This window comes from Gigantopelta aegis, chromosome 2 (assembly GCF_016097555.1).
Source record: "Gigantopelta aegis isolate Gae_Host chromosome 2, Gae_host_genome, whole genome shotgun sequence".
Lineage (NCBI taxonomy): Eukaryota > Metazoa > Mollusca > Gastropoda > Neomphalida > Peltospiridae > Gigantopelta > Gigantopelta aegis.
The window spans coordinates 40073154-40135896 of NC_054700.1; the positions used below are offsets into that span (position 1 = coordinate 40073154).

At 39.0% G+C, this 62743-nt stretch overlaps 1 protein-coding gene across 2 annotated transcripts; it reads left to right on the forward strand.

The window, feature by feature from the left end:
- The first annotated feature begins 41115 nt into the window (after positions 1-41115).
- Positions 41116-60637, forward strand: LOC121385430 (proline-rich protein PRCC-like). 2 transcript variants are annotated; one of them, XM_041516111.1, is made up of 7 exons: positions 41116-41404; positions 45483-45637; positions 46809-46862; positions 51504-52241; positions 54069-54125; positions 55270-55479; positions 58706-60637. In XM_041516111.1, exons 1-7 carry the CDS (start codon positions 41185-41187, stop codon positions 58790-58792), a joined length of 1521 nt encoding a protein of 506 aa, XP_041372045.1. In that variant the 5' UTR covers positions 41116-41184; the 3' UTR covers positions 58793-60637. The 2 variants fall into 2 exon arrangements, with proteins under 2 accessions (XP_041372045.1, XP_041372052.1); XM_041516118.1 differs by lacking the exons at positions 55270-55479; positions 58706-60637 and adding an exon at positions 54959-55148.
- The last annotated feature ends 2106 nt before the right edge of the window (positions 60638-62743 follow it).

A 62743-nucleotide genomic window follows, 5' to 3' on the forward strand; every position in this document is an offset into this window, starting at 1 on the left:
GTACTATTAATATTACTACTAAAATGATAATACAGCTGTTGATACTACCTATCCTACTATTAATATTACTACTAAAATGATAATACAGCTGTTGATATTACATGTACTACTATTAATATTACTACTAAAATGATAATACAGCTGTTATTACTACATGTACTACTATTAATATTACTACTAAAATGATAATATAGCTGTTGATATTACCTGTACTACTATTAATATTACTACTAAAATGATAATACAGCTGTTGATATTACCTGTACTATTAGTATTACTACTAAAATGATAATACAGCTGTTGATATTACCTATGTACTATTAATATTACTACTAAAATGATAATACAGCTGTTGATATTACCTGTACTATTAGTATTACTACTAAAATGATAATACAGCTGTTGTTACTACCTGTACTATTAATATTACTACTAAAATGATAATACAGTTGTTGATATAACCTGTACTATTAATATTAGTACTAAAATGATAATACAGCTGTTTATATAACCTGTACTATTAATATTACTACTAAAATAATAATACAGCTGTTGATACTACATGTACTACTATTAATATGACTACTAAAATGATAATACAGCTGTTGATAGTACCTGTACTATTAATATTACTACTACAATTATTATACAGCTGTTGATACTACATGTACTACTATTAATATTACTACTAAAATGCTAATACAGCTGTTGATATTACCTGTACTACTATTAATATTACTACTAAAATGCTAATACAGCTGTTGATATTACCTGTACTATTAATATTACTACTAAAATGATAATACAGCTGTTGATATAACCTGTACTATTAATATTGCTACTAAAATGATAATACAGCTGTTGATATAACCTATACTATTAATATTACTACTAAAATGATAATACAGCTGTTGATACTACATGTACTACTATTAATATTACTACTAAAATGATAATATAGCTGTTGATATTACCTGTACTACTATTAATATTACTACTAAAATGATAATACAGCTGTTGATATTACCTGTACTATTAATATTACTACTAAAATGATAATACAGCTGTTGATACTACCTATCCTACTATTAATATTACTACTAAAATGATAATACAGCTGTTGTTACTACCTGCATTATTAATTTTACTACTCAAATGTCATGTTTAGTGACGAATCCAAGTTTAATGACGGTTGTGTAAGGGTTTGGCGCTGGCTAGGTGAATGCTACCGAGAAGCTAGTGCATAGTACCTCATGATCGGTGTGGAAGTGGATCAGTTATGGTGTGGGGGTCATCACCATGACATGCAGAACAGATCTCTACATCTGTCAGATCTGTACTACAGAGATAATATCATCAATCGTCATCTACCATTTGCTCATAATCTTGGCGCAGGATTTGTGTTCCAGGATGACAATGCCAGAGCTCACCGTGCATGTGTTGTCACAGATCGTCTACAGAGGCATCAAATCCAGACCTTGCCTTGGCCAGCAATGTCCCCTGACCTTTCGCCTATAGAACACATGAGAAATATATATTATATGCAAAAACACGAAAGACGATAAAGACAGTAGACGACAGTACAAACGTGCATACATGTTGTTGCGGCGATTTGCAAAATGTTCAGAATCTGTTAAAACACAATTATTTGTGAGTTATTGTAGTAATTTGTACGCGGGTGCATTATGGGTGAAATCTACACAGGATACCATAAAGGATCTTAACATGTTATAATAATGCATACCGATGGGTTGTCGGACAATGACGACCATACAGTGCCAGCAAGATGTTTGTCAGTCAAAAGCGTTGGCGTTTTACTTCGCTCAACAGCATATTCGCTGAAGAGCAGAATCGAAACAACCTCAAACGACCTACTTGCCCATCCGCAGTGTCCGCAGTGTACAAATTTGTCAAGTCAAATCGCTGGCACAAGCTACTGTATATTATGTAATCAGTTTCGTATGTTATGTTTAAATAGTCTATGGATCACTGATCTGAATAAACATATATTATTATTATTATTATTATTATTATTATTATTATTATTACTATTATTATAACTATTACTATTATTTTTATATATATATATATATATATATATATATATATATATATATATATATATATATTCAGCAACGTCAACAACCACAACGAACGCTAGTAGAATTAGTCAGGACACTACAGGAAGTGTGGCATCAGGTTCCACAAACGACGATAGGCCGCCTTATAAGAACCATGCGACAAAGGTGTAATGCATGTATTTACGCCAGAGGAGGTCCAACACGATATTGACATCTTATGATTTTCATCTGACTGGCATTAAATTTATTTTAGGACTTAAAACATGGTTCATGGTTTGTTTTTGTTGTTGGTTTTGTTTTGTTTGTTTGTTTGGGTTTTTTTGTTTGTTTTTAGGGGGGGGGGGGGGCGAGGTGTTGAGAGGTTTTGTTTTGTTTGTTTGTTTGGGTTTTTTTGTTTGTTTTTAGGGGGGGGGGGCGAGGTGTTGAGAGGTTTTGTTTTGTTTGTTGTTTTTTGGGTGTTTTTATTTTTATCCCACTGCCCCTTTCCTTTTTCTCCATTTCATTTCTTCCCGATTTGGCAACTCCTCCTATCTTTCAACTTCTTTCGCTGTCCATCTCCACATTCCAGTCCTTGTCTCTCCAACCGCGATATGTACGTGTCTCTTGTGGCTATCTGTGCCACACCTGCCATTCCCCATCAGCTTTTTGCTGTGGGCTTAGTCTGACCACTTCGGGAAGTGTTCAGTAGTTACTTCTGGCATTGTTAAGAGGCACATGTAACCACCTACTATGCACCCCTACTACTGGCGGTCATTAGTGCCGTGGGTCAGACCAGCTTTATTAGCGGTAGAGGATGAGGATGCCAGGTGGGTGCAGGGAAATACACAGAGACAGCACCCGTGGAGGACGTTGAGACAGGTAGGCAGGTATTAAGATAATGAGAAAGATAGGCAGGGGTGATAGATGAGAAAGATTTGAACCACTGTCGTCAGCTTGAATGTCCAGCAGCTTATCCATGGTTCATCTTGTTAAAAACCAATAATATACAGTGCACATGTAAGTTATGTATACATTAATGTTGACATACATATTGAAATTATTTCAATGTCACAGAGTGTTTGGTAATTTGGAACAAAAGACTTCTAAAAGTTCAAAAAGGGAAGAAAGGTGGCCCTTTATCGTTTTATTATCTATTTATTTATGTGTTTATTTTTTATTGTTAATAATATTGACGTTGATGATGATGGTGTTGTTGTTGTTGGTGGTGGTGGTGGTGTTGTTGTTAATTGAGCAAAGGCAGATAGAAAACTTTAATGAAAGCGGATGGAGACCTTTTACTAGATACGAGCTAAGGTACAACACAACAATGTTGGCAGTGTGCAATTCGTCAACAAAAAAGGAATGGGGGCACACCTGTGAAGGACAACAAGGGCCGGTGACCCACCCACCCCTAGATAAAACGCTGCCATCTGTCTAGCAATAAGTAAAAATCATGTCGTTTTTTAATATATATGTATATTAAAAATATTTATCATACTGAATTGTTGTTTATTGCTGGCTTTGTTTTCGTTGTCTGTTGTTATTGCTGTGTGTACATTTGTTTGTTTGTTTCTTTGGTTGTTTGCCTGTAGTTGTTGGTTTAAATTATAGTTGTATCGGTCATTCAACTAAGGAGCACGGATTAATACGTAATCTTTGTAGATGAGAGAACAGTGTCGCTTGACCGCTTCGACTAACCTCACCTCGTCTCATCCCACCTCACCTCAATTCACCTCACCTCATCCCAATTCATCTCACCTCGTCTCATCCCACCTCACCTCACTTCACCTCACCTCACCTCAATTCACCTCACCTCACCTCACCTCATCTCACCTGACCTAACTTCACCTCACCTCAATTCACTTCACCTCACCTCACCTCACCTCATCCCAATTCACCTCAACTCATCCCACCTCACCTCATCCCACCTCACCTCAATTCACCTCACTTTACCTCACATCATCCCACCGCACCTCACCTCAATTCACCTCACATCATCCCACCTTAACTCACATCATCCCACCTCACCTCACCTCACCTCACCTCACCTCAATTCACCTCACATCATCCCACCTTACCTCACATTATCCCACCTCAATTCACCTCACATCATCCCACCTTACCTCACATCATCCCGCCTTACATCATCCCACCTTACCTCACATCATCCCACATTACCTCACATCATCCCACCTCAATTCACCTCACATAATCCCACCTCACATCATCCCACCTCACCTCACATTATCCCACCTCGCCTCATCCCATCTCACCTCACCTCACCTCACCTCAATTCACTTCACATCATCCCACCTCACCTCACCTCACCTTACCTCACATCATCCCACCTCACATCACCTCACCTCAATTCACCTCTCATCATCCCACCTTACCTCACATCATCCCACCTCAATTCACCTCACATCATCCCACCTTACCTCACATCATCCCACCTCACATCATCCCACCTTACCTCACATCATCCCACCTCACCTCACCTCACCGCAATTCACCCCACATCCCACCTCGCATCATCCCACCTCATATCACCTCACATCACCTCACCTCAACTCACCTCACATCATCCCACCTTAACTCACATCATCCCACCTCACCTTACCTCACCTCAATTCACTTCACATCATCCCACTTCACCTCACCTCACCTCAATTCACCTCACATCATCCCACCTTACCTCACATCATCCCACCTCACCTCACCTCACCTCACCTCACCTCACCTCACCTCACTTCACCTCACCTCAATTCACCTCAACTCACCTCACCCCACCTCACCTCACTCCACCGCACCTCACTCCACTCGACCTCACCTCACTCCACCTCACCTCACCCCACCACACCTCACTCCACCGCACCTCACTCCACTCGACCTCACCTCACTCCACCGCACCTCACACCACTCCACCTCACCTCACTCCATCTCACCTCACTCCACTCCACCTCACTCCACTCCACCTCACCTCACTCCACCTAAATTCACCTCACCTCACCTCACCTCACCTCAATTCACCTCACCTCATCTCACCTCACCTCACCTCTCATCATCCCACCTTACCTCACATCATCCCACCTCAATTCACCTCACATCATCCCACCTCACATCATCCCACCTTACCTCACATCATCCCACCTCACATCATCCCACCTTACCTCACATCATCCCACCTCACCTCACCTCACATCAATTCACCTCACATCATCCCACCTCACCTCACTTCACTCCACCTCAATTCACCTCACATCATCCCACCTCACCTCACCTCACCTCAATTCACCCCACATCATCCCACCTCCCATCATCCCACCTCATATCACCTCACATCACATCACCTCACCTCACCTCACATCAACCCACCTCACATCATCCCACCTCACCTCACCTCAATTCACCTCACCTCACCTCACCTCACCTCACCTCACCTCACATCACATCACATCACTTCACCTCACCTCACTTCACCTCACCTCACCTCACTCCACCTTACCTCACTCCACCTCACCTCACATCACTCCGCCTCACCTCACTGCTCCTCATCTCACCTCACCTCACCTCACCTCACCTCACCTCAATTCACCTCAACTCACCTCACTCCACCTCACCTCAATTCACCTCACCTCACCTCACATCACATCACTTCACCTCACCTCAATTCACCTCACCTCACCTCACCCCACCTCACCTCACTCCACCGCACCTCACTCCACTCGACCTCACCTCACTCCACCTCACCTCACTCAACCGCACCTCATTCCACTCCACCTCACCTCACTCCACCTCACCTCACTCCACTCCACCTCACCTCACTCCACCTCACCTCACTCCACCTCACCTCACCTCACTCTACCTCAATTCACCTCACCTCACCTCACCTCACCTCACCTCACCTCACCTCACCTGAATTCACCTCACCTCACCTCACCTCAATTCACCTCACCTCACCTCACCTCACCTCACCTCACTTCACCTCACCTCAATTCACCTCAACTCACCTCACCCCACCTCACCTCACTCCACCGCACCTCACTCCACTCGACCTCACCTCACTCCACCGCACCTCACACCACTCCACCTCACCTCACTCCATCTCACCTCACTCCACTCCACCTCACCTCACTCCACCTAAATTCACCTCACCTCACCTCACCTCACCTCAATTCACCTCACCTCATCTCACCTCACCTCACCTCACCTCAATTCACCTCACCTCATCTCACCTCACCTCACCTCACTTCACTTCACCTCAATTCACCTCTCATCATCCCACCTTACCTCACATCATCCCACCTCAATTCACCTCACATCATCCCACCTCACATCATCCCACCTTACCTCACATCATCCCACCTCACATCATCCCACCTTACCTCACATCATCCCACCTCACCTCACCTCAATTCACCTCACATCATCCCACCTCACCTCACCTCACTCAACCTCAATTCACCTCACATCATCCCACCTCACCTCACCTCACCTCAATTCACCCCACATCATCACACCTCGCATCATCCCATCTCATATCACCTCACATCACATCACCTCACCTCACCTCACATCACATCATCCCACCTCACATCATCCCACCTCACCTCACCTCAATTCACCTCACCTCACCTCACCTCACATCACATAACATCACTTCACCTCACCTCACTTCACCTCACCTCACCTCACTCCACCTTACCTCACTCCACCTCACCTCACCTCACTCCACCTCACCTCACTGCTCCTCATCTCACCTCACCTCACGTCACCTCACCTCACCTCAATTCACCTCACCTCACCTCACTCCACCTCACCTCAATTCACCTCACCTCACCTCACATCACATCACTTCACCTCACCTCACTTCACCTGACCTCATCCCACCTCACCTCAACTCACTTCACCTCACCCCAATTTACGTCAACTCGCTCCATCTCACCTTATCTCACCTCACCTCACCTCACTCCACCACACCTCATCTCACCTCATTCCACCTCACCTCACTCCACCTGACCTCTTCCCACCTCACCTCACTCCACCGCACCTCACTCCACTCGACCTCACCTCACTCCACCTCACCTCAACTCACTTCACCTCACCTCAATTCACGTCAACTCGCTCCATCTCACCTTATCTCACCTCACCTCACCTCACTCCACCTCACCTCATCTCACCTCACCTCACCTCACTCCACATCACCTCACTCCACCTCACCTCACCTCACCTCATTCCACCTCACCTCACTCCACCTCACCTCATCCCATCTCACCTCACTCCACCGCACCTCACTCCACTCCACCTCACCTCACTCCATTTCACCTCACTCCACCGCACCTCACTCCACTCCACCTCACCTCACTCCACCTCACCTCACTCCACTCCACCTCACTCCACTCCACCTCACCTCACTCTACCTCAATTCACCTCACCTCACCTCACTTCACCTCTCCCAATTCACCTGAACTCACCCCACCTCACCTCATCCCACCTCACCTCAATTCACATCACCTTACCTCACATCCCCCACCTCACCTCACCTCACCTCACCTCCCCCCCACCTCACATCATCCCACCACCTCACTCCCCCCACCTCACCCACCTCCCCAACCCCCCCCACCTTACCCTCACCTCAATTCACCTCACATCCCCACCCCACATCACCCCACCTTACCTCCCCCCCCCACCTCACCCCCACCTCACCTCACCCCACCTCAATTCACCTCCCCCCCCCACCCCACCTCCCCCACCCACCTCCCACCTCACCTCACTCCACCCACCTCACTCCACCCACCCCACCTCACCCACCTCCCACCCCCCTCACCCCACCTCACCTCAATTCACCTCACCTCACCTCACCTCACCCCACCTCACCTCCACCTCCCCCACCCCACCTCACCTCACCTCATCCCCTCACCTCACCTCACCCACCTCACCTCCCCCCACCTCACCTCACCTCACCTCCCCCACCCTCATCATCCCCCCACCCTCACATCCCCCCCACCTCAATTCACCTCACATCACCCCACCTCACCTCACCTCACCTCAATTCACCTCACCTCCCCCCACCTCACCTCACCCCACCTCACCTCTTCCCACCCACCTCACTCCACCCACCTCACCCCCCTCACCCCCACCTCACCTCACCTCACCCCCCCCCACCCCCCCCACCTCACCTCACCCATCCCACCCTCACCTCACCTCACCTCACCCCACCTCACCCCCCCTCACCCCCCCCCACCTCCCCCCCACCTCACCCCACTCCACCTCACCCCCCCCTCACCTCCCCCCCACCTCCCCTCACCCCACCCACCTCACCCCACCTCACCTCACTCCCCCTCCCCCCCACCCACCCACCCCCCCCCCCCCCCACCTCACCTCCCCCCCACCTCACACCCCACCCCCCCCACCCCACCTCACCTCACCCCCACCTCACCTCACCCCCTCCACCTCACCTCACTCCACCTCACCTCCCCCCACCTCACCTCACCCCCACCTACCTCCCCCCCTCACCTCACCTCCCCCCCCCCCACCCCACCTCACCTCACCCCCCCCCCCCCCTCACCCACCTCACCCCCCTCACCTCACCCCCTCCCCCCACCTCACCTCACCCCCCCACCCCCACCCAATTCACCCCCCCTCACCTCACCCCACCCCCACCCACCCCACCGCACCTCACTCCCTCACCTCACCTCACTCCACCGCACCTCACCCCCCCCCCACCCACCCCACCCCCCCCCCCCACCTCACCCCACCTCCACCTCACCCCCCCCCCCCACCCCCCCCACCTCACCCCCCACCCACCTCCCCCCTCACCCACCTCCCCTCCCCCCACCTCACCTCACCTCACCCCACCTCACCTCCTCACCCACCCCCTCACCTCACCTCCCCCCCCCAACACCCCCCCCCCCCCCCTTACCTCACCCCCCCCCCCCCCTCACCTCCCTCATCCCACCTCACCTCCCCCCCACCCCACCTCACCCCACCCCACCCCCCCCACCCCACCCCCCCCCCCCCCACCTCACCCCCCCCCCTCACCCCCCCCCACCTCACCTCACCCCCCCTCCCCCCCCCATTCACCTCCCCCCCCCCACCCCCACCACCCCACCTCACCTCACCCCCCCATCCCCCTCCACCCCACCTCCCCCACCTCACATCACCCACCTCACCTCACCTCACCCCACATCCCCCCACCCCCCCCCCTCACCTCACCCCACCTCACCCACCTCACCTCACCCCACCTCCCCCCACCCCCCATCCCCCCACCCACCCCCACCCCCCCCACCTCCCCTCACCCACCACCCCCACCCCACCTCACCTCACCCCACCCCACCCCCCCACCCCCCCCCCCACCTCACCCACCCACCTCACCTCACCCCCCACCTCCTCCCCCCCACCCACCTCACCCCACATTCACCCACCTCACCTCACATCACATCACCTCACCTCACCTCACCCCACCTCACCTCCCCCCACCTCACCTCCCTCACCCCACCTCACCCCATTTCACGTCAACTCCTCCACCCACCCCCCTCACCCCCCACCTCCCCCCCCCACCCCACCTCACCTCCCACCCACCTCACCTCACTCCACCTCACCTCTTCCCACCTCACCCCACCCCCACCTCACCTCACTCCCTCACCTCACCTCCCCCCCTCACCTCCCCCCACCTCACCTCACCCTCACGTCAACCCCTCCCCCCCCTCACCCCACCTCACCCCACTCCACCTCACCCACCTCACCTCACCTCACCTCACCTCCCCCTCACCCCTCCCCTCACCTCACCTCACCCCCCCCACCCCACCTCACTCCACCTCACCTCATCCCACCTCACCTCACCCCACCTCCCCTCACCCCACCCCACCTCACACTCCACTCACCTCACCCACCTCACCTCCACCTCACCTCACTCCACCCCACCTCACCCCCACCCACCTCACTCCACTCCACCTCACCTCACCCTCCACCTCAATTCACCTCACCTCACCTCACCTCACCCTCCCAATTCACCCTCACCTCACCTCACCTCATCCCACCTCACCTCACCTCACCTCACCCCCCTCACCCCCCCACCCACCTCACCTCACCTCACCTCAATTCACCTCACCTCACCTCACCTCACATCACCCCACCTCACCCACCTCACCTCACCTCACCTCACCTCACCCCCCATCCCACCCAATTCACCTCACATCATCCCACCTCAATCATCCCACCTCACCCACATCCCACCTCACCTCACCTCCCACCTCACCTCACCTCACCTCATTCCACCTCACACTCCCACCTCACACCTCACCTCTTCCCACCTCACCTCACTCCACCTCCACCTCACTCCACTCCACCTCACCTCACTCCACCTCATTCACCTCACCTCACCTCACCTCACCTCAATTCACCTCACCTCACCCACTCACCTCACCTCACTCCACCTCACCTCAACTCCCACCTCACCTCATCTCACCTCACCTCACCTCACTCCACCTCACCTCACTCCACCTCACCTCACCTCACTCCACCTCACCCCCATTCCACCTCACCTCCCTCCACCTCACCTCACCCCACCTCACCTCACCTCACCTCATTCCACCTCACCTCACTCCACCTCACCTCACTCCACCTCACCTCACTCCACCGCACCTCACTCCACTCCACCTCACCTCACTCCACCTCACCTCACTCCACTCCACCTCACTCCACTCCACCTCACCTCACCTCTCACCTCACCTCACCTCACCTCACTTCACCTCACCCCAACTCACCTCACCTCACCTCAACCTCACCCTCACCACCTCACCTCACCTCACCTCACCTCACCTCAATTCACCTCACCTCACCTCACCTCACCTCATCCCAATTCACCTGAACTCATCCCACCTCACCTCATCCCACCTCACCTCAATTCACCTCACCTTACCTCACATCATCCCACCGCACCTCACCTCACCTCACCTCAATTCACCTCACATCATCCCACCTTACCCCACATCATCCCACCTCACCTCACCTCAATTCAACTCTCATAATCCCACCTTACCTCACATCATCCCACCTCAATTCACCTCACATCATCCCACCTCACATCATCCCACCTTACCTCACATCATCTCACCTTACCTCACATCATCCCACCTCACCTCACCTCACCTCAATTCACCTCACATCATCCCACCTCACCTCACCTCAATTCACCTCACATCATCCCACCTTACCTCACATTATCCCACCTCACATCATCCCACCTTACCTCACATCATCCCACCTCACCTCACCTCATCTCAATTCACCTCACATCATCCCACCTCACCTCACCTCACTCCACCTCAATTCACCTCACATCATCCCACCTCACATCATCCTACCTCACCTCACCTCACCTCAATTCACCCCACATCATCCCACCTCGCATCATCCCACCTCATATCACCTCACATCACATCACCTCACCTCACATCATCCCACCTCACATCATCCCACCTCACCTCACCTCAATTCACCTCACCTCACCTCACCTCACCTCACCTCACATCACAACACATCACTTCACCTCACCTCACCTCACTTCACCTCACCTCACCTCACTCCACCTTACCTCACCCCACCTCACCTCACCTCACCTCAATCCACCTCAACTCACTTCACCTCACCTCAATTCACGTCAACTCGCTCCATCTCACCTCATCTCACCTCACCTCACCTCACTCCACCTCACCTCACTCCACCTCACCTCATCTCACCTCACCTCACCTCACCTCATTCCACCTCACCTCACCTCATCCCACCTCACCTCACTCCACCGCACCTCACTCCACACGACCTCACCTCACTCCACCTCACCTCACTCCACCGCACCTCACTCCACGCCACCTCACCTCACTCCACCGCACCTCACTCCACCGCACCTCACTCCACTCCACCTCACCTCACTCCACCTCACCTCACTCCACCGCACCTCACTTCACGCCACCTCCCCTCACTCCACCTCACCTCACTCCACCTCACCTCACTCCATCTCACCTCATCTCACCTCACCTCACCTCACTCCACCTCACCTCATCTCACTCTACCTCACCTCACCTCACCCCACCTCATTCTACCTCACTTCACTTCACCTCACCCCACCTCAGCCCACTCCACTCCATCTCACCCCACCTCACTCCAACTCACTCCACGTCACTCCATCTCACCCCACCCCACCTCACTCCAGCAGTTTTCAATGCGTCAAACCACATTACATAACTATATGCGAAGATCGATATTTACTTTTAAAAAATACGCGCATTAAATAAACCAATTATTATATAGGTCAAGGACAGTGGTTAACGTTACCAGTGGGTAACCACACGCCACGGAAGTCGGGCACTGATCTTCCCTCGAGTCTAGATGAAAAGTTTTATAAGGAAATGTAAATGTTTTATTTAACGACGCACTCAACACATTTTAAAAAAACGTTTTATAAGCACCAGGCCTGAAGCATTATTTAGAACACTGTTTTGACACGAACAGAGTTGATCATAAACATTCGAAATAGGTTTTTTTTTAAAGTATGTACCCGGTATGTGTTATATGAGACCTCACATTTAATAACTGTTCCTTCGCAGTTTCCCCCCACCCCCCATACACACACACACACACACACACACACACACACACACACACACACACACACACACATCAGTCTGCCAACGCCTATGTGGGTTATATTATAACAATATACTAGTAGTTATATTTTTAAAATACTCTGTATGATTGCATCTACATACTCAAACAGACCTATGCCATAGTTTCAATATACATTATTATCCATGCACACCTATCTTTTTTTCAGCACATATTTCGGGGGCGAGACATAGCCCAGTGGTAAAGCGCTCGCCTGATGCGCGGTCGGTCCAGGATGGATTCTCATCAGTGGACTGCCAGATCTGTAGTTCGCGCCAACACAGACGCCGTGTGTTTTGTCACACTCGATTCAGTCCGTGCCTTTTTATTCATATCATAAACATTACTACATGTTATTTATTTCGAATTTTTTTTTTTAATTGCACACAAAAATAGTTGTTTTTCTTTCTGTCTTTTTTTTCTTTTTTATTATTTCCTAAATACTTTTACTTTTCTTCTTAATGAAATCAAACTGAAATTATTTGTAGGAGTATGGAACGGACTATAGATTCCCTCTTACACCCTTACCTAACAAAATAATAATATATGTTTTCTATGCGACAGCGGGTTTCCCCGTTCAACCATGTAAGAACCTTTACATTTTATACAATACAGGGTTTTTCCTTACACCCAAACCCAGTAACTTCTGTGATTTAAAATACCAATATATTTAAACAGAACATTACAAATTCATAATGGAAAGTTTTATTCATGAAATATATACATATATACATCACTAAATGTCAACAGTTAAATACTGTTACAAATGTATTCGAGATAATCACGTTTAACGATATCTTAATTTTCTTCTTTCTCTTTAAAAGTTATGTTTCATTCCAACACCAAATCGTCAGTCCGTAAAACACCGATCTGTCTTCGTTATCTACAACTGCATGACTTGAAATTCTTCGTCAGTTCTCACGTTGTAAAGTCTGTTTAAAAACTGCTTTCCTCAAAACTGTTCTGTGCATTTCACACCACCAAAAGTTGAAATTCGTTGTTCTGCATGTGCAAGACTGTGAGTGTCATAAATGGACGTTATCGAATTCTAGAACCAGATGACGATATCAGGTCGTCGAATACACCAAACTGTTCTGTGTAGAGTAACACTTTAAAACATTTTCTCCCTTCAGGCTGAAGGTTTCTTGGAACCGCAAATTCTGTAGACTGATCCATGTTCTCCCTGGTTTTCAAACGGTTGTATGTGCAAGGTAGTACTAGCGACATCTTCACTTGTATTTCGGTTATAATATAAATACTAGTCGTCTTGAAGAAGATTCTGATTTCAGTGGCACGAAATGTTTGACAAGTTCTGTCTTCTGCCGTCATTTTATACTCTCAAAATTGTTGTTTTCGTTCAAGGCAACACAATATTGGTCTCCTGGACATGTTTACAGTATTAGGTGTTATATTGTGTATTATGCACCCACACCCACTGTTTGTACTGACCGAATAGTATAGTGACCGCTTAAAGGAAAGTAACATACTGCTGCTAGCATAGTTTCATTGTTTGTTACGTGATCTGCCTGACGTCCCTGAAGCGGTAAAGCGCTCGAATGATGTCAGTCTAGGATCGATCCCAGTCGGTGAGACTATAGAGTGCACCATGATCGATATTTCAAAGTCTGTGGTAGGCTATGTGCTTTCCTATGTTGGATGGTGCGTATAAAATGACCCTTACCATTAATGGGAAAATGTAGCGGGTTTCCTCTCTAAGACTGCATGTCAAAATTACCTATTTTTTTTACATCCAAAAGCCGACGAAAAATAAATAAATGCTACGCGATTTTATACAACTTGTGACTGTTATACATCGACAAATTCGCAAAAAAATGACGAACAATTCTTATAATTACAAAGAGCACAACTTACGTGTATTTAGTTAAAACTACACATAATTACTAATTTTTAGAAACCTTACGTCATCGTGAGATAACCACAAAACATTCATATATATATTCACACGAAACATGTCGTATACCCTCAGGATAATTCGGAATGTTTTCAAATTATTTTCAAATCACTGGCATGATTCTGCAAGTAAGGTTTTGATTGGTGGACATGAGCTCCAACTGGCTGCTGTTAGATCCACATGTAATAGTGGAGATAATTTTAACTAGATTGTGTTCAAAACATATTGAAATACTTAAATGTATTTTGGGGGTTTATTTATTCAAATATTTTGAAAAAATAAAAATAATAAATGATCAATATAATAGGCCGTATGCTTATATTGATCAAAATATTCTATTTTAGCGAAATAATGTTGAAATAACATTTCAGTTGTTGTTCTGTTAATATTCTTGAATAATGCTAATGCAGTGTAAATAAGATGTTATTCGGCGATTTCTAGATAAAACGCGGTAGCATAAACTGTCTGGTAAAAAGTGAATATAATGTGTTTTCTAAAAATAAAAGTGTATAAAATATATTTATCACACTATACTGGTGTCTATTGCTGGTCGTTTTCCTTGTCCGAATATTGCTTTGTATATGTTTTCCTGTCTGTAGTTGTTTTAAACTATTTTTCTTCTTTATATGTATCACAAGTATCCGTCATTCAACTAAGAGCCGGGATCAATACGTAATCTTTGGAGATGAGAGAACAGTGTCCTCTGGCCGCCTCACTCCACCCCACTCCATTTTCTTTCAATGCATATGAACGTGTCAAATTAGATATATTCGAAGATCGCTATTAACTTTGACAAAATACCCGCCTTCGGTATACCAATTAAGTTCAGGCGTCATAATAGTTCGAGGACAGTCGTTGACGGTACCAGGGGGTAACCACACGCCAAGAATGTCGGGCACTGTACTTCCCTCTCCACAAAGTTGTATTGAACAACAAATCTACCAGCGCCCAGGCCTAAAGGTTGACAAATATTGTCTAAATATAAGATATACATACAAATATAAAGGTTGTTTTGTTTAACGACACAGCTAGAGCAGATTGATTTAGTAATCATTGGCTATTGGATGTCAAACATTTGGTAATTTTGACATATACTGACTATCCCATAGACATGATAGCACATACCACGGCCTTTGATGTGGCTTTGATGTACCTTTGATAAATTCGGTCTTGTTTAAATATAAAATATATACATACAAGTATATGCAAGTATGAGTACAACGAGAACAGATATTTAAATGAATATAATGATTAAAGTATCAGTTTGTGAAGGGAATTTATATAGTGATAATAATGAAAATATAATATATATTATAACAGGCCTGTATTTTGTGGTAACCCATACATGGGTCACACACATATGGGAATCCGCAATCCATTCAACGTTATCTTCCTTTCCTCCAGACAGGACACCGGATTATCAACTAGTCATAAGGGAGTTGGGTCATAGGCATCCGAAACATTATTATTATTTAGAGCATTGTTTTGATACGAACAGAGTTGATCATAAACATTGTAAATTATTTTGTAAAGGTTATGTATGTGTTATATGAGACCTCATATTTAATAACTGCCCCCCCCCACCCCCTCCCGCTCAAGGTTGCCGACGCCTATGTTGGTTATATTCTAACAATATACTAGTAATACCATTTTTACAATACTATGTGTGAGTACAGTTACATATATAAACAGACCTATGCCACAGTTTCAATATACATGTACAGTACATGTATTATCCATGTACACCTATCGTTTTTCCATGTGGACTGCCAGATCTGTAGCTCGAGCCAGCATAGACACCGTGTGTTTTGTCACACTCGATTCAATGCGTGCCTGTTTTCATAATATGGAATTTACTACAAGTTATTTATTTCTGAGCCGATTGTTTTCTAAATTGCACCCAATAGTATTATGTTTGTTATTTCTAAAACACTTACTTTTCTTTTTACGTCAAACCAACCTGAAATTACTTACAAAAAACATTTTTGTAGTAGTATGGGACGGACGATAGATTCCTTCTTAACCCTTACCTAACAACATAATAATACATGTTTTCTATGCGGCAGCGGGTTTCCTCGTTCAACCATGCAAGAACCTTTACATTTTATACGACACCAGGTTTTCCCTTACACCCAAATCCAATAACTTAAGGAATTAATAAAGCAATAAATTTAAACAGAACATTATAAATTCATAATGGAAAAGTTTTATTCTTGAAATATATACATATATATATATACATCACATGTATCACATCACTAAAAGTCAACAGTTAAATACTGTTACAAATGTATTTGAGATCTCACGTTTAACGATATCTTAATTTTCTTCTTTCTCTTTAAAAGTTCTGGTTTCATTCCAACATCAAATCGTTAGTTCGTAAAACACCGATCTGTCGTCTTTATCTACCACTGCATGGATTGAAATCCTTCGTCAGTTCTCACGTTGTAAAGTCTGTTTAAAAACTGCTTTCCTCAAAACTGTTCTGTGCATTTCACACCAGCAAAGGCCAGAAGCTGAAATTCGTTGTTCTGCATCTTCAAGACTCTGAGTGTGACAAATGGAAGTTATCGAATTCTAGAACCAGATGACGATATCAGATCGTCGAATACACCAAACTGTTCTGAGTAGAGTAACACTTTAAAACATTTTCTCCCTTCAGGCTGAAGGTTTCTTGGAACCGCAAATTCTGCAGACTGATCCATGTTCTCCCCGGTTTCCAATCAGTTGTACGTGCAAGGTAGTACCAGCGACATCTTCATTTGTATTTTGGTTATAGTATAAATACTAGTCGTCTTGAAGAAGATTCTGATTTCAGTGGCACGAAATGTTTGACAAGTTCTGTCTTCTGCCGTCCTTTTATACTCTCAAAATTGTTGTTTTCGTTCAAGGCAACACAATAATGGTCTCCACGGTAATGTCTTCGAAGACAGCGTTCACCTGGACATGTTTACAGTATTAGGTGTTATGTTGTATATTATGCACCCACACCCACTGTTTGTACTGACTGAATAGTATAGTGACCACTTAAAGCAAAGTAACATACTGCTGTTAGCACAGTTTCATTGTTTGTTACGTGACCTGTCTAACGTCCCTGAAGTGGTAAAGCGCTCGAATGATGTCAGTCTAGGATCGATCCCAGTCAGTGCACCATGATCGGTATTGTTTGTTACGTGACCTGTCTGACGTCCCTGAAGTGGTAAAGCGCTCGAATGATGTCAGTCTAGGATCGATCCCAGTCGGTGGACCATGATCGGTATTGTTTGTTACGTGACCTGTCTGACGTCCCTGAAGTGGTAAAGCGCTCGAATGATGTCAGTCTAGGATCGATCCCAGTCGGTGGACCATGATCGGTATTGTTTGTTACGTGACCTGTCTGACGTCCCTGAAGTGGTAAAGCGCTCGAATGATGTCAGTCTAGGATCGATCCCAGTCGGTGGACCATGATCGGTATTGTTTGTTACGTGACCTGTCTGACGTCCCTGAAGTGGTAAAGCGCTCGAATGATGTCAGTCTAGGATCGATCCCAGTCGGTGGACCATGATCGGTATTGTTTGTTACGTGACCTGTCTGACGTCCCTGAAGTGGTAAAGCGCTCGAATGATGTCAGTCTAGGATCGATCCCAGTCGGTGGACCATGATCGGTATTTCAAAGGCTGTGGTTGGCTATGTGCTGTCCTGTCTGTTGGATGGTGCATATAAAATGACCCTTGCTATTAATGGAAAAATGTAGCGGGTTTCCTCTCTAAGACTATGTCAAAATTACAAATGTTTTGACATCCAATAGCCGATGATAAATAATTCAATGTGCTCTAGTGCTGTCGTTAAACAAAATAGAACTAACTTTTCGTCTGACTCGACTGGTTTAGTTTGATGAGTTATTCGAATTCATGTCCTTTAATTGAAATAAAATGTTCTATTGTTTTAAATATAACACAAATTATATATTTATTTACGAATTAAAAACTGTATATTGGACGGACAACAATGAAGCCATGAAATTTGTTTCTCATACAAATATAGCCGCGGGAGGACCGTTACAACTCCACTCGGACCGATAACAAGGCCAATATGAAAACCCCCCACATTTAATAACATATAAGAATTGTTCGTAATTTTTTGCGAATTTATCGATACATAAGTCACAAATTTAGTATAAAATATCTTCGCTACGCTACGCGATTTTATACAACTTGTGACTGTTATACATCGATAAATTCGCAAAAAACGACGAACAATTCTTATAATTACAAACAAGACAACTTACGTGTATTTAGTTAAAACTACACATAACCACAAAAACAAATGTCATTTATACGGTTTTATTGAATTGACTATGCCTTTGTTCTCTGACTTAGGCTACGTCTAATTGATCTATATAATTAATATACCTGTGTCACGGGGATCCTATAATACCCGTAACTGAATAAAACACGATTATCCAAATATCTCTCCTAACTGTATATCTATTTGATCTCTCTGTATCGGGCGGTCCAATACCCGAGTGGCTCGGCTCTAGGTATATCAGAGATAAGATCTTATATATATATATATATATATATATATATATATATATATATATATATATATATATATATATATATATATATATATATATAGCACGTTTAGTTCACTAGAAAACACAACAAAACACAATACACTTTGGAATCTGTATTAACACTACGCTGACAAATGTGCTTGCCGCAGTAGTTAATTAACAACAACAATATAATAACAACCCAGAACTAATCACTTAATTAGTTAATCACTAGGTGTCTAGTTTACACAATATTCTAATCACTTCACCGTGATACAACACACACACTTGTGATAATTGAGAAACGCTGCCAGGGGAACTTAATTAATAAAGGAATTACAACTCTATTCCTAACTGGTTAATTTTTAATTAACCCTTAACTACTCATTCAGTAACCTTGTACTACAGAATTAATACTGGTACATAACACAATAAAGACAATAACCTACAGTTTACCTAGGTCCTCTAGGATGACCGGCTAAGCTTTATCTTACCAAATACTCGTATAAAAATATTAGAACAGTGAAGTCTACAATTTACTTCGTCAGATGACCGAAGACACTGTCTAAAGAATATTGGTATAATACAGTATTAAAATATTTAAAGTCACATCAATCACATCAAGGTTATACAACAGAGCAGAAATATATATTTACCAAGTCCAGTCGGACTACGTTCCCCGGGAGCCTTCCAATGATTCTCCCCGATATCTCTAAAATCCTATCTATTTATTCAAAAATCTGAGAGACAGCGAATATCGTCCTGGGGGCACAACGCGGTACTTCACCTATCATGTGATATTCCCACAACTCCCAGAGACGGTATATTTCCTTAGATGGCCAGACTTACTGTCGCCAGTTCGCTAGAAATACCCGGTCGTAAACCGCACTATCTGAGGTATTACGTAACTACTGGCCACATGGCCTCCACACCTGGTCTAAGTGCATATTGGAAACGCAGCTCTACCACCGTCGCGCGGGGGTATTACGTAACCAAGCTGCACATGGCCCTCTAAAACAATTAACATCGCCACAGGCGAAAAGATAAGAACATGTTCCGTCACACACACCCACCTCAAAAAGGATATTTCCTCTACTCTAGGATTAGGGAAATATACTACATTTAAACAAAACAAAATGTGCGTTAACCGACGCATCCGGGCATTTATAACACATAGTAATAAGGTGACTACCAGTAATCACACTGAGTCTCTGAGTCCCTGGTATACAATAAAATATATAAAAACAAAAACAGAAATCAAGAACGTCAACACGTTCAACTTCGGGATAGGGCATCAGCGATTACATTGGATGTGCCCTTGATATGTTCAATGGTAATTGGGAATTCCTGCAGAAGAAGACTCCATCTCAAAACTCTCTGGTTGGTGGCTTTCATTCTGTGAATGAAGGTAAGCGGATTATGATCAGTAAAGACAACCACTTGATGCAATGCCGATTTCACATAGATCTGAAAATGCTTCAGAGCTTGTACCATGGCCAAAGCTTCCTTCTCTGTCGTGGAATAGTTCACCTGGTGTTTGTCAAACTTTTTGGAGAAGAAACTTACAGGATGGTCCAGTCCATTTTCGTCTTCTTGGAACAGCACAGCTCCAGCTCCCACGTCACTGGCATCCACAGCCAGCTTGAATGGCATTCGGTAGTCTGGTGCTGCCATCACGGGAGACAAGGAGAGCATCTGCTTGAGACGGTTTAATGACTTCTCGCATTCGTCTGACCAATGGAACTTCGATTCCTTCTTTAGTGCCGCACGTTTTACAGGTTTTATCCGATAGGCATGCTGTCGACTCGGTGTAGCGTTGGGTTCCAAGCGCACATCTTGGATTAAGGTATTGATAACCGTTGGAAAGTCCTGACAAATGGAAACATTTTCTTGTATCAACGTAGTCAGCTCTGCTCGCTGGGGGCTGTCAAGGTGCAAGTCCGGACTCAAATCTGCTAGAACCTGCTTCAACTAATTACATTGGTCCGCATAGTTAATATCTAAGTCATGAATTTTGTTTCTCATACAAAAATTATATATATATATATATATATATATATATATATATATATATATATATATATTTGTTTAGGAATTATGAGTTTAAAAACTGTATGTTGGACGAACAAATTTGACATTACAAGAATGAAGTCATAAAATTTGATAACTTCAGCAGTTAGGAATGAATTTATACATTAGAGATAATCTGTTCAACTTAAGTATAGGCCGAGAGTTCACGAACGCTCGCTGGACTGTTTTCTGCGTCTAACATTAGACGAAGGTGATTAGACAGAGCATGATGGTACCAGTCAATTTGTTCGCGTAACTTTAGAGTTAATAAAAAAACATTATTTATTCCTGCTAACTGGGGGCAGCCATTTTGTTTCGTTTTTGTGACGTCCGGTGGGATAGCTTGGGGCGAAGTGACGTCAGCTCCTGACCATCTCCTGTATGTACAGTGTAAACAAAAGCTGTAATTTTCGACCAGGCGCTTCTCTTTGATCAACCTGATTTGTAAAACAGCATAAATGATGTAATAATATAATAAACTATTTAACTAAATATATTTCAAGTTGCATTAACGTAACAAAATGGGGTTATATTACTTTTCTCTGTTAAATAATCCAAAGGAAAAATGTACACTATTAGGCCTATTGATATGCTACGTAGTACGTTGGAGCAAATACGACAACCCACGATACCCAAGTGATAATTTTCTTTTCTTTGGGACTACGTAATTGGTCAGTTTTGTGGTTTTAGATGGAAAAGTCTACTTAATCAATAGTTTTACAGAACTATTTACAGTAATAAACCATGTCCATTACCATTTTAGGGGCGACAGGTAATATTCCACAACGCCGGTATGTATTTTTGTGTCTAGACAGCGTCAATTAATTGGTTCGTCTGGTTATCAATCAAATACACACCTGCCAATCAGGAATCACAGGTAGAAGCAACTAACAGCATAGACCAATTAACTAAGAAAACACTCCGTGTATCATTTCGGTACGTAGGTTAATGCATGGACAAAACATTGTTAATTGTTTCGACTTGTTGTGTAGCTACTTTGACAACGGTATTTTATTTTGCATTGAAAGATAATATATATAGTGCTGGATATACTTATTGCTGGCTTACTGCGATGTGTATTATTACAGAACATTGCAATGTATGACTATTTAGCATCCCGCAAAAACCAGGTAGATTGTGTTTCTCTAGTTCTAAGGCTCATTCCTGACGTTACGCGTTAAGTATTACGTAACCACCAGCTCGCCAGAAGGCGTACTCACTGAGATGGTACAAAATGGCTGCGCCCGTTATATATAATAGCCGTCACATTTAACCGTTTTGTTAAATAACTATACGATTATACTTGTTGATATTGAGCAATAATGTGCATTATATATCGTTCAATATGCATACCAGGCTAAATGCCTTAATTGTCCCTTCCTTTAAATGTATTTTTGGGGGGTTTTTAATGAAATATTTTGAAAAAATAAAAATAATAAATGATCAATATAACAGGTCTGTATGGTTATATTGATCAAAATATTCTATTTTAGCGAAACCAGTTGTTGCGTCTGTTAATATTCTTGAATAAAATAAGATGATATTCGGCGATTTTTTAGATAAAACGCGTTAGCATAAACTGTCTGGTACAAAGTGAATATAATGTGTTTTCTAAAAATAAAAGTGTATTAAGTATATTTATCACACTATACTGTTGTCTATTGCTGGTCGTTTTCCTTGTCCGAATATTGCTTTGTATATGTTTTCCTGTCTTTAGTTGTTTTAAACTATAGTTAGAAATTATTCTTCTTCATATGTATCACAAGTATCGGTCATTCAACTAAGAGCCGGGATCAATACGTAATCTTTGGAGATGAGAGAACAGTGTCCTTTGGCCGCCTCACTCCACCCCACTCCATTTTGTTTCAATGCATATGAATATATACGAAGATCGCTATTAACTTTTACAAAATACCCGCCTTCAGTAAACCAGTTAAGTTGAGGCGTCATAATACGTCGTGGACAGTCGTTGACAGTACTAGGGGTTAAGAACACGCCATGAATGTCGGGCACTGTACTTCCCTCTCCACGAAGATGTATTGAACAACAAAACTACCAGCGCCCAGGCCTAAAGGTTGACAAATTCCGTCTTGTTTAAATATAAGATATACATACATGTATAAAGCTTGTTTTGTTTAACAACACAACTAGAGCACATTGATTTAGTAATCATTGGCTATTGGATGTCAAACATTTGGTAATTTTGACATATACTGACCATCCCATAGACATGATAGCACATACCACGGCCTTTGATGTGGCTTTGATGTACCTTTTATAAATTCGGTCTTGTTTAAATATAAAATATATACATACAAGTATATGCAAGTATGAGTACAACGAGAACAGATATTTAAATGAATATAATAATTAAAGTATCAGTTTGTGAAGGGAATTTATATAGTGATAATAATGAAAATATAATATATATTATAACAGGCCTGTAATTTGTGGTAACCCATACATGGGTCACACACATATGGGAATCCGCAATCCATTCAACGTTATCTTCCTTTCCTCCAGACAGGACACCGGATTATCAACTAGTCATAAGGGAGTTGGGTCATAGGCATCCGAAACATTATTATTATTTAGAACATTGTTTTGATACGAACAGAGTTGATCATAAACATTGTAAATTATTTGTAAAGGTTATGTATGTGTTATATTTAATAACTGCCCCCCCCCCCCCCCCGCCCTCCCGCTCAAGGTTGCCGACGCCTATGTTGGTTATATTCTAACAATATACTGTAAGGATTTGGTAATGTATGACATTACCAGTAGTATATCTTATAAATAATATCTGCATCATTGTTGACGTTCGTATTGGAAGATAATGCACCTTGAATAGAATCAAGCGAGAACGTTTGTTTACATTCTTGTTTACACTTATTTTAATGGCAAGTTGAATTATTCACAATTCATACGACGTATCATTAGATTTGTTTAGCATTAATGGAGGTATTTATTACCGTATGACAGATGGTATCAGTTTCCAAGTGGAAATAAGATCGAAGATTAGCAATAGTAGCTCGTAACATGTATGTTATACGAAAATGGCGCTAGAGCCTCGTTCTGAAATACTTCTCGTCATAAACAGCTATTTTTGCAGATGACATTCACCTTGCAAAGGTAAAGTGCTATTTTTAGCTGATTATGTATTTATGTGTTTTTAAAAGAACGAGAAATGTCTTATAAAAGTTATAAAATATGTAACATTAAGTATAGTTAGCTAAAATAATATATTTATTATTTTAAAGAGTTAATTTTAGCGTTATATTGGCAATTTATCCAATAAAGGGCAGAATAATTCTGCCGTTCCAACCATTGACGGGATCGGCGGAATTGTACGGTGTAAATTCCGCAAGCGGCTGGAAATCCAGCAATAGCAGAATTACGCCAAACGTAGAATGTGGCGAGGGTATAAATAGCAATCCAGCCAATGTTTGTTAGTCTGGTCAATTGCGTCATATAGTGTGGTCATAATCACGTCATAGTATAATCAGTTGGGTTGTTGTCAGTATTTCATCCCATTTCGTGGATTGGTGTATTAATTGGCAATACAGATTTAGCAGATGTTTTAGTGTAATAAATAAGGACCAGACTCATTTTTAGGCCATGAAACGAAACTTGTTAAGATATAGAAATAGGTTTTGACTATGCATTAATTAAGTTAGGGAATAGAGTAAGCAATACCCAGCACATAAAGGTGTAGGTCCCGGGTATTGTGGATATTTATGTGACAAGTTTATTACAAGAATAGAGTGTGCACACGTGAGGCTTGTGCATGTACACTGATTAGGCAAACAATTGGATATTGTTTGTATTGTTTTGTACCAGTGAAGTAAGTGCGAGTGCACTAGTATTTTGACATAAACAATTTGAGATATTGTTTGTAAACTATAGTATTTTTCTAGTGAAGCGTTGGAGGATTTTTTAGTACAAAATCCATTATCTGTATTTTTTAGACTCAATCTGTTGAGTTCGTAATTAATTGGTTAAAGTATTAGTAGACGATTGAACTCTTTTAAAGTCGTCACCTGACTTGTTAAATACATTGAATAGAATATATTGTTAGTTATTGCCCTGGAATAATTTAGTGTTAGTATATAGCTATTATTGATTATTTAAATACTAAAGGAGACATATACATATACATTTAACGAGATGTTAACCTGTTAAAATATGTTAGTTATTAATAAAAGTTGATGAAGTTGAATATTTGTTGGTGATCTTTTACCTTCATTAGTAAATTGACCATTTACCAGACATCCAGTTTTCTTGGGTCGTCGCAATACTAGTAATGCAATGCTTACAATAGTCTGTGTGATTACAGTTACATATATAAACAGACCTATACCACAGTTTCAATATACATGTATATGTATTATCCATGTACACCTATCTTTTTTACCTGTGGGCTGCCAGATCTGTAGTTCGCGCCAGCATAGATGCACTGTGTTTTGTCATACTCGATTCAATGCCTTCCTGTTTTCATACTATGGAATTTACTAAAAGTTATTTATTTTTGAGCCGATTGTTTTCTAAATTGCACCCAAAAATAGTATTTTGGTTGTTATTTCTAAAACACTTTTACTTTTCTTCTTACGTCAAATCAAACTGAAATTACTTACAAAAAACATTTTTTGTAGAAATATGGGACGGACTATTGATTTCCGCTTATACCCTTACCCAACAACAATATAATACCTGTTTTCGATGCAGCTGCAGGTTTCCCGATTCAACCATGCAAGAACCTTTACATTTTATACGACACCAGGTTCTTCCTTGCACCCAAATCCAGTAACTTCTTTGACTTAATAAAGTAATAAATTTAAACAGAACATTACAAATTCATAATGGAAAAGTTTTATTCGTGAAATATATACACATATATATACATCACATGTATCACATCACTAAAAGTCAACAGTTAAATACTGTTACAAATGTATTTGAGATCTCACGTTTAACGATATCTTAATTTTCTTCTTTCTCTTTACAAGTTCTGGTTTCATTCCAACATCAAATCGTTAGTTCGTAAAACACCGATCTGTCGTCTTTATCTACCACTGCATGGATTGAAATTCTTCGTCAGTTCTCACGTTGTAAAGTCTGTTTAAAAACTGCTTTCCTCAAAACTGTTCTGTGCATTTCACACCAGCAAATGCCACAAGTTGAAATTCGTTGTTCTGCAAGACCCTGATTGTGACAAATGGAAGTTATCGAATTCTAGAACCAGATGACGATATCAGGTCGTCGAATTCACCAAACTGTTCTGTGTAGAGTAACACTTTAAAACATTTTCTCCCTTCAGGCTGAAGGATCCTTGGAGCCGCAAATTCTGCAGACTGATCCATGTTCTCCCTGGTGTCCAAACGGTTGTATGTGCAAGGTAGTACCAGCGACATCTTCACTTGTGTTTCGGTTATAGTATAAATACTAGTCGTCTTGAAGAAGATTCTAATTTCAGTGGCACAAAATGACTGACAAGTTTTGTCTTCTGCCGTCCTTTTATACTCTTGGAATATTTTGTTCTAGTTCATTCCCAGAGTTAAAAATAAATGGATTTTGAAACAAGCATTGACCTGAAAGCAGACCGTGTTGTTTGTAGTACACAAAGAAAGAGGAGTGTTTCAACTTCATCTGGAATATTCTAGGGTGTCCATCCTTGATGGAGTCGTAGGGTGAATTCTTTCTCCTTTTTTCTTCTTTTTTTTTGGTGTGTTCTGCCTGTAATAAATTTTAATATAAATATTAAGTATAATGTTAAATAGAAGGATGACGAAGATGACGATGTTGTTGTTGATAATAAATTTATAAAATATCATTATATATTTACAGAATACCATTACAGATGTACATTATATCCCAATAGTTATACAGAATACCATTATTATATATAGATTTACGAAATATTGTAAAAACTCTACAGAATGTGATAATATATTTATATTCTACATAATACAGCATGTCATAATAGATGCAGGCATGACAGAAGCAAGTAGAAGTGGGGGGGGGGGGGGCTGACTGATATCTAGTGCACTACATAAGATTTCTATGGGTTTCTGGGATATGCTCCCCCGTACAAATTTGAAAATTAGATTTTCTAAAATGCAATTTCCTGCATGCTACAAGTAAGATTCAACTCTGCCTTAAGATTTACTACCAATAATATTTTTGATCCACTCCCACCCACCCTGCTCTGTCGTGCCTGAGATGTACAGAATACTTTTACAGATTTACATAATATAATAATAAATATACATAATAACATTGAAGATTTACAACGGCCTCGGTGGTGTCGTGGTAAAGCTACCGGACATAATACTGGTAGGTACTGGGTTCGCAGCTCGTCTCCCAACCAAAGCGAGTTTTAACGACTCAACGGGTAGGTTTAAGACCACTACACCAACTTCCCTTTCACTAACAACTAACCCACTGTCCTGGACAGACAACACAAATAGCTGAGGTATGTGCCTAACACCGCGTGCTTGAACCTTAATTGGCTATACGCTCAAGCATAAGGTAAAATAAATGAATTAATGCAAATTTACAGAATCTCATATTATATATACACATGTAAACAATACTATTAGATATTTTACAGAATATCATAATATATACATGTATATACAATATCAGTACAGATTTACAAAATACAATAATAATATTAAGAATACCATTAGAAATTTACAGAATATCACAACACATAATATAATGTATATTTGACATTACAGATTTACACAATATCACAATACCTCTACAGAATATTACTATAGATTTAAAAACTATTACGATAGATCTACAAAATACCATAAGATCTGCTTAATATTATAGCTTAAGTAGATATTTAAATAGCATTATTGTAGGTGTTTATTTCAATCCAACCAGTGCACCTCAGCCGTTCAAAGGCCGTGGTATGTGCTTTCCTGTCTGTGGGAAAGTGCATATAAAAGATCACTTTCTACTAATGGAAACATGTAGCAGATTTCCTCTCTAGGACGCTGTGTCAGAGATACCAAATATTCGACATTCAATAGCCAATGATTAATTAATCAATGTTAATAAAATAAACAATTGGAATATTACTTTAACATTATTTCACTAAATTAAAATATTTTAACTGTTTCAAAATATTTTTATAATTAATATGTTTTGAACTCGGTGACATGTTCTTCGGGAGGGCTGAGCAGGCGGGCACTAGTGAACAAATTGACTGGTACCATCATGCTCTATCTAATTACCATCGTTCAATGTTAGACGTAAAAACCAGTCCATGGAGTGATCACAAAAGCTCGACCCATACTCTGGGATCCAACTTCATTTCTAATTTTTGTATATGCTAAAATTAAACATGCAAACAAAGTTCATGGCTTCATTCTTGTAATACCAAATTGATCCGTCCAAAATATAGTTTTTAAACTCATAAATATATAATTTTTGTATTAGAAACAAAATTCTTCACTGTATTCTTGTAAAGTAAAATTTGTCACGTCTAAATATAGTTTTAGTTCCTAAATAAATATATAACTTTTGTATGAGAAACAAAATTCATGGTTTCATTGTTGTATTCAATATAATATACAGCTTTTAAACTCATAATTCGTAAATAAATATATAATGTATGAGAAACAAAATTCTTGACTTCATTCTTGTAATGTCAAATTTGTCCGTCCACAAGACTGTTTTTAAACTCATAATTCGTAAATAAATATATATTTGTTGTAGAAGAAACAAAATTCTAGACTTCATTCTTATATTTGTCATGTTAAAATATAGAATTTAAAACCTCGTAATTCTTAAATAAATATATATTTTTTGCTATATTTAAAACAACAGAAACATTTATTTCGATTGAAATGAACAACGTAGTCTAGAGGCAGAATCTAAAAACGTGGCTTAGAAAACGATTTCGTTCTACCAGAGAATGAATGAATAAATGAATGAATGAATGTTTAACGACACCCCAGCACGAAAAATACATTGGCTATTGGGTGTCAAACTATGGTAAAATGCAACAACAATGTGATGATCAACATCAATATAAAAATTCAACAGTTAAATTAAAACACAGTGTAAAGAACTGTGTAAAAATACAAATATCACAGATATATAAAATTAAAATGTAGAGTAAAATTCAGTATCACATAAAAACTGCAATAAAAGTTCTGGATGGAATCGAAATGATTCCATCACATTTGTTTCTCCAAATATATCTTTTCGAGTCTCTTTGAGATGAGGACACTCCACCAAAATGTGGCATACCGTCAGAGTACACTGACAACGCTCACACTGAGGTGGAGGATCCTTCTTCAAAATAAATGAATGGGTCAAGTATGTATGACCGATGCGAGCACGACACAATTCTACCAGAGAGAGTCAAAGCGACCACCATGGTTATTCCATGTAGGATGGTGTGCTGCATCTTATCTCAGTGGAGGCCAACACTTTTTCATTTTCTTCATAAATATTATCTTCGTAGCCCTACCTTTTATGTGGGGTTACTTGTAAACGCAAATACCACAATGAATTGGTCAAACTGTTGCTTTAAAATTTTGATTTCATTGTATTTAATACAAAAGCTCATTTTTAACGTCAACTGTCTCAGTTTGACTGATTTTTCGAATAAAATAAGACTAGTGGTTTCAAATACACAATGTAGGATACCAGAAAGATAATCAAAGTAACCATCATAGTTCTTCCATGTAGGATGATGTGCTGCATCATATTCCAGTGGAGTTCATCTTTGAAAGGTGTGTGTGGGTCACAAGACGTCAGTAAAGGTCAAGGGGTACAAATTCAAAGAAACCATTAAATTTTAATTGTCTTTATACCTATTATCTTCAGTCCTACGTTTTATGTGGGATTACTTATAAACACAAACAAAACACTGAATTAGCCAAACTGTTGGTTTAAAGTTTTTATTTGCATAGTATTCAATACAAAAACTGTAACGTCACTTTTCTCAGTTTTATTGATTTTTCAATTAAAAATGAGGTTTCAAATAGGAAATCGTTCTACCAGAGAGAGTCAAAGTGACCACCATGATTATTTCATGTAGGATTACGTGCTGCACACTATTCCTTTTTTAAATTTGTTATCTTTGAAAAGTGTGTGTGTGGTGGGGGGGGGGGGGGGGGGGGGGGGGGGGGGGGGGGTGTTACCAGAGGTCATTAAAGATCAAGGGGTACAAATTAAATTTGAAGCAAAAAGTATATTTACTTTTTTGTCATAAATATTATCTTCACAGTCATACCTTTTATATTGGGTTATTTATAAACACAAATACCACACTGAATTAGTCACTATTGTTTTAAAATTTAGATTTGCATAGTATTCAACACAAATATTTAACTTAAATGTCAATTTTCTGAGTTCGACTTTTTTTTTTTAATACAAAAAGGTGGTTTAAAATAGGATTTTGTTCTACCAGAGAGAGAGAGAGAGAATCAAAGCGACTACCATGATTATTCCATATACGATAATGTGCTGCATCATATTCCAGTGAAGGTTAGCTTTGAAAAAGTGTGTGTGGTCACCTGAGGTTATTAAAAGCTATTTCATTTTATTTCAACTTATTTTCGTGCTTCTATCCAATTAAGGTTCAAGGTGTCTGTCAAGGACAGTGGGTTAGTTATTAGTGGTAGTGAGAGAGAAGAGGATGTAGTGGTCTTACACCTACCCATTGAGTCGTTAAAACTCGTTCTGGCTGGGAGCCGGTACCGAGCTGTGAACCCTGTACCTATCAGCCTTATTTAAAGGTCAAGGTGTACAAATTTGAAGAAAACAATACATTTTAATTTTCTTTACAAATATTGTGTCAACAGTCATACTTTTTAAATGGGATTACTTTAAACACATAGAAAAAAAGAAGAAAGAAATGTTTTATTTAACGACGCACTCAACACATTTTATTTACGGTTATATGGCATCAGACATATGGTTAAGGACCACACAGATTTTGAGAGGAAACCCGCTGTCGCCACTTCATGGGCTACTCTTTCCGATTAGCAGCAAGGTATCTTTTATTTGCGCTTCCCACGGGCAGGACAGCACAAACCATGGCTTTTGTTGAACCAGTTATGGATCACTGGTCGGTGCAAGTGGTTTACACCTACCCATTGAGCCTTGCGGAGCACTCACTCAGGGTTTGGAGTCTGTATCTGGATTAAAAATCCCATGCCTCGACTGGGATCCGAACCCAGTACCTACCAGCCTGTTGATCGATGGCCTAACCACGACGCCACCGAGGCCGGTTTAAACACATGTATCACCGTATGGTGATCTGAGTGTAAATAAAGTTCTGTTCTGTTCTTGTCTGTAGATCTTCTGGCGCCGATGAGTCACGATCAGGCCCGACTTGTTGTTAGCCACCCTGAGTGTATGAAGCTCGTAGTGGCTTCCGTCGGGAACTGGTTCCCACGCTTGGTTGAGAAATCTCCCCTTTGGCGTTGCAGTATCTGTCATGTCACCCTGCACGTACTGTCTGTAGCCGCTCTTAAGCTTTCCAATGGCAAAGTGCCAATCATCTTCTGAGTTGGTGGGGGGTGGTGTGGGGGTGGGGTGTCTAACCCCCGGCTGGGCTGGTGGTGAAGACGCTTTCCTCTTCCCAGCCGCCGTCGCACCAACAACAGGCAACAGGAGCAGTCTGTATAATCGACCGCTTCACCAGAGTTGGCTTTGGCATAGACGTGGGGTGGGGGGGGGGGGGGGGGGGGCTGGCGGCGGCTGGGTCATGGCGGTGTCCAGCAGGTCGCATCAGCTGATCGCGTCTTCGTCTAGAGCACATTGATTTACTAATCATCGGCTATTGGATGTCAAACATTTGGTAACGTTTACATATAGTCTTAGAGAGGAAACCCGTTACATTTTTCCATTAGTAGCAAGGGATCTTTTATATGCAACATCCCACAGACAGGATAGCACATACTACGGCCTTTGATATACCAGTCGTGGTGCACTGGCTGGAACGAGAAATAGCCCAATGGGCCCACCGACGGAGATCGATCCCCGACCGACCGCGCATCAAGCGAGCGCTTTACCACTGGGCTACGTTCCGCTCCTACAAAAATACAGTACACTGAAATGGTTAAACTATTACTTTAAAATTTCGATTATGCATAGTATTCAATACAAGATCTCAACTTTAACATCAATTTTCTCAGTTTGGCAGATTTTTCGATCCTATCATATATGTCTACCACATATGCAAATTTAATACATTTAATTAAAAACAGAAACAAGTTTACAACATTGTGGAGAATCTTACTTTGAGAGATTTTAAGTTACTTCTGGCTCAAAATCTGTCGTCTTTATTTGCATTTCAACTTTCACTCATGGTACTCGTCTGCTATCGGAATCACGACAGTATTTAGCCTTAGTTGACCAATGATTCCTGCGCCGGTATAAAGACCTAACACACACCATGGGAGAGGACCTGACGATGACTCCCAAGAGAGCAAGTTATGACGAGTTGACGGTTGGCAGCACACGTCTGTGAGATTCGGTGCTTAGGTCTTCTTGGTATCATTCATCGTTAATGAGACAATCCTTGTTAGGTGAGTAACATGTAAGTTCAGCAGGTGGTCTTGTCTAACCAGAGATCAGATTTCCAACGAGCATCATTTCTCCATGAAAGGTGTCGAGGATGGGCATGGCTGACTCTCCTCGGTCTTTCCCTTCCATCATCGTGGCTTGCAACGTGACGGCGGCGTCACAACGCTTTCTCCATGTGCTTTGTCCCTCAGGCAAGAGAGAGTGGACGATTTGCATAGGTGGTCACCATACCCCGAGTCATAACCTCCACTACTGAATTATCTTCCCTTGCCGAATGTATAACCTACACCCGCGCATGGGCAGACCATATATCTTCGTTATCGATTCAAAGTGTGGAATGACTGAATTAAAAAAAAAAAACCTCCCTCGGGGCGAGTGGGAGGTAACGCTTGTTGTGCTAGTACTAGGTAAGTATGAATAATAATGAAAATTAGAAACAAATTTCTAATGGTCTTATTCAACTTACCGTACTAGCACAACAACAACGCTATAACAGATGTGATGTAATACAGTTAAAGCACGTGAATTTAACATTAAAGGGAAGAGGTAAGAAAACAAAGAGGATTTACCCATTCAACAAGTAGTGTTCGTCTCAAGTAATGATACAGTGAAAAGCAACCCACATCGTACGAGGTATAAAATGTCAAAGTGACTTTTAAATTGAAGGACTACAACCCCAATTAAAAGTAAAACCAACTCAATAAGGTGAGGAAATCCCCACACCGAGTAATGGTAAAAGACACTCAACTGCCCCAGATAGTATTCTATCCACCATCCCCACCCCCAAAAAAAGAAGAAAAAAAGAACAAGAAACAAAGCGGTGAATAACTATCTCCCGGAACAACTGTACTATAAATTTTGACCACACCTTCTTTTTTTTTTGGTTCATGCAAGGATGATGTAACTATAACTTAACTACCTAGTCAAACCAAACTAGTCAGACGAAAAGTTTTTTTTGTTTAAGGACAAAACTTGAGTACATTGATTTATTTATCATCGGCTATTGAGTGTCAAACATTTGGTAATTTAGACACACAGTCTTAGAGAGGAAGCACAATACATTTTTCCATTAATATCAAGGGATCTTTTATATGTATTATCCCAGAGACGGGATAGCACATACCACGACCTTTGATATACCAGTCGTGGTGCACTGGCTGGAATAAGAAATAGACCAATAGGTCCACTGACGGCGATCGATTCCAAACCCATCCAGCATCAAGCGAGCGCTTTACCACCAATTAGAAACATTCCAAATTGTTTTATAACAATTACGAGACCCCTTACATTTAATAATTGGTCCCTCGAGCTATCAGTTGGCCGCCCCCCCCCCCCCCCCCCGCCCCCCCCCCCCAAATCTGTCTACGCCTATGTGGGTTATATTATAACAATATAGTTATATTCTAAAAATAATGTATATGATTGCAATTAGATATAGAAGTATATAAATGCACGCATTGCATTACAAATCATGCTGTTTACATGCACCATCCAACAGAAAGGAAAGGACATACCACAGCCTTTGAAATACCAATAATGGTGTACTGGCAGGAACGAGAAATAGCCATATAGTCCCACCGACTGGGGTCGATCCTAGACTGACATCATTCGAGCGCTTTACCACTTCAGGGACGTCAGACAAGTCAAATAACAAACAGGACAGCTGTGCTAGCAGCAGTGTGTTAGTTTGCTTTAAGCGGTCACTATACTATTCGGTCAGTACAATTAATGGGTTAAACATGTCCAGGTCAACGCTTTCTTCGAAGACATTACCATGAAGACCAATTTTGAGAGTATAAAAGGATGGCAGAAGACAAAACGGGTCAGTCATTTCGTGGCACTGAAATCAGAATCTTCTTCAAGACGACTAGTATTTATACTATAACCAAAATACAAGTGAAGATGTCTCTGGTACTACCTTGCACATACAACCGTTTGGAAACCAGGCAGAACATGGATCAGTCTGCAGAATTTGCGGCTCCAAGGATCCTTCAGCCTGAAGGGAGAAAATGTTTTAAAGTGTTACTATACACAGAACAGTTTGGTGAATTCGACGACCTGATACAGTCATCTGGTTCTAGAATTCGATAACTTCCCTTTGTCACTCAGAGTCTTGCAGATGCAGAACGAATTTCAACTTCTGGTATTTGCTGGTGTGAAATGCACAGAACAGTTTTCAGGAAAGCAGTCTTTAAACAAACTTTACAACGTGAGAACTGACGAAGGATTTCAAGCCTTGCATCTACAGCTGAAGTGTTTTGAAGTGTTACTCTGTACAGAACAGTTTGGTCTGTTGTAAGACTTGGTTTTGTCACCTGCATCTAGAACCGATATATTATATGTATATATGTTTTATCATAAATAAATGTTTTCCATTATGAATTTGTGGTTTCCTGTTTAAATTTATTTATTTATTTATTTATGTATTCACAGAATTTATTGGGTTGGGATGCAAGGGAAAACCCACTTCCGTGGATTCGTGGTTTTAATTAATTAATTTATTTATTTATTTATTTTTTTATTCACAGAATTTATTGGGTTGGGATGCAAGGGAAAACCCACTTCCGTGGATTCGTAGTTTTCTGTTTAAATTTATTTATTTATATATATACTCACAGAATGTATTGGGTTAGGATGCAAGAAAAAAACCATTTCCATATAAAATGCGCACCTAAAACAGGTGTGTTCTGGTACGTTAACAGCAGTATCTATCATGTCATACGTGGGATGGGGCTCTGTGAAAAACAAATTATTTTTTGCCCCACGGTCTGTATAACAACCCGCCGACTACCACAGGAGTGGAGGGATAGACTGTTTCTAGAAGTCTAAAGAAATAGGACAGGTCTACCCATTTCATTTCGTTTCTTTCTTCCTTTGTTTCAATATTTTCTCTTTCTTTCTTTCTTTTTTCTTTTCTTTTTTTTAAAGTTTTATTTACTGAGAAGAAGCGGTAAGATATTGTTAATAAAAGGGGTAGGAGTTAAAAGTTAGTTTGTTTTGTTTAACGACACTACTGGAGCACATTGGTTTATTAATCATCGGCTATTGGAAACCCGTTATATGGGAATGGGGCTGGGAACTCTGTTAACGTGTCCATATACAATGAAGGTTCAGGCACGCCCATCCCGGACTTACATGTAACCTCTGACTTTGCAACTGACTAATTCCGGGACAGGAGAGGAAGGTGTCAGTTTGAGATAAACCCGTTATATTTTTTCACTAGTAGCAAGGAATCTTTTATATGTGCCATCCCACAGACAGGATAGCACATACCACGGCCTTTGATATACCAGTCGTGGTTAACTGGATGAAGCAAGAAATGGCCCAATGGGCCCACCGACGGGGATCTATCCCAGACCAACCGCGCACCAAGCGAGCGCTTTGCTAACTGAAATATTGGTCCTACGTGCAAGCTAGGATCAACATGGCAATGTTGATAGTGTGCAGTTCGTCATCGATTAGGCGACGTGGATGTGTTCGTTCCAATCATAAACGAACGGGACGGGGGAGATGGGAGCAGGGGGGTCAGCTGTCCCTCAACCCCAATGCTGGAGCAAATCGTCTCATTCGGGCAAAAAACATGGATATAGAATGAGCTGCCCTAAAACCTTTTCACCATACGCTGTATATTTCCATGATTCTGTCGCAATGAATTTTACTTGTAGAATGCAGGAAGCTTCGTTTTAAAGAGACTATCTGAGTTTGCTGCCATTGTTTATGGCCGTTCTAATTAACGTAAGCAGTCCATTGTGATTCAAATCAGATATACTGGACCAGTAGAGTTGATTTCAATCAGATTGTAAGCAGCCCGATGTTGTTGGATTTGGTCTCAGAATAATTTCGTATGAAAAAAAAAAAATAATAATAATAAATAAATAATATATATATATATATATATATATATATATATATATATATATATATATATATATATTACCCCAGCAGGCACTCATAACGGGGAAAATAAAAATCATAATGAAAATGCGTCGTGTTTTGACTAATGTTGAGAAGGGCAATGGAGTAGGTCAAATACAGGTTGAACACTTTATGTATATATATATAGGAAATAAAATGAAGTTTGAGAAACACTAGGATAATTAGAAACAACTGTGAAGTACAGCCACTAATATTCTATGCAGAAAAATAGTATTTAATATATAATTATATTATTTGAAAAGACTGTTAGTTGGTGACATCTTAACAGAGGTAACAAATTCAAGACAATTCCTTTAAGACAACTCATTTTCTACATCTAATTGTAGTAAATGCACTATCAAGAGACTCAACCCAGTTCAGTTAAAATAATAATAATAATAATAATAATAATAATAAAATAAGCCTACAAAGTAACTTGAAAAATTTAATAATACATTGCAAAATCATCGATTTCTTATTCGGTTGTTTTTTTCGTTTCGGTTTTTTTATTATTAATATTAATTATATTTGCGATTGTTATTGTAACAAATTATTGATTGCATTGTACAGTTCAGTGAAAGTAGTATTTTATTTGATCCAACAACTTGGTACATGACTTTGGTGTTATATTAAGTGGCCTTAAACTAAAACTGTACCCTTTATTACTGATTAATGACTTGGTAAGTATTTACACCAATAATATCATATTGATGTTACCAATTTCAAGTATATAAGTCGATTGCCTTTTAAATCGTGACCATAGTCCAGTGGTAAAGCGCTCGCTTGATGCGCAATCGGTTTAGAATCGATCCTCGTCGGATAACCCATTGGACTATTTCTAGTCCAGCCAGTACACCACAACTGGTATATCAAAGACCGTGGTATGTGTTAGCCTTCCTGTGTGATGGTGCATATAAAAGATTACTTGCTAATAATTAAAAATGTGAGTGCCCCCTCACCAACCCCCTAGTTCAAAATCTTGGTTACATATTGTATTGCATAAACAACAAAAGGATTGGGCACAAGTTTACCAACTTACTAGACCCTATTCTATATACATACAATATAATGGCGACAATTACTTAATTATAATATAATAGTAATGTATACATATAAAATTTGTATACATATGTATTTTAATAACAATCAAATTGAAGAAAAGAGGGTATTTGCAGGAGTTTGAAAGAAACTAGAAAAGAAACAAAGAAGTGCAGTCAAACCATTAGACTATTTTAATCAGAACATTACATCAATGGTATAGGACTTCTACTGCAAATTAGTGGCATAACTCGTGCCCCACGACTGGTATATCAAAGGCCGTGATATGTGATATCCTGTGTGTGGGATGATGAAAATAAAAAAGCCCTTGCTACGAATGGGAAAAAGAATGTAGTTGGCACACTGTTCTTGAAAGACAACCCAGATAGCTGAGATGTGTGACCAGGACAGCGTGCTGGAACCTTAATTGGATATAAGCACGAAAATAAGTTGAAATTAATTAATGTATATACAAAAATTACCAAATGTTTTACAGTCATTAGCCGATGATTAATAAATCAATGTGCTCTAGTGGTGTTAAACAAAACAAACGTTTAATTTCTTTCTTTTTTTCTTCTTCTTTTGACCCCACACCTTTATAGAATCCAGGATCCGCGCCTGGTCACAAGTTCGTGTATTGATCAAAGTATTTTATTTAAACGAAATAACAAGCTAATAACTAGGCTAATGTATTCTGTTTTCATATTCTTGAAGTAGTAAAATCAATGTAAATAAGATGTTTTTCCAATAACCCTGGAGAAAAAGCGGTCAGCTGTCTGGCGACAAAGTTAAAACGTCATACGTTTGTTTTTAAAACGTTGATATATTTATTGATCATAAGCGATTGTTATTGCTGATGTTGTTTTCATTTGGTGTTTATTTGTATGTTTGTTTTTGTAGTTGTTATTTTGAACTATGGTTAGACAATTATTCTTCATAACATGGCGCAAGAAATGGTCTAGACCAACATCTGCGGAGTGTATTGTTATTTCTGTTCTACTGATTTCTCGTTCCAGCCAGTGCACCACGGCTGGTATATCAAAGGCCGTGGTATGTGCTTTCTTGTCTGTGGGGAAAGTGCATATACAAGGTATTTTAGCGATTTAGGATCCGATAATTATAGGTGCATTTACATTATAAAATGTTTGGGAGGGAAAAAGGTGGCCGCTTAAGGCAGGTGACCGCTGAGTACAGGTGGCCGCTAGGACAGGTTAATTTGTGTATGTGTGTACAGTGTACCCTCGATTTATTGCCCCCCGATTTAACGCCAACCTCGCATACCGCCAACTTTCTTTAAAGTACCGTTTTTATTCATGTTTATTTCCTTCGATATAACGCCACCCTCGGTATCCGCCATCCGCCAACGACGTTTTTGAACTGAACTCCATTTAGCCATTATAATTCCCTCGAATGGTCTGGTCACAAAGTTGATTATAGTGACATAATTACTAGCGATCTGTTGATTGGGGAAATCCTAACACCGTTGTACACTGGCAGTACACACTGAATCTGTTTTTGTTTATTGTGTAGCAATTAACAGATGTAAGTGCTGGAATTGTTTAGGCAGGCGCGGTGTTTGTGTCCAATCAACACTCGGTATAGAAAGAACAGCCACTATAGTGATCACGTGACAGAGGGGTGCATTAGATTCATTATTTCAATCGCGGGGAAGGACTTTCCTTTGGCACTGTCACTAACCCTAACCCTAACCCTAACCCTAACCCTAACCCTAACCCTAACCCTAACCCTAACCCTAACTATTAATGATAAGTATAAAAAAATTATAATGTTCTTTATACATGACAGTGCCAAAGGAAAGTCCTACCGTAAGTTTTATTATGCTCAAGCATATTTCGACCATGGCCTCATGTTAAGTTGCTATTTAGCTTTGGCATAAATGCGACGACACCGGTAACGCATTTTATAACAGCAGAATGAATTTAAAGCGAAAATGGTATCGTATTAGCCGCGGTTAAAAAAAATGAGAAATTGTTCAGTACTCGAAGATAAATTCAGCTAAAAGTCAACAAGATATAGCAAATCACTTTTCAGCGTTGTGGGCCTATCCTGTAAAACGAAGGACAGTTGGCGATATTCTACTTCAAAAGGAAAAGTGGTAAGATGAAAATGTCGAACCGGCCCGAAAAAAACTGAAATTGGCAAAACGCACCATTTGGAAGAAGCATTATTCTTATGGTTCAGCAATGCCCATACTCAAAATGTCCCTATTACAGATGAAATTCTGAGAGTTAAAGCCAGGTCCTTTGGTGATGAACTAAACATTTCTGACTTCGCGTATTATAAAAAAAATAAGTTTGGTAGTAAACCCAAGGCACCCTCACTATACCGCCAACTCGATATAACGCCAAAATTATTTTGAAACATTGGTTGGCGTTAAATCTAGGTTATACTGTATATATATATATATATATATATATATATATATATATATATATATATATATATATATATATATATATACACATACATATATATATATATAATACAAAGCGCTTTGGATTAATTATGTTTGTTCATGGGTGGTAATAAAATAAGTTAAAAACCCATTAGTCCTATCAAATCTATATTATCTAAAAGCTTGTTCATTTAACGGAATTAAATGAAATTACAATGTACACTTAAAATAATAAGGTTATGACTTTATAAAATAATTTATAGAATAATTATTTAAAATCTAAAGACATTATAAATACAAGACAGATACATATGGGGTTTGTTTGATCAATAATTTTTTTTTTCATCTAACCTTTTCTGTGGACTGGGTCCAAAGCCTCATTAATTTCTTACGTTAAATAATATTTATTTTGGGGCTGGCGTGTAACTTAATTAATATTATTTATATTCGTACTACACATACTACTCTCTCTCTCTCTCTTTCTCTCTCTCTCACACACACACACACACACACACACACACACACACACACACACACATGTTGGCTTAAATTACCATTAAAAATATTTATAATTTATTACTTTATTACAAATTTAATGTATATCTTCAATAAAATGCATTCTTTCTCTCCTAAACTTGTTCCAAGGATGGACGTGCCTGAACCTTTAGAGATTGGGTTTGTGTATGTGTTGTTGTTTTTTTTGCATATATACCAGCAGAACTCAATTAAGAAATAAGCCAGTTATGTTGTGTAGCATGGGTCTTCTGGTATGAGTAAAATATCTGATAGGATTCTTCCTCCTTCTTCTTGTCTCAGTTATCACCATTTCTTGCTTTTGTTGTTGTTTCTATTTCTAACGGATCTCAATATATTATGGAGAAACTTACGCAAATACTCAGAATAGACTAGCTTGGTTGGTTTGTATGATGCGGTGTACTTCAACGAAACCAGTTGACGAAAAAAAAAAAGTAAATTGTTTGCAATCTGTTAATGGGTTTTCGTATTGTTACTTATAATGTCATTAGTAGCTTACAATTCTAGTGATGAAAGTCAGAGTAGCGATGACGATGCAGAGAGTCAGGCGGTCAAGTCACAACCAGGCGCTTTAACGGGACGAATAAGTGATGAAAATGAAATTGCATCGGCACCGACCAGCAATCCTGACAAAACTGACAGACCGGTTGGTGATTTTCAGCCACATAACAACAACTTGTCAGCCGTCACTTCGCTAAAAGGTATACTTTGGATTAACTGGCAACCTTTTAAAATGACCTCCAAAACTGGGTTGCCAGGTTTGGATTATTTTGTAATGCTGTTTCTGATAATAACATGCGTTACATGGTATCACCATTAAAACTTAAAATTAAAATCACATTTTAATTAGTCACATTCAGTGTGGTCGATAATTGCACAGTATAATTTTTCTTTATAAACATTAAAGATTAACTTTATGTAATATAATAAGCCTAAGGTTCAAACTTGAGTATTTTTGGGGAAAGACTTGCGATATCAACTGAATATTGCATTAAACACTACAAAAGACATCTGTAGCGAGCACTCCAATCACTCGGCTACAGAGTGGATCAACAAGTGACTGGAGATGGCTGGTATACCGTATATACCGTTCAGTATCGGTATCATTTCAATACTGGTTTACAATACAGAGCAAATTAAAAAAGGTACTGAAATTTCGGTATTGAAAATAGTTATTTGCCATTTAGTATTTAAAGCACTAACAATATATTTGACAAATGCAAAAAGCTGAAAAGAAAAGAGAGATGAGGGCCTTGTGTATGGAATTTAATTTTATTTCATTGAAATTAGCAGAGTATACTGAAAATACCACTCAGTATCAGTATTGTATTGATGAATACTGTACCGATATCGAGGTAAATCTCCCCAACAATACCAATACCGAACCTGAAATTTCAATACCGCCCAGCTCTACAAGTGACTGTATTTTAACAGGGCTCACCCTGGATAAAAAAATACCTGTAGCCAAAATATTAGCCAAATGAAATTTTTATTAGCCATATTGAAAATGCTTTAGGGCCATTCCGTGGTAATGATTTAAGCCAGGACACTTATAATCTCCTTAACTAAAAGTCCTTTTTAAATAGAAATTCAGTTTTATCATTTATAGGCTCATTACATGTAGTAGTATTAGCATGTCAGGCCTAATTTATTTTTTTGTAAAAAAAATTGACTTATAAAGTAAAATGTGCCAGGACGTGACGAAAATGGACATGACTTTTTTAACACTGCAGTCAATTCCAAAACTCTGCTCTCCTGGTAGAATGTTTGCTTATAGAAATACACTGTTTAACACAATATCCAGTCTATTTCTAAATGCCATATAGCAATTTACTAAAAAAATATTCTTTATGATGTACAACATTTATGTTAAAAAATTTCTGTACGAGCCGGGACATGACGAGCCAGGACGTGACTTTTTGTCCAGTTCACTTATACAACTAATAAATAATATGTATATCAAATACTACTAATGAAACACTGTTAGTTTATGAAACCAATGATATTTACTGGTTTTAAGTATTTTTATCATCAAAATAAGTGCATAAAATCTTAATTAATTGAACTGTCGTTGTGCAAAATAAATTCTCATACAATATTTATTTAATATACTTTTATAACCCATAACCATATCATTTGTCAACAAGATTGCTTATCCTGATGTTGCTAAGTCTGGTGATTTTTTGTCCTACCTGTACAATACATGTACAAACTAAAAAGACGAAGTATCTAGGTGTTACTTTTTCGTTGGCTGCGGCATACATTTTTGCATTTAGCTCAACATTGATTGTACAAATGTAGCTTCATTTCTTATAAATTACATGTCAATGTCATGCATCAGTAAAGCTTCATTTATAGTTCTATCTATGAATGTTCTCCGTAATCAGTTAATGCACGTCAAAATTTGTTTTTCAATTTTATTATTTTAAAATTTTAATTAAAAAACTTGAGGTTCGATTTTTTAAAAATATTTTAGAAACATTTTTAATATGCATTGAGATGAATATCTACAGATGTACTATCAATGACACTGAATAAGTTTGGGGTATAGGCAAGACATTTAATTCTGAAGAATTCTTGTTTGCAATTTACCATATAATGTTTTAGAATTAAAATATATTATATTTTGCCTTTTGTTGGTATTTTTACCAAATAACCAAATTTGTTTTACACAGTACTGTATAGAGTATTTATATATGAATATGAAAATGTATCTTTTTCAGCTAATTGTGTACAAACTTGAATAAATTGGAATAACAAAACCTCAATGGGGGTAGGGGCAGTTAATATATTACTTCGATTTTTCAGCGGAGGTGGGGTGGGAATGGGGTTATGCATTATCTTCAGAGTTTGAAGCCAGTACCCATACACCCACCCCCACTTCTAAGGCCTATGACATTCAATTAACAAACATACAGAAATATGGGGGTGGGTGGATGTTTAAGGAGGTTGTTTAATTTTAGGGTTTTTTTTTAAAGTTTTATTTTATTTTATAGAGCTCATTATTTCTTTAAATAGCAATCTTTATGTTAGTTTGAATTTTTTTTATTTTTTTTAAAGTGACCCATCAATTCCCCACCCCAAACAGTTTCATGATTTGTGCCATGTTGTTACTGTTGATTTCAGCGTCGTGTTAAATGCTTGTTGTGATTTATGCTTACAAAATACCTCGGCTAAGAATGCCGACTTCACAGTATACTCCATTTATTAAAAAAAAAAAAACCTTTAATCAAATTAAAATTTTCGATATTTTTAAAATCCAGCTAACTTATTAAATGTCACCTCACAGTCTTACAAATTTATATCTAAAATTATCTAACAAATATGATTATTGTAAACTAATTTTATTCAGTGTACATTTAACTGCAATTTGTACAATTTAAATACTGCATTTTCATTTCCGGCGATCACGATCTGCATGCATGCTCTCGACCATGGGTACGAAATTAACAAAGACAAAGGAATAAACAAAAACTGCAGTTAGGTATTCATCGTATTGTTTAATGTCCGCAACGATGTCTCTTGACACGAGGGTGTCGGCTGACTCTGAAGCGTGACGTATATTCGCACCGAGAGCTGTCCTCAGTTCAGCCAACGAACATTCTTCCTAACGTTCGCGAACTATTTGATTGGTGATAGCCGTGTCCATTTGGTTTAATGTGAAGCGCACAAACCAGTCTAGCGAACGTTTTGTTTTCGTTGGTCTGGCTGAACTCGGCCCTTGAGACGGCCTACATGTCTTTCGGCCCTGAACTGGCATGTGTATTCAAATTGACACGCATTGTCGGTCTGTTTTTATTACTTTGGTTCAAAGATTTTACAAAGTAAAAATAACAAGTTACAGATCTTCCAGACATTGCTGTCATACATGTTGAATGCATGCCGTTAAAATTAATAACCGTGATTATTAACATATAAGCAAACATTATAAGGCCTACGCTGTATTCTGCATGACACCGTTTCTCGTTACCGGTCGCGAGATGGCTATTACGCTAATTGAATATTTGGTAGTATTATTATGTTTGAGGTGTCGGATAGATTATGTAACCGTTTGTTCACATCAGAAGACAGAAAATGACGGAGCCAAAATTTTAGCCACTTGCAAATTTTATTAGCCATTTTTTTTTTTAATTAGCCAATGGCTAATTTGGCTACCGACAGCGCGAGCCTTGTTTAATACTCTTAAGGTTCACCGGGTGTATTTTGACAGAATGAACCGAACATCTACTGAATAAAACAAAAGTTTAGTCCCACAGTGCCACATTCTGTTTTCTGTGCTAAATTTCTTCAAAAAGCACCTATGTGGAGCAAATTTTACATATACCTGTAATATTCATAATGTCTTCATTTTTCAAAGACAAAATTTAATGATATTGGATTACGAAACATAAACATTATGTTGGTTTTATAATACAAAATATTTTAGAAGGTATGGTATATAACTATATCTAACCCTACACTAACCTTGACAAATATTTGTTTGAATTGTTGTGGTGGGGGAAATAAATATGACTTGCCACAGTGTCAGTGTCATCTTTTTATTGTTTAATGTAAGGATTTATACTAACGTTATTTATGTCATGTTTTTTTAAACTTAAATTGGAATTCCAAAGTTTGTCTATAGATACATCCGATGTTTTCCCAAAATCAGTATGGGCATCAAGTGAAATTCAAACATTGACAAGGAAGGAAATTGTAATTTTGAAACACAAAACTGTAGTCCACATGTACCAGCTAATCTGCACATGTAGGTATGATTTTCTTTTCCTCTCATTTCAGACCTGCCAGCCCCTGCTTGTTCTCAGATTCCAGCTGAAGAAGATGAGCTAGAAGAGGACGTCCAACCCAAGGTTTCTCAGATCTCAGACGCTCCGAAACCGCCACAAAAACGTGCAAAACAACCAGCAAGAATCAGCATACCAGCCGTGCAATATGTATGAAGATTTATATTGAACGCCAAAAGAAATTATATACTTTTAAAATTTCCATGTGTTATAATAAAAAAATTTTTATAATTCTTGGATAAATTTCTACTAATTTTTGTATAGATATACATATAATATATGTTAAGCTGTCATATATTTTTTTACACGTTAAAGTTTGTTTTGTTTCACGACACCACTAGAGCACATTGATTAATTAATTATCAGCTATTGGATGTCAACATTTGGTAATTCTGACTCGTAGTCAAGAGAGGAAACTTGCTACATTTTCCCTAATGCAGCAAGGGATTTTTTATAAGCACTTTCCCCACAGACAGGAAAGCACAGACCACAACCTTTCACTAGTTGTGGTGCACTGGTTGTCCAATCAATTGAATGGATCCACTGAGGTGGTTCGATCCTGTGACGAAAGCACCATAGGCGAGCATTCAACTGACTGAGCTAAATCCCGCTCCTCATATTCCTTGAATAAAATCGCCCAACAAAAGTTAAAACCTGCATGATTAAATTTTAAGTATGGAAGTGGCTAGTTTATATTGAATCAAACACTGAATGGTAGCCATTAAAAAACATATTGGATATTGAAAAGTGTTAAACGGTTATGCTCGGTTATATTTAACGCAAATATGCAATAGGCATGCTTTAGTTAATTTGGAGAGTCAAATTAGTACTCACACAGTATGAGATAGAACCAACAACCCAGCACTCGGCCTGCATTGAAGAGAATGCTGGAACATGAATTGTTTGTGGGTGTTTCTAATACTTGTACCTCTGAAAAACTAAAGTAAAAATGATGAAATATGGCATTTGTTACTGTGATACTGCATCTTTAGATGTAAAATGAATAAGTGTGTACACAGATATATGTATAGATAAATTAAATATAAATAACTTTTCAGGCTTTTTGCCAAAAAAGAATAAAGATACGTAGGTTGTTACAGGTTTGAAATCTTTTGAAATTAGACACTGCATTTCATGTACGTTGGTGAATTTTAAACATCCATTCTCTCACTAATTTTTTAACAAAAAATTATAAAAATGTATCCATTAATTTCCAAAATTTTAGGATACGTAATTTTATCCTTTGTACCCTCTGGTAGAAACCTTGTTTTTGTAAACCTGACCCTATATGTTGTTGATATTCTCATATATTCTGTTTTAGAGTTCCGATGAAGATGAGGATGAACCAGCTAAGAAGAAGAAGAAAACAGCTACAGTAAGTGGACAGTGTGCAGATTTTTTTTTTTTTTTAGAGCTATGAGCATGCCCATCTGTTTAATTTTGTGTGTGAAACACTGCACTTGTCACTTTTAATATTTATTATAGCATTGAGTTAAATATCACTGAAGTAATTGTGCTATCAGACACTAGCAGTAATGGTAGTACTAAACCAAATAACTTCCGGCTGGGTCAAAGTGCGAGGTGCACCGAACTTTTGATAGAGAAGTGAACACCACAAGTCCTGTGATTGGTTATAAATGTGAGTGTGTTGGTTGTAAAAAATAATAGTTTCATCTGGGTAAAAAAAAAGTGCAATTTTATTTCATCTAGTACCAATGTGTCAAGTAGCCTTGTGCTTGAAACATGTATGGGGTACCTGTAAAAAAAAGTACTCGAATTTTGTGCGAAACTAGGGTAGTCATAGACGCTACCCGTTATCTCAGAAACGAGCAGCTTGACCCCCATTTTTTTCTGATTCACTTTAAGTGTAAGGGGTGGTAGTATTTATATCCGTGGCGTTTATGTCGGTTGATACGTTGCAGGTTGGAGTTTTAGCCACATATGTTACTATTGTCGTCTATGGGATTTGATTTGGTAGTATACACCCTATAGCACATATTCAGTGCATAATAAAAAATATTATGATTTTGTCATTTTATTTAATTAAACTATACTGGTTGATAAATTAGCCATCACTTGATCATGCAAGTTCACAATGACCTTGACCTTGACAATAATCTCTGTACATGGCTCTGAATGGAGTTTGAATCAAAGTTAGCACTGAAGAAAAGTTGGTTTTGGCCTATAATTCATACTGTAAAGATTTCAATAATTTCTTTTTACATGGTATTTGACTTGCCATATACAACTGCTCTTAAATATGGTATTATATATAAGCAACCTGAACTAAGATTTTAATAGCAATTTATTTTTATATTAAAAATAGCATGTGCCAATAGTGGGTTAATGTCTTTAGTTTCCATTAACATTGTTAATTTTTTATGTATGAAATTCTGAAAACTCAAATTTGTAAAGAAGTTGATTTTTATTGTTATTTTGACATATTTATAGGGTGCTAAGTTATATTTTAGACAAATTTGTAGTTTTATGCAAAATTTAAAGTAAATTTTAAGAAAAACTTCACCAAAAACATAATTAAATTTGTTGTCACTATTGTGCCTTCTGTTCTTATTTGTACATAACAATAAGGTTGTTAAACATATACTTAGATCTCCAGATAATTTTTTTTTTTTTTAATAATCACTTAGTTAGCTCTCATGAAAAGCATTTTGAGTTTATACTAGATTCAGAACCAATTTTTTTCAGATCTGATTATCTGCCTTGGATTAAGTTGATAATTTATTTTATTGTTAAAGCTGTATTACCTAATGTTACTAGCTAAATAAAATGCTGGATTACAGATTGTAGGAATACATCTAATGTACATATTGTATTCATCCGGATTAGAAAATAATGCAAGAAAATAGATGTTCGGGTAATTTTGTCATTTAAAAATAGTTTTTTTCAGTAATTAATCAAAAATAAATGTGTTAAAGCTGCATGATTATTCCAGATATTACAACTATTAAAACCTCCAACTACAGTAGGCTATAAATAAAATATAGTCAGGAATATTGGTGGCTGCCAATAGTTTTGATGGTTCATTATGAAAATCAGCATGGCCGATGGATTTGAAATTCGCACACCTGGTAACTTGAAGACACCCACACCCAGCATACAGGATTTCCTCCCAACACTAATGTTCAGGACATTAAGTCATTACTTCATACAGGTACAGTCATGTTTGTGTTTCCTTCCTCAGATAGTGTATTTTTTTAATACTGATATTTCTTTGATGTGCCTGTTAAGGTCTTCATAATCTAGGGGTCAATCAAGTGCATGTGTTTTAATGGAATTTTTAAAGGGGTAGAGGTACTCTGACTATCTTTGTTGTCTCTATATATATACCTGAGTACACACACCCAACTGAAAGTAAATATCTTCAGGAGTTTTATTTTAAAACATTTTGTTGTTTAATATGACATATTGCATTTGTACAAAACTATATGCAATATATATGCTTTTTGAGGTGTACATTATATTAGGTTGCACTGTAGAAACAACAGTTTCAGTGAGGTTGTCAGTTGATGTCAGAATACACCAGATCCTGGTTGTCATAAAGACACATAGCTGGACACTTTTTGAAAAATGTATGTTATCAGTATAGGTAGTACTAAACCAAATAACTTCCGGCTGGGTCAAAGTGCGAGGTGCACCGAACTTTTGATAGAGAAGTGAACACCACAAGTCCTGTGATTGGTTATAAATGTGAGTGTGTTGGTTGTAAAAAATAATAGTTTCATCTGGGTAAAAAAAAAGTGCAATTTTATTTCATCTAGTACCAATGTGTCAAGTAGCCTTGTGCTTGAAACATGTATGGGGTACCTGTAAAAAAAAGTACTCGAATTTTGTGCGAAACTAGGGTAGTCATAGACGCTACCCGTTATCTCAGAAACGAGCAGCTTGACCCCCATTTTTTTCTGATTCACTTTAAGTGTAAGGGGTGGTAGTATTTATATCCGTGGCGTTTATGTCGGTTGATACGTTGCAGGTTGGAGTTTTAGCCACATATGTTACTATTGTCGTCTATGGGATTTGATTTGGTAGTATACACCCTAATAAGACCCCAAATGTTGTTTTTCCTACAGAAAAAAGTTTCTAGAAACTTACTAGTATTTCACTGTAAGTGATGTTACTTAAATCTAAATACTTTGTTTACAGTGAATTTGTGGTATGGATTTTTAGTTCATGCTAATTGTTCAATGGATCTGTGTAGTTTCAAATGACATCACTGGTGGGGTAATTTATTTTCAATGGATTTGTGATATTGGTTTGGGTTATTTTGTGGAGATAACACTAATAGCTAAATAGACCTGGTTGGGGGGGTAACACTAATTGCTAAATACATCAGTGTGTATTTTCATAATAGTTGTGTCTCTTAAAGGGGGGGTGGACAATTAAGGCATTTGGCCTGGTACCATCCCAGTGAATATGCCCTCTGGCAAGCTGGTGGTTACGTAATACCTAAACATATCACGTCAGGAATTAGTCTTCGAATTGAAGAAACAAAACATACCTGATTTTTGCGAATGCATCGCAAAGTTCTGTTAGTGATTTCCCTAGAAATTTGGCAAGGCGTGGTAGACCAAACACTATTGGGGCATTTTCACCATTTTCGGGGCACTTGTTTTTCATTACAAATACACAAAAATTAATTGAATTAAAACATTAATGTAATTTATGTGCTTGCTTTAATAAATGAATGGCAAAAGATATAAAAGGCATATTTTATTAATTAATAATACCTTTTGGGGTGTTTTATAAAGGTGATTTTAGAATTAATTAGTGAAAAAGGCTTGTTTAATCTCACGGCAGCATGGTGCTGATTAAGGCAAGATGGTGCTAAACTATTGAGGCATGGTGCTGCACCATGCTAAACCAAGCTAGGGAAAACACTGTCTGTAATAATAGCCATCCCAGTAAGCCTGCAACAAGTATATATTATTTTTCAATACAAAATAAACCACCATTGTCAAAGTGTTGAAATAACTGAATTATGTTTTGTACATAAATAAACCCATGTGCTGAAATAATAATCGGAGTGTTTTCTTGGTTAATTGGTCTTTTCTTTCCGTGACATGTACCTGTGGTTCCTGATTGGCAGGTGTATATTTAGATGATCCCTAGACATTGTATCTAGACACACTAAAAAGACGTGCCTCTTTTATTAAGATCACAGGGTATTGTGTGATAACCACGCAGACACCCCTCAAATCGTAATGGACATTATCAGCCATCCTGCTTTATTACTGTAAGTAATTCTCTAAAAACCTTGATTACGTAGACTTTCCCATCTAAAATCACAAAACTGACCACTTACGTTGTCCCAAAGAAAAGAAAAGTATCACTTGGGTATCGTGAGTGGTCGTTTTTGCTCGAACGTACCCTACCAATAGGCCTAATATGCATTTTTTTCTCTGGATTTAAAAAAAAAGAAAAATACTATAACTCCATTTTATTCTATTAATGCAAATTAAAATATGTTTAGTTAAATAGTTTATTATGCTATCAAGTCATTATGTTGTTTTACAAGTCAGGTTGATGAAAGCGAAGCACCTTGTCATAAATTAGAGCATTTGTTTACACTGTGCATAGAGGAGATGGATGGAGCTGATGTCACTTCGGACCAAGCTATACCACCAGACGTCACAAAAACGAAACAAAATGGCTGCCCCCAGTTAGCAGGAATAATCATGTTTTTTTATTAACTCTAAAATTATGTGTTTTTCATTTATTAAGGTGTCAGTATGTGTTGGTGGTCCGGGTATGCATCTTTCCAACACATAAGGCTCTTGTTTGAGTTGACTCTACCTGTAACAAAATGACATCATTGCTCAAGTTTACAATGAATTTGTAGTATGTTTTGAGAGTGGAATGAAAGCCATGATTTATATAGATGTGCTTTTTCTTTGTCACAATGAAATCATGTTTGACCAATAAAAGATGAAATATCATCTATTTTATTGTTACACATAGTTTTATTTGATGGTTTTGTTTTCATTTGATCTTTTTGCAGGGTAAAAGTGGGCTGTTCTCACTTCTTCCCGAACCCGTCCACGCTGCTAAGAAGGAGTCGAACCGCATTCTCATCCCTCACACACTTTCCAAGAAACCTCAACAGAAACCGGACACTGTCCTCCCGCCCGTTCCTCAAGCCAAGCCTGAGGTGAAGGAAGTCATCACCGACGCACCGGTTACAGCAGCAGCTACTTCAACGGCTCCACACAAATACACCACACAGTTTCAGGCTATCACAGGTTATTACTCAGACAGTGATGATGAGGAAGACGAGGAGGAAGGGTCAAGTGGAAACTTCTTTTCTCTTGCTTCAAAATCTGTAAGGTCTGGTCCAGTGGCTTCCGACAGACTTCCTTCTTTGGCGTCTGCCAGTGAAGAATCATGTGTAGTCAGTGGTACAGACAATTCAACGAAAGACTCTGTTCAGGAGGCAGTGACTGAATCAAACGTGGTTCCTTTGCAAGGTAACACAATTGATGATGATGAACTCGGTAAAGCTGGGGAATCTGGTGTGACCTTGACCTCCACCTCCACAGATCCTGATGGACCACTAGACTTTAAGCCCTCAGTGAACCAAGACGCCCCTCTCAGCTTCAAGTCGTCACTGAATGCTCCAGTGGCCTACGGGTTGGCAGGGCCGTTCAGGGCCAAACCTGGACCAGCGTATTATAGCATGCATGAAACCACATTGTCACAAGAATTACCAAGCGCCACCTATGGGCAGTCACATGATCAGGTATTTTAGTTTAATAAAAACAATTGACTACATTTATTTTAATTTGACGAGGGGGAAATTCATGTACTGATTGAAAGTTTGTTGGAAAATAACTAGATTTTTGGCGTTTTTGAACTTTAATTTGTATAATTTGGGGAAACGTTTTCTCAATCAGAGCTAGCACTAAGCTGCTGTTGTACATGAAAGTAAAAAAAAATTACTTCAGAATTATTTTTAAACTAATTTTGTACAACTAAGTTTTGTATTTATTGGTTTTATCACCTATATTTCTAGACTGATAATCGGCACCATTCCACACCATTCCTCAAAGGCTATGCCATTTTGGAGTAAATAATTCCCAATCTGAATGTAAATAATTCAAATTTTTTATTAGTGCATGTATTATTTTAAAATGTGAAAATGTCACAAAGACCCATTCCCTCATTCATAACATTTCATAATGCAAAATAGGTATATTAGTTTGAATAAATACACATACATATCAGAGGTGGGGAAAAATAAAATTGTCAATCGGTCCCACGTGATGTCATCACTACCGGGGGGGGGGGGGGGGTGCAAGAAAGGAATAAAAATAAAAATTATAAAATCATTTAAAAGGCCTGCGATATTTGCCAGATAGTGTTTTTCAAAAATCATAGTGGCGTTTGTATATTTTTATCTTTAATCTTGAACGCGAAACGATAAACACCAAAATATGAATGAAAAAAATGTTTGATCACATCAGTGAAAAAAATACCCAAATTGTATATATTTTACATAATGGAATAAATAATATTAAAAAAAGAATAAAAGTTATGAATATAACTCCCATATAAGTTTTTTAAAGTAGGAGTATTTAGTACTGTGTCCTGAAAAATAATCAACGATGACACTGTTCGAGAGCCAGAGCTAGCACATTAAAACAATTAATAACGCTATCGCTGATTGGATGACATTTGACCTCTACTGGCTCTAGAGATAGCCAGTGTAGCTATTCTGCTCTCACTCCCACTTTTTTTTTTTTTTTAAAGTCCTTTATAATTATTAGGTACACTACATTGGACAGTCAACAATAAATACATTTATAGATTATTTCAGTATGTTTGTATTTCACAAAAGCCTCTTGCCTCGGACTCAGAGACTCGATCTGACACAGGTCAGTACACAGACGTTGATTGTAAACTCTGGGTCTTTTATTTTAACTGGAGTGTAATACCTCGATAGTATTCTCACCGAGAATGGTGTTATTGTTAACGTCTGTTTAATCTCGTGACCAGCTCTGCGGCTTTGACAAATGTCTAGCCTAATGGCAGTGGATTGATACTACTGTGAGTTACTGTAGGTCCAACTTTAAAAACACAGACGTCTAAAACACCAGTCATATTGATCACTATTTATTTATTTATTACTATTTTAATTCATGCACAAGATTCCGATGTCTGGGCAGGCCGATCCAATTGACTAATAGGAATTAGTTCCAATAATAGAAATGGACAGGTGTTTCAGACCGACAAAAAGTACAAAAGTGGGACCGGCAAACACATGTTTAAAAAAAAAAAATTCGGTCCAAGAGCAGGGAAAAAAGTGCTTTTCCTCACCCCTGGTACATATATGAACTTAGCTTAATAAGATGTTTTTAAAATGAAACTTACAATTCCCCCTAAAAAATGTGTAAAATAATGCTAAAACTCCCAAAATTAAAGCCGTGGACATGAAGTCAAATTTTAGAATTAAAACCCTATCTTGGCACATTATAAGATAAATATCATTTAAAACTTTATTACTGCATGATTCAGTCATAAGAAGACAAATACATTTTTTGATTTCTGCGTTAATTTTGTTTTCCAGGAAGAAGCCAGTGAGTTGAATCAGAAAGAGATTGCTCAATATATGGAGGATGAACAGGTCAGTCCAGTAGTGTAGTGTAGTTTAGTCTTACAGTGGTAAAGCGCTTGCATGATGAACATTTGGTCTGGAATCGATCCCAGTTGGTGGGCCTATTGGGTTATTTCTCGTTCCAGCTAGTCCACCACAACTGGTATATCAAAGGCCATGTATGTGCTACCCTGTCTGTGGAATGGTGCATATAAAGATTCCTTGCTACTAATGGAAAAATATAGCAGGTTTCCTTTCTAAGACTAAATGTCAAAATTACCAAATGTCGGACATCAATAGCCGATGACTAATAAATCAGTGTACTCTAGTGGTGTCGTTAAACAAACTTCAACTTTCACTTTTTAGTCCCCTACTGTTCCAACCAGACAGGACTATAGATTTCATCTTTGTCCGTATGTCTGTCCGTCCATCCATCTGTCCCACATATAGATTTCTGGATGTTATTTTCAACAGGGCCTTGAGATACTGAGCTGAAATTTTGTGTATAGCTTTATCATGTACTTTTACAGATCAAGTTTGACTTTCTTGGTGATTTACCCACTTTTCACATAGGTATGGCCTTTGAACTTAGGAGATAAGAAAAATTTATTGCTTCAGCAGTACTCTCAGAATGCTTACGGTTTCTTTTACAGTTCTTGCGACTGCAGGGCAAGAGGCAGCGTGGGAAGGAGGAGATAAACCTAACCCTAACCCTCTCTAAGAGAGATTAATACAGACACATATGTTTTTTCCTACAGTTCTTGCAACTGCAGGGCAAGAGGTGGCATGAGAAGGAGGAGATAAACCTAACCCTAACCCTCTCTAAGAGAGATTAATACAGACACATATGTTTTTTCCTACAGTTTTTGAGACTGCAGGGCAAGAGGCGGCGTGGGAAGGAGGAGATAAACCTAACCCTAACTCTCTCTAAGAGATATTAATACAGACACATATGTTTTTTCCTACAGTTTTTGAGACTGCAGGGCAAGAGGCGGCGTGGGAAGGAGGAGATAAACCTAACCCTAACCCTCTCTAAGAGATATTAATACAGACACATATGTTTTTTCCTACAGTTCTTGCAACTGCAGGGCAAGAGGCGGCGTGGGAAGGAGGAGATAAACCTAACCCTAACCCTCTCTAAGAGAGATTAATACAGACACGTTTTTTCCTACAGTTTTTGAGACTGCAGGGCAAGAGGCGGCGTGGGAAGGAGGAGATAAACCTGGTGGACGCGAATATGGACGACTTCGTGAGCAGCAGCAACATTGAGCTGACGAAGGGCCTCACCGAGGAGTCCCAGCAGACCTCACACCGACGCAGCAAAGACAACAACCCCACACACGTCCAGAAGAGAAAACACCAGATAACGTACCTCGCATTTCAGGTACTTTTACTATCATTTTCGTTCTGTCGGTTTTGTTCTGAAGTACAGTGTAACTCCTCGAAACCGGACACCCTCGGGACCAAGTAAAATGTCCAGTTTTAAGAGGTATCTGGTTTAGAGAGGTTCTCTTCTGTACAGATATTTAAAAAGGGACCATGAAAAATTAATTCTGGTTTACTGAGGGTCTGGTTTTGAGAGGTTTCACTGTATGTAAAAATGCATATAATCATGGATTTATCCAGGAGTTTTCGCCATGGTCCCATGTCTGATCGGATTGTGAAAATTTTATTATAATTGGGATATTTTTTCAGGTCACCGAATGATGCAATACACTACTGTTAAAAGTAATTTAGTAGAACAGACAATTAAATATATATACATGTATATTGGGAATTTTTAGCATAGATTTTTGATGCTACTTTATTTGGGATGGGGACTTTGTTTGGACCCACTAAATACCTAGATAAATTCCTAATAATATACAATATTTATGTACTTCGTAGTCAAATATAGGATATAAACCCTGTTAATAACCTGTTGGTATATCAAAGGCCGTGGTATGTGCTATCCTGTTTGTCGGATGGTGCATATAAAAGATGGAAAAATATAGCTGGTTTCCTCTATGTCTGTGTCAAAATGACCATATGTTTGATATCCAATAGCCGATAATTAATAAATCAATGTGATCTAGTGGAGTCGTTAAACAAAACAAACTTCTTTCTTCTATTAATAACCTATAAATTTATAAACAGCTACAAGAAGTCATATTTATTTATTACTTACATGTTTCTGCCAGAAAGTAATTTTTGGGTATGGCACTATGGTATTGAATGCAACCACAGTCAACGGGGGGAATTGGAGGGCCTTCCCCAGAAAAAAAGTGTTACGTTTAGGTTTAGAGTAAAGAAAATCATACAGTCATGATAGGAGTGATTAATTTTAATGTGGGTATGGTGCGATATGCATTTTATCCTCTGGAAGAAACCCTGCACATATAATTTTACAGAGTTGTTTTTTGCAGTACCTCAAATTTTGTGTATAGTTTTATCATATAGTTGTATATCAAGTCGACAGAGTTATGGCTCTTGAATGTAGGAGATGTGAAAATTTACTGAACCAGATAGAGGCGTATTGCTTCAATAATACTCTGAAAATGCTTGTATTATATTTTCACTGTTGGTAAATTGTTACATCTAAGCCTCAGTTGTCGAGGGACATCTGACAATCATGTTCCAGTAATATTCCAGTGAATGAAACTTCAATAAGATTCCCTTAACTTCAATCTTAAAACAAAACTATCATCTAGGCTAATATGCAGTATTTAGATTTACTATATGTAGACATCTGACAATCATGTTCCTGTAATATTCCAGTGAATGAAACTTCAATAAGATTCCCTTAACTTCAATCTTAAAACAAAACTATCATCTAGGCTAATATGCAGTATTTAGATTTACTATATGTATACATCTGACAATCATGTTCCTGTAATATTCCAGTGAATGAAACTTCAATAAGATTCCCTTAACTTCAATCTTAAAACAAAACTATCATCTAGGCTAATATGCAGTATTTAGATTTACTATATGTATACATCTGACAATCATGTTCCTGTAATATTCCAGTGAATGAAACTTCAATAAGATTCCCTTAACTTCAATCTTAAAACAAAACTATCATCTAGGCTAATATGCAGTATTTAGATTTACTATATGTAGACATCTGACAATCATGTTCCTGTAATATTCCAGTGAATGAAACTTCAATAAGATTCCCTTAACTTCAATCTTAAAACAAAACTATCATCTAGGCTAATATGCAGTATTTAGATTTACTATATGTATACATCTGACAATCATGTTCCTGTAATATTCCAGTGAATGAAACTTCAATAAGATTCCCTTAACTTCAATCTTAAAACAAAACTATCATCTAGGCTAATATGCAGTATGTAGATTTACTATATGTATACATCTGACAATCATGTTCCTTTAATATTCCAGTGAATGAAACTTCAATAAGATTCCCTTAACTTCAATCTTAAAACAAAACTATCATCTAGGCTAATATGCAGTATTTAGATTTACTATATGTATACATCTGACAATCATGTTCCTGTAATATTCCAGTGAATGAAACTTCAATAAGATTCCCTTAACTTCAATCTTAAAACAAAACTATCATCTAGGCTAATATGCAGTATTTAGATTTACTATATGTATACATCTGACAATCATGTTCCTGTAATATTCCAGTGAATGAACTTCAATAAGATTCCCTTAACTTCAATCTTAAAACAAAACTATCATCTAGGCTAATATGCAGTATTTAGATTTACTATATGTATACATCTGACAATCATGTTCCTGTAATATTCCAGTGAATGAAACTTCAATAAGATTCCCTTAACTTCAATCTTAAAACAAAACTATCATCTAGGCTAATATGCAGTATTTAGATTTACTATATGTATACATCTGACAATCATGTTCCTGTAATATTCCAGTGAATGAAACTTCAATAAGATTCCCTTAACTTCAATCTTAAAACAAAACTATCATCTAGGCTAATATGCAGTATTTAGATTTACTATATGTATACATCTGACAATCATGTTCCTGTAATATTCCAGTGAATGAAACTTCAATAAGATTCCCTTAACTTCAATCTTAAAACAAAACTATCATCTAGGCTAATATGCAGTATGTAGATTTACTATATGTATACATCTGACAATCATGTTCCTGTAATATTCCAGTGAATGAAACTTCAATAAGATTCCCTTAACTTCAATCTTAAAACAAAACTATCATCTAGGCTAATATGCAGTATTTAGATTTACTATATGTATACATCTGACAATCATGTTCCTGTAATATTCCAGTGAATGAAACTTCAATAAGATTCCCTTAACTTCAATCTTAAAACAAAACTATCATCTAGGCTAATATGCAGTATTTAGATTTACTATATGTATACATGTATGTTCGCACCTCTGAAATTATGATTTCCGTCTGTGGGAAAGTGCATATAAAAGATCCCTTCCTGCATTAGGATAAATGTAGCGGGTTTTCTCTGTTGACTACGAGTCAGAATTACCAAATGTTTGACATCCAATAGCCGATGATTAATTAACCAATGTGTTCTACTGGTGTTGTTAAACAAACAAAAAAACTGAAATTATGAATTGTTAATTTTAGTCTTCTTTTTTCCAATTTAATTTTAGGCGAAGGAGAGAGAGTTAGAACTGAAAAACACCTGGGCAGAGAATCGACTGACTAAGAGACAGACTCAAGCCAAATACGGCTTCTGATCCACTGTCAGATTTATACCGAGCGTCTCGGCCAATACAACAAATCATCAACTTGAGACGCCCAGCCACAACTTTGTGTTTTACTTCTAAACCAGGGCACAGAAATTCAAGTGCTTGTTTAACCTGAATTCCTATTATCTGTTGGCAGTAACCAACAATAGTTCAGTTAATTGAATTATGTAATATGCATTTATGCACAAGGAGTTGCTTTTAAAAACTTAATGGTGCATTTAATAACTCATCATTGCTGCTGTTGTTTTGAAATGTGAGTAACCAGCATTCAAACTGAGCGATTGTTTTCATGAAATGTTGTGTCCCTTTATAATGAAATACAAGATGTGCTAGCTGTACATGTGTGGACATAATTCTACTGTTTGAGATGCAAACATTTCAGACAGTTGAGTGTTTCTGGCTGTGTTATTATTATCATATTGTCAGTTCTTAATGAATAGCCAGATAGCAAATAATAACATGAACATCAGACTAGTAACACCTTGGTGTGATATCAAAGTACACAACTGTTAGTTTCGTTGTTTTGTTGTTGCATAATGGTGTCATCTGTTTGTTTATTTCCAGGATGACATGGTAGGTTTTTGAGTGGGTGTTTGTGTTTAGGGCACCAGTCGAGTGCCTATATGTTAATACAGGCCGCGATGGCATACTGGTTAAGTTGTCAGTGCTAAAGCTGGGTTGTGTGTTTGGGACACCAGTCACTGTGGCTATATGTTGATACAGGCCTCGATGGCATACTGGTTAAGTTGTCAGTGCTAAAGCTGGGATGTGTGTTTAGGACACCAGTCACTGTGGCTATATGTTAATACAGGCCGCGATGGCATACTGGTTAAGTTGTCAGTGTTAAAGCTGGGATGTGTGTTTAGGACACCAGTCACTGTGGCCATATGTTGATACAGGCTGCGATGGCATACTGGTTAAGTTGTCAGTGTTAAAGCTGGGTTGTGTGTTTGGGACACCCAGTCACTGGCTATATGTTGATACAGGCCTCGATGGCATACTGGTTAAGTTGTCAGTGCTAAAGCTGGGATGTGTGGTTAGGACACCAGTCACTGTGGCTATATGTTGAACAGGCCGTGATGGCATACTGGTTAAGTTGTCAGTGCTAAAGCTGGGATGTAATCCAGATATATACATCCCACCCAGAGTGAATTTTAACAACTCGGTGGGGAGGTGTAAAACCAGTGAATCAAGGTCTCTACATTGGCGTAATCAGGATTTTATATGTTGAGGGGGTGGGGATAAAAGCCATGGGACAACAGACAAATATAAAAGGTGGTGTGTGTGGGGGGGGGGGGGGGACAAAGGGTTCCGATTGGGGGGCATGGTCCACTCTGGCTAAGCCAGTGCTTCTCTTACTGATAGTTAACTATTAATTCATCTAGTGGACAGATAAATGAAGTGTGTGCCCAAGACAGCATGCTTGGACCTTAATTTATACAAGAATAAAAATCAAATTAAAATGAATTGAAGATGTTGGTTTACACAATACCATATTGGGTTTGAAGCTATCGTTCACCAAAATTGCAAATATGCTAATGCTAATAAATTTTATAATAAATTTGTCAAAAACCAACTCAAGAATTGGCATGTACCTTTATTTTGTTTTATTTCTTTCAGGGGAAGTCGGCTAAAATGTGTTTAAACATTTTCAATGACACATTCTCTAACTGGTAACATTATTTTTTTGTCTAGATTAAACTCTGATATTGTGCTATAATAATAATATTCCTGAATTTGTTGTCCTCAAACAGTCGTGCAGTACCTACATGTATTTGAGATATTGACCTCCAATGTCGGTCTTTTATATTTAATAAAGCTCACGTTATTATCTTCTCAGACATTTTTCTTTTTTAAGATACACATTCAGGTGTGTGTAGAAACTCAAATCCTGCAATAGCTGATAGCAATCGGCAGTGCCATGGAGATTGCTATGAAGTTTTTAATTCTTCACAGCACTTTTTTTGGCTATAAACATATTCTTAATTTCCGGGGTTGGAAGCTACATTAACATTTTAAAACCAGGTTTAGCATGGCAGTATTAATGGCTTTATAGGATCTCGAAAACGGTTTAGAAAATGCTTAAAATGTGCTGAGGTGTTGTTAAACAAACATTCCTTTCCTTTCCAAATAGCTGTAGTTTAAAATGTGCTGAGGTGTCGTTAAGCAAATTTTCCTTTCAAAACCAAGTGTCAAAGTATCCATATATTAAGACACCAAATAGCCTAAGTTTAAAATAGGCTGAGATGGGAGGGGGGGCAATGACGTGTGGCCAAAGGCCACAAATGTTCCCTAAGTGATTCCTCAATATCTCCAACTTTAAAAACAAAATCATTAATATGACTGTTGCAAAATTTAGGTGGGGGAGGGGCCTTAGATCCACCACTGTGAGCTATACTTAAACACATATTTCTTTCCTTTCCAAACCAAGTGTCAAAATATGTTCAGGGGCATAGGCTGGGGTTTTTTCGGATGAAACACCCCCCTCCCCCCACTGAAGCAAATGGTCCGCTTTCAGAACTAAAACAAACAGGTTTATACATATGGAGTTTCTGGTGTTGCAAAACAAAATAGAAAAAGGGTCCACTTGGTTCATATTCGAACTCTTCCACCCCCATCAGGTCCAGATCAGGCTACGCACCTGATGTTAAGACATTCAATAGCTGAAGTTTGTAAAATGTGCCACGTGTTTCCTCTCCTTTCCAAACTAAGGGTCAGAAATGTTAACACGAAATAGCCATAGTTTAAAGTGTGCTGATGTGTTGTTAAAAAACGAGTTCTTTCATTTATTTAATTCATATTCTGTGTTAAAGGTTTACCGGCCCGTAACAAGGAGAGTGGCATAGTCATATTACATACACGAGTACATACAGCAAAATAGTGTACAGCTGACATTTTAAAACAACCACTGTAATATGGGTGCGGGACGTAGTCCACTGGTAAAGCACTCGATTGATGCAAGGTCGGTCTGGGATTGATCCCCATCGGTGGGCCCATCGCTCAAGCCAGTTCACCATGACTGGTATATCAAAGGCTACGTGCTATCCTATCTATGAGATGGTACATATAAAATATTCCTAGCTACTAATGTAAAAATATAGTGGGTTTCCTTTCTTAGACTATATGTCGAAATTACCAAATGTTTAACATTCAATAGCCGATGGTTAATAATCAATTGCACTAGTGGCATCGTTAAACAAAACAAAAAACCTTTCAATGTATTATAATGCACATAAGGGCTTCACAGATAAATAGACCTAAATTCAATTTTGTACTAATTTTGGAAATGCCCTCACCAGGTTGACGACTCTGCTACAGATATCTGTAGAAGAACCGATCAATATCTTAGTTTGTTCAATCTGTTCACACTCATGGCTACTCTTGGCCAGTGATTTGCATGGTAACCACATCTTTGCATCTAGCACAAGCAGGTGAATGTATTATACAGGTGTATAGAGCTTTCTAGAACATATATAATGTTTACTTTTAATCCATTCAAATTTAGAATCGATGTTGATTATTCTAGCAATTGTTTCAGGTCAGTGTACTATAGTCCATTCTGTTGCTCAGTAAACTCTTATTACAAAGAATTTCATGTGTTGTAGGGGTGGAGATAAATAGTGTTTGCCTGATACCCAATATATATATCAGATTATAATATAACTGATTAGTTAATGTTATTTGCACTGAAGCATTTCTACTGAGACTACTATTATGATTCTCCGTATCTCTGTCTCAGTGACTCTCTCCCTCTCACTGTGGGCTATTTCTCGTTCCAGCCAGTGCACCATGGCTGGTATATCAAAGGTCGTGGTATGTGCTATCCTGTATGGGATGGTGCATATAAAAGGTCCCTTACTACTAATGGGAAAATGTAGCAGGTTTCCTCTCTAAGACTCAAAATAACCAAATGTTTGACATCCAATGAATAAGTCAATG

Excerpts from the sequence above, each read along its gene's own strand:
- LOC121385430 (XM_041516111.1), top strand. The coding sequence starts at position 41,185 with ATGTCATTAGTAGCTTACAATTCTAGTGATGAAAGTCAGAGTAGCGAT. Across the intron at positions 54,126-55,269 it reads AATATATGGAGGATGAACAG|TTTTTGAGACTGCAGGGCAA; the intron begins GTCAGTCCAGTA and ends TTTTTCCTACAG. Across the intron at positions 55,480-58,705 it reads TAACGTACCTCGCATTTCAG|GCGAAGGAGAGAGAGTTAGA; the intron begins GTACTTTTACTA and ends ATTTAATTTTAG.